The 68,622-nt window shown below is 37.0% G+C and overlaps 2 protein-coding genes across 2 annotated transcripts; both read left to right on the plus strand.

Annotated features, from left to right (window-relative positions):
• Positions 1-20,244: 20,244 nt before the first annotated feature.
• LOC123680848 lies at positions 20,245-21,936 on the plus strand. The gene has a single exon (XM_045618963.1). The coding sequence runs from the start codon at positions 20,245-20,247 to the stop codon at positions 21,934-21,936; it is 1,692 nt and encodes a 563-aa protein (XP_045474919.1).
• A 9,286-nt stretch (positions 21,937-31,222) lies between these two features.
• Positions 31,223-56,455, plus strand: LOC123680849. Its single transcript, XM_045618964.1, has 2 exons — positions 31,223-31,774; positions 53,333-56,455. The coding sequence occupies exons 1-2, from the start codon at positions 31,223-31,225 to the stop codon at positions 56,453-56,455; spliced, it is 3,675 nt and encodes a 1,224-aa protein (XP_045474920.1).
• Positions 56,456-68,622: the final 12,167 nt, after the last annotated feature.

Consider the following 68,622-nt stretch of genomic DNA (forward strand, 5'->3'; position numbering starts at 1 on the left):
GCAGATAGAATTTTTACTCATCTATTCCCCTAATAAATGGTATGACTAATGCATTAATTAACTTCCTAAAGACCACAAAATTAGATTGATTCAGAAATCTTATTTTGGAATCGACAGATTATACAGTCGAGAGAAAGATAGGGTGACTGTTGATAATATGAGTGGTGTGGTATATTGTATTCCTTGTTCAATATGTAGTGAGGTGTATATTGGTCAGACGTCTTAGCTTTTGAAGAGAAGGATTGCTCAACACAAAAGCGACATCAAGAATCCAAACAAGATTTGTGCCCTAGCAGACCATACCCGGGACAAAGATCATCCAATGAATTATGATTCCACCAAAATCCTTGAATGTGAAGTTAGTGGAAAGAAAAGATGTTTCTTAGAGATGTATCATATCAAAAGCCAAACCTGTTCGATGAATTACAGAAGGGATGTAAACAATATTAGCTCCATCTATTCTTATTTGATTCATTATGACCAGTTCAGTGGGAGGGAATTGGATGAATCACATGGACGGAGAATTTCCACAAGTTCTGCAGTCATGGGGATAACGTGCAAAAAATGATTTCTAAGTTCTAGACCAGTTCTGTGAGAGAGGATTGGATCTCGGTTCATGGCATCTTTTAAAAATCGCATTTGTTCTGAGTTCGGTGAGAGTGAATTGCTTCGACCAATGTGATTTAATGCTGTTCTATGTTTCATCTCATGTTACTCACAGGATTAATTAGGAATCCTCTGTAACGAATTGTATGTTAATTGACAATTATCTTAATAAACTTATTGATTGATTGATTGATTGATTGATTGATCTGTCATGTGCGTGTATTCTGTGGCAAGTCTGATTGACAGCATTTTTGATAACCTCTCATTTGATAATTCTGTTTACGTTATTTACATGAATATAATTGATTTCTAATCCTTCGCTCTCAGATCAATTTTCGCTGAAATTGTTGATGTTCTTGTTCGTTGCTTTCTTGAGAACTATTGCTTTGTGTTCAAATAAGATTTTTAAAACTCCGTGTTTCGGAACGTACTATTTTTATTTTAACATGCTTTATGATGTATCATGTTTTGACTGTTTTATATTGCTATTGTAGAGTCCTGAAGAAGGTCCCCATCGGGATCGAAACGTCGACTAAATGAAATAAAGAAAAGTGACATTATAACACTTATCATTTCTCACACCCTTTATGAAATATATATATATATATATATATATATATATATATATATATATCAACAATTTTAATTCCCAATATACAACAATAGTTATAAGTTAGATAAGGGGTGTGGGAAAATTGATAAGTGTTATAATGTCACTCTTCTTTATTTCATTTAGTCGACGTTTCGAATCCCGATGGGGACCTTCTTCAGGACTCTACAATAGCAATAGAAAACAGTCAAAATAAGGCAATCACAAAACATGTAAAAATAGTACATACCGAAATACAGAGTTGTAAAGATCTTATTTGAACACAAATCAATAGCTCTCAAGAAAGCAACTAACAAGAACATCCACAACTTCAGCGAAAAAAGATCTGATACTTCGTTAGTAAAGGAGTAGAAATCAATTATAATAAGTGAATAAGGTAAACAGAATAATAAACAAAATGAGAGGTTGTCAAAAATGTTGTCAACCAGACTTGCCACAGAATACACGCACATGACAGATGAAACATAGAGTAGTATTAAATCACATTGGTCGCAGTAATTCACTCTCACCGAACTCAGAACAAATGCGATTTTTTGAATGATTCCATGAACCGAAACCAATCCCCTCTCTGAAATTATCTCAAGTATCTTTTCAAATTTTTTTAGAAATCCTGTAGTCTCCCCTGGAGAAGGGTAGACTGACATTACCAGGAGATCTCTTTCAGAGCATGTTACATCCACCGCTGCAATCTCCATAACATTCTTGACAGAAAGATTCAGTAAATCCAACCTTTCACTAAATTTAAAACCCTCTTTGACATAGATAACTGCTCCTCCATGTTCATTATAATCTCGACAAAAGGCACTAGCCAAAATGAAACCACCAAGTCTAAAATTAGATATTTGCTCTATTTGAAGAATCGCATCGAAAAAGTTGCCCATCCAAGTCTAAGGCAACAGAATCTGAGGTTATTGTTACAGTTGATGCTAAAGAATAGATACCCTGAAAGGTTGTTGTCCAGATTAATTTATAATACTTCGAGACAGCCAACGAATGGAGAGAGGGGCGCATCCACCACTCACCACTGTGAACACTGAGAACGCAGATAGAATTTTTACTCATCTATTCCCCTAATAAATGGTATGACTAATGCATTAATTAACTTCCTAAAGACCACAAAATTAGATTGATTCAGAAATCTTATTTTGGAATCGACAGATTATACAGTCGAGAGAAAGATAGGGTGACTGTTGATAATATGAGTGGTGTGGTATATTGTATTCCTTGTTCAATATGTAGTGAGGTGTATATTGGTCAGACGTCTTAGCTTTTGAAGAGAAGGATTGCTCAACACAAAAGCGACATCAAGAATCCAAACAAGATTTGTGCCCTAGCAGACCATACCCGGGACAAAGATCATCCAATGAATTATGATTCCACCAAAATCCTTGAATGTGAAGTTAGTGGAAAGAAAAGATGTTTCTTAGAGATGTATCATATCAAAAGCCAAACCTGTTCGATGAATTACAGAAGGGATGTAAACAATATTAGCTCCATCTATTCTTATTTGATTCATTATGACCAGTTCAGTGGGAGGGAATTGGATGAATCACATGGACGGAGAATTTCCACAAGTTCTGCAGTCATGGGGATAACGTGCAAAAAATGATTTCTAAGTTCTAGACCAGTTCTGTGAGAGAGGATTGGATCTCGGTTCATGGCATCTTTTAAAAATCGCATTTGTTCTGAGTTCGGTGAGAGTGAATTGCTTCGACCAATGTGATTTAATGCTGTTCTATGTTTCATCTCATGTTACTCACAGGATTAATTAGGAATCCTCTGTAACGAATTGTATGTTAATTGACAATTATCTTAATAAACTTATTGATTGATTGATTGATTGATTGATTGATCTGTCATGTGCGTGTATTCTGTGGCAAGTCTGATTGACAGCATTTTTGATAACCTCTCATTTGATAATTCTGTTTACGTTATTTACATGAATATAATTGATTTCTAATCCTTCGCTCTCAGATCAATTTTCGCTGAAATTGTTGATGTTCTTGTTCGTTGCTTTCTTGAGAACTATTGCTTTGTGTTCAAATAAGATTTTTAAAACTCCGTGTTTCGGAACGTACTATTTTTATTTTAACATGCTTTATGATGTATCATGTTTTGACTGTTTTATATTGCTATTGTAGAGTCCTGAAGAAGGTCCCCATCGGGATCGAAACGTCGACTAAATGAAATAAAGAAAAGTGACATTATAACACTTATCATTTCTCACACCCTTTATGAAATATATATATATATATATATATATATATATATATATATATATATCAACAATTTTAATTCCCAATATACAACAATAGTTATAAGTTAGATAAGGGGTGTGGGAAAATTGATAAGTGTTATAATGTCACTCTTCTTTATTTCATTTAGTCGACGTTTCGAATCCCGATGGGGACCTTCTTCAGGACTCTACAATAGCAATAGAAAACAGTCAAAATAAGGCAATCACAAAACATGTAAAAATAGTACATACCGAAATACAGAGTTGTAAAGATCTTATTTGAACACAAATCAATAGCTCTCAAGAAAGCAACTAACAAGAACATCCACAACTTCAGCGAAAAAAGATCTGATACTTCGTTAGTAAAGGAGTAGAAATCAATTATAATAAGTGAATAAGGTAAACAGAATAATAAACAAAATGAGAGGTTGTCAAAAATGTTGTCAACCAGACTTGCCACAGAATACACGCACATGACAGATGAAACATAGAGTAGTATTAAATCACATTGGTCGCAGTAATTCACTCTCACCGAACTCAGAACAAATGCGATTTTTTGAATGATTCCATGAACCGAAACCAATCCCCTCTCACAGAAACCAACAAGTTCAGGGAGATACATACACTATTTTTCTAATCATTCACATGGACAAAAGGTAAACATGATTTTAGGATTGAAAAATCGCATAGAAAAGGTTGCCCATCCAAGTCTAAGGCGGCAGAATCTGAGGTTGTTGGTACAGTTGATGCTAGAGAATGGATACCCAAAAAGGTTATTGTCCAGACTGATTTATAATACCACTCCTTCGACACGGCCAACAAATGGAGAGAGGAGCGCATCCACCACTGTGGACACTGAGAACACGGGTAGAATTCTTTACTTGTCTATTCCCCTAATTAATGGTATGACAAACGCATTAATTAACCTCCTAAAGACCACAGAAATTATGTTGATTCAGAAATCTCATTTTGAAATTGACAGATTATACAGTCGAGTGAAAGATAGGATGACTGTTGATAACATGAGTGGTGTGGTATATTGCATTCCTTGTTCAATATGCAGTGAGGTGTACATTGGTCAGACGTCTCAGCTTTTGAAGAGAAGGATTGCTCAACACAAGAGCGACATCAAGAATTCAAGTAAGATTTGTGCCCTAGCAGACCATACCCGGGACAAAGATCATCCAATGAATTATGATTCCACCAAAATCCTAGAAATTGAAGTTAGTGGAAGAAAAAGATGTTTCTTAGAGATGTATCATATTAAACGGCAAACCTGTTCGATGAACTACAGAAGGGATGTAAATAATATCAGCTCCATCTATTCTTATTTGATTCATTATGACCGGTTCGGTGGGAGAGAATTGGATGGATCACATACAGAAAGAATTTCAACAAGTTCAGCAGTCGTAGGGATAACGTGAAAATGAATTCTGTGTTCTAGGCCATTTCTGTGAGAGGGGATTGGTTTCGGTTCATGGAATCTTTCAAAAAATCGCCTTTGTTCTGAGTTCGGTGAGAGTGAATTACTGCGACCAATGTGATTTAATGCTACTCTATGTTTCATCTGTCATGTGCGTGTATTCTGTGGCAAGTCTGGTTGACAACATTTTTGACAACCTCTCATTTTGTTTATTATTCTGTTTACCTTATTCACTTATTATAATTGATTTCTACTCCCTTACTAACGAAGTATCAGATCTTTTTTCGCTGAAGTTGTTGATGTTCTTGTTAGTTGCTTTCTTGAGAGCTATTGATTTGTGTTCAAATAAGATCTTTACAACTCTGTATTTCGGTATGTACTATTTTTACATGTTTTGTGATTGCCTTATTTTGACTGTTTTCTATTGCTATTGTAGAGTCCTGAAGAAGGTCCCCATCGGGATCGAAACGTCGACTAAATGAAATAAAGAAGAGTGACATTATAACACTTATCAATTTTCCCACACCCCTTATCTAACTTATAACTATTGTTATATATATATATATATATATATATATATATATATATATATATATATATATATATATATATATATATATATAGTAATCTGAGATAAGAGCCTTTTTAACTATAAACACTGTGCTTCAGGGAATAGAGGCTCACTTGTGATATGAAAAAAAAAGTGGTACTCTTTTTTCTAAACCAAGCTTTCGCAATATTTTATTGCTTCTTCAGGGTGTCTAAAATAAACAGATACAAAATATTAATACATTTACGTAAATTAAAATCATCTCGTAAATTACCGAAATTGAGGTTATACAATGAACAATTGAAATTGGTGCAATCATTAAATGGCAAAATCCTTTTATTTCAAAATACAATTTAGTATGTCTAATTAATTTTAACTTAAAAAGTACTATAGTGATCTTGTTCTCAACTTATATTTTTTTCTGGGTCGTATTTTTTTTTGACGGAATGTCATCTGTCCTTATGTCTAATCACTCATCGCGTGGGCCGTCATAGAATTCAGTTTTTTTTTCTAACAGATAGCTGTATATATTAGATACTTAATTTTTTAGTATCAGATTTTTTATTTATAGAATTTTCTCTTTTTTTTTTGATCATTTCGTGGATAAGTCTTTTATGATAATTGTTTTCAGTTTTTAAAATTTCTACGTTTTCAAAGTCAATTTGATGGTCTAGGTTATGCGCATGTGTCGCCAATGCACATCTATCTTTACCGCTTCTAATGTCTGATCTGTGTAGATTTATTCTGTTTTTCACCCATTGGGAAGTTTGGCCAACATAAATACCGTGACAATCTTGACAACTTAGTTGATACACAACATTACTTTTCAATGTCTTCTGTATAGGGTCCTTGAGTATGGTGTATAATGATTTAACGGTTTTTTGGTTGTAAGTTGTTACTAACACTTCCTCATCTCTAAAAATGGATTTGATCTTTGATGTCAGCCCCTTGATATCTGGAAAAGAGGCATAAAGTTTATTTGTTGGTTCATTTCTCACTTGATTTTGTTGGTTCGATTCAGTTGTTTCATTTGACACGAAAACAACAAATCAGATACATTCATTCAAAAATGGTACAAGGACACAAAAAATTTTTTAAAAGACAATGATGATATTATAGTGTTAGATAGTGATAAAGGAGGAGTGACAGTCATAATGAAAAAAACTGAATATGATAATAAAATACAAGTCCTACTTGATTCGAAAGATTTTAGGAAATTACCCAGGGATCCAACACATAGTATACAACAAAAATTCAATAAATTCGTATCAAAAATGCTTGACAAAGGTTACATTACAGAACAACAAACTCAAAAACTCAAAACATATAATTCCACCTGTCCTAGAATATACGGAAACCCGAAAGTGCATAAGACAGAAAACCCATTAAGACCAATAATATCCAGTGTAAATAGTCCCATGACAAATCTGTCGAAACTTATGGCAGACATCTTAAAGTCAGCACACAATACAGATAATGATTACTATATTAAAGATACATTCGATTTCGCAGCACAAATAAATAATTTTCAACTACCTAATAATCATAAAATAGTGTCATTTGATGTTGTGAATCTATTCGGAAACCTAGATAAAAACAATATCATTAGAATTTTGGAAAAAAAGTGTGAAACAATTCAATATCATGCAAAGATGGATAAAGATCTGTTCTTGGAAATAATTCAATATATCCTGGAAAATAATTATTGCCCTTTTCGAGGAAAATTTTATCAACAGATTTTTGGCTGTGCTATGGGGTCCAAATTGAGCCCGATTTTGTCTTTATATGTTATGGATGATCTACTGGATGAGTGCACAAGAAGATTAAATTTCAAAGTACCATTCTTAAAAAAATTTGTAGATGACATATTTGCAGCAATACCTGAAGATCACATTGAACAAACTCTTGAGTACTTAAACGCCTACAACAAAGATTTACAGTTCACAATCGAAAAGGAAGACAATGATCAAGGAGTTCCATTCCTAGATACCAAGGTACACAGACATGAGAATATTGTAAAATTAAATTGGTACAGAAAAACCACTTCATCAAATAAATTTATAAATCACCTATAAAATCATAATATAAATATCAAAATAAATTTTATAAAAGAAATGAAAGGGAGAATAAACAAAATATGCCATGAAAGCTACAGACAAGATGGATTAAAGATATTATTCGATATTTTAAGACAGAATGGATATCCAACGTCAAATGAAACAACTGAATCGAACCAACAAAATCAAGTGAGAAATGAACCAACAAATAAACTTTATGCCTCTTTTCCAGATATCAAGGGGCTGACATCAAAGATCAAATCCATTTTTAGAGATGAGGAAGTGTTAGTAACAACTTACAACCAAAAAACCGTTAAATCATTATACACCATACTCAAGGACCCTATACAGAAGACATTGAAAAGTAATGTTGTGTATCAACTGAGTTGTCAAGATTGTCACGGTATTTATGTTGGCCAAACTTCCCAATGGGTGAAAAACAGAAAAAATCTACACAGATCAGACATTAGAAGCGGTAAAGATAGATGTGCATTGGCGATACATGCGCATAACCTAGACCTAGACCATCAAATTGACTTTGAAAACGTAGAAATTTTAAAAACTGAAAACAATTATCATAAAAGACTTATCCACGAAATGATCCAAATAAATGAAAGAGAAAATTCTATAAATAAAAAATCTGATACTAAAAAATTAAGTAATATATACAGCTATCTGTTAGAAAAAGAAACTGAATTCTATGACGGCCCACTCGATGAGTGATTAGACATAAGGACAGATGACATTCCGTCAAAAAAAATACGACCCAGAAAAAAATATAAGTTGAGAACAAGATTACTATAGTACTTTTTAAGTTAAAATTAATTAGACATACTAAATTGTATTTTGAAATGAAAGGATTTTGCCATTTAATGATTGCACCAATTTCAATTGTTCATTGTATAACCTCAATTTCGGTAATTTACGAGATGATTTTAATTTACATAAATGTATTAATGTTTTGTATCTGTTTATTTTAGACACCCTGAAGAAGCAATAAAGTATTGCGAAAGCTTGGTTTAGAAAAAAGAGTACCACTTTTTTTTTCCTATCACAAGTGAGCCTCTATTCCCTGAAGCATAGTGTTTATAGTTAAAAAGGCTCTTATCTCAGATTACTATATATATATATATATATAAATATATATATATATATATATTTCATAAAGGGTGTGGGAAATGATAAGTGTTATAATGTCACTTTTCTTTATTCCATTTTGTCGACGTTTCGATCCCGATGGGGACCTTCTTCAGGACTCTACAATAGCAATATAAAACAGTCAAAACATGATACATCACAAAGCATGTTAAAATAAAAATATATTATATATATATATATATATATATATATATATATATATATATATATATATATATATATATATATATATATATATATATATATATATATATATATATATATATAAATAAAATAAAACGAAGTAATTTCCACTATGTTATTTAATTGTTAGCAACAATTGTTTCGCCACACTGTGGCTTCATCAGGCTACATTTCTGAACTGATAAGAGTACAAAGGTTTTCGGAATCTTATATAGGAACAAAATTGGCACAAAAATATTCGAAAGGGTATAAATTACAAAGTTATATTGGACCATTTACAGCCTGGGATTTCCAAACTATCGGAAGAAATTCAATAAAGGGGATGAGTTTACATCCGTTTGTTCGTTCAACAGAATATTTTGGGTATTATACCTGTTTATTTCTAGGGATTCTAAGAGTGTTAGTCTTAAGCTCTTGTTTTCTAAATGAAGAATTTTAAAGTTGTTATTGAAGGTATGGTCCCATTCTTTTAAGTGATTCGCGTAGGTTGAAAACGAACTATCAGATGTATAACTCTTTTGGTGTTCCTTTATCCTTTTATTGAAAGATCTTCCTGTTTGTCCAATATAAACCTTAGGGCAATCATTACAGGTTAACTTGTAGACTAACACTCTTAGAATCCCTAGAAATAAACAGGTATAATACCCAAAATATTCTGTTGAACGAACAAACGGATGTAAACTCATCCCCTTTATTGAATTTCTTCCGATAGTTTGGAAATCCCAGGCTGTAAATGGTCCAATATAACTTTGTAATTTATACCCTTTCGAATATTTTTGTGCCAATTTTGTTCCTATATAAGATTCCGAAAACCTTTGTACTCTTATCAGTTCAGAAATGTAGCCTGATGAAGCCACAGTGTGGCGAAACAATTGTTGCTAACAATTAAATAACATAGTGGAAATTACTTCGTTTTATTTTATTTATAATGAATTTCCGCCAAGTAAGGACCGAATCCATTAAATATATATATATATATATATATATATATATATATATATATATGTCAATATATATATATATATATGTTCAATATGTCGCCAAATGATAAAGACGTCGACGCTAGTCACTCTTTAAAAATCGTTATTCCTCAGTGTGGATTGTGTAAGAAAACAATTATTAAAAGTTGTTTGAAGTGTGCTATTTGCAACAAAAGTTACCATCGAGGTTGTAGTGCTAAAATAAAAAAGTGCTGTGATGTGGAATTATCTAATTCCACTTTGGGTGATAAAATGAGTGATGACTCATGCCCAATGTTCGATCTTGGAATTAAACTCGTTAATAATGAGTCTACTCATCAAGATCTTCTTCTCAAGATAATTTCCGAACTAGAGGCGAAAAACAGCCTACTTATTGAAAATAATTCCTTGTTGAAATCCAAGATTGTTTCTCTCGAGAAAGAAATGAAAATAAAGGATACTGAAGTAGTTGAACTGAAAAAGAAGTTATCAACACACATGTACACCGACAATATCGGAGCGGGCGTGACACGCTCGAGTGCATCTGGTACTTCAGTCCCTGAGTGTTCTGCATCTGCTGATCCTCGGTCCACTCCTGTTACTATCGATGCGGTCACTTCGGAATCGGCAACTGTTGCTCCTATCAGTTCGAGAAAAGTGAAATTCACTCGTGAAGAATCGGTTCCAACGATTCATAGTGTACATAGAGAAAAATTACCCAAGCAGTTGAGCGGTTCCAGTTCTGATGCTGATAAAAGGGTAGAAACCAATGAAAATAGAGGCTCTGAATGGAAAGTGGTAAACCGAAAAAGACCGATTCGTAAAACCCGAAAATCCCTGGTTACGGGCAGCTACACAGGAGCAGCTGAAGTTGAGGGATTGGACAAGATTGTAGCCCTTCATGTCTCAAATTTGAAGCCCGAAACTTCTGTGGAAAATTTAGAAAATTTTCTAAAGCGCAATTTCACCTATGTAAAATGCGAGAAATTGACATCTAGGTACCCTGATTCATATTCCTCGTTCAAGGTACTTATATCGAGTTGTGACTATGAAAAAGCACTGAATGGTTCAAATTGGCCCAACAAAGTAAACGTACATCGTTTTTTTCAAAGAAGAGTGACTCAACATCCAGTAGGTTAAACTTCAGTTCAAATGGTTCAGGTGTAGGAATTTTTAGCATTCTTCAGTTGAACATACAATGTATTTCCAATTCTGTTAGGGAATTTCTCTCTGATTCGTTGATCACTCAATAGAATAGTACCTATATGTTGTAAATAATAGAATAGTAGATTAAATTATATTTCCTTGACTTATCCTATACACATTGTTAAGTGTCCTGAAGGATCAATAAATTATTATTATTATTATTATTATTATTATTATTATTATATATATATATATATATATATATATATATATATATATATATATATATATATATATATATATATATATATATATATATATATATATATATATATATATATATTTATCCAACAGACGTATTAAGTCCCGTTATACTTGGCAGGCTACCTCAGACCCATGTGATCCGAGTGTTTTCTTGGAGTGTATATGTGAAAAATCAGCTGTTTGAAAATATAACTCCTTAGGCATCCATAGAGGGGAAAATTTTTTTTTCATTCAAGAAAGTTATATATTCTGTTCTCTTTTTGAGACCCGTCACGTTCCGCCGACTTTTCATTCCCACATATACTCGACTGACATGTACAGCCCACCTTTTCGATCCCAGCGGTGTTGTCAGATCACAGGGTCTTATCGCGTCTATTCGATATACCATATTGTTATAATTGTATAAGTGGCGTTGAGAACTGAACAAATCAAGATAATATTGCATTTTTCGCATGGTTCAGCTATTTCATGAAATATGTTTATTGAATAATCTCAACTGTTACTTTGAATGAATGAAAATTTGTTAGAATGTCCGTAATTTTCGAATATCGAGTAGAAATGATCTTAAACGATTGTAATTAAATTCAGAAAATATCGATATCTTACAATATATCCGCCAATCACGATTATATTATGTCTGAATCTGGAGTTAGGTGATGAAATAAGTTATCTGAAATTTTGGTTATGAGTTCTTGTGTTTGATGAGAGCACAGCGAAACTTTTGTGAGATGAGTTGTATTTGATCGACCATTATAGCGAGAAAACTTCAAGGATGGCAAAATAGATATTATGATTTTGTTAATTTATAATAAGTTTAATACTAATTCTTCTTAGTTACAACTAAATTGAATACGATAAACATTCTTAGAATTTGTCTCAGAACTGAAATCATCTGGAAAAATTAGAATATGTGAGTGAAATGGATATTGTGATCGGGTACTTGATTAAAAAACTCATTGAAAATATAATTAATACTTTTCAGTCTCAATGAAATATTTTTACTAACAATCTATTTTGCTGGAATTCTATACATACTAGGATTTAAATTCTAACTTAGTCATCATTCTGGAAACTTGGTGAATGCGTGGAAATGAATTCCATACATTTATGTTTTCTGGGAGGCTTCTTATTCCTTACATGATTCTCAAAGTGTTTGAAGTACTAAGTTCTTCTCCTCTCCTGGCCATATATGACGTTTCTGTTTTACTTCTTCACTTTAAGTGACCACGTCAGTTGAAGAACCTTGGAATATAAGTATCAAATATCAGTTTTTTTTTTTGAACATTCTGGGCTTTCACTGCCATTATCTCAAACAGAACCTATATAAAACATTTAATATTCCTGCCTACTTCAATAGGTGTACAGGGTGGGCAAATTTCGATGTTTTAGCACTACAACTTTTAAACCATTAGACATAGACAAAATCTCATACCGATTCTCGGTCTCTTTTTCTGAGAAAGTAACAAGAGTAGTATTCATTTTTGGCCACCTTCTTTTGTTTTCGAGTTATAAGCGAAAATTGGGAAAATACTGAAGATAGAGCTCTGAAATTGAAACATTATCGAGGCACTTTTTCACGTAAAATCCAGTAGCGGTCTTGTTTTTTCAAAAGGGTCATTAATTACGAAGCTTCGACCCAAAATTAAAGTTAAATATTGAGACTCTTAGTTAAAAAAAGATTTTTGACCATTTTCTGTCATTTATTTTGATTCAAACCACACAATGTTATATATTTTTGAAATCAGGAAAAATTAAGCTTTCAAGAAATGACACAGAAATTTAGTGTTCCCCTTTGAAAAAACATAACTGGATTCTACGTAAAAAAGTGCCTGTATAATGTTTTAATTTCGGAGCTCTAGAATCAGTATTAGCGGAAATATAAAAGTTTTTCGATATCGCCATTTTTCCAATTTTCGTTTATAACTCGAAAATAAAAGCAGGTGGCCAAAAATGAATACAACTCTTGCTATTTTCTCAGAAAAAGAGACCGAGTATAGGGTATCAGATTTTGTCTATCACCTCAGGTTTAAAAGTTTTAGTGCTGAAACATCGAAATTTGCCCACCCGGTACACTCTGTTTGTGAGGAACAAATCATATTTGGCCTCAGATATAAAACAGAAATTAACTATTGAACTGCTCAAAATAGTCATCATTTATTTTTCGTTGCAATTAAGTTTTGAAATCATAATACAATTGTGTGTTTTTTCAGATGTAAATCTGAAAAATTTCTATGCTAATTGATGTTTTTCCGTCTGAAACATATAAAACACTTAATATTAATTATTCATCAAACTTCAAAAATTATCGAAAGTTTTACTTTCACATGTCAAATATCATATTGAAATCTGTGGACTTCAGATAATGTGAATTGTCGGTGGGCACCAAGATCTATGAATTTAACATCGTTAGATTTGTCCCTTTGATCACATTTGAAGAGCACCATTCATCAGTTGAAAAATTTTGAAAAGAAAATACCTGACAATAATAAATTGAGAGGCTTTTTATATAGTTTGATGAGCAATTTATATATCATGTTAACAGACATACGGATGGAATGACATACATACAGACAAATAGGCATACAGACGGAAGGACAGACAAAGAATTTGACCTATGATTTTTCATCCGGGAGTCGAAACTCTATTGTTTCAGATAATTTTCGGCTTATTATGCGAAAACGAAAACTTTCCTCGAAAAACGATAGCGCAAGAACTATTTTTTTCATCTTTAACATTCTGTGTAATTCGAATTAGAAATGCATGTATGGGGTCCTAGGGTAAAATTAAAATACTTTTGGCTAGGAATAACTTTAAATATATTAACACTATCTTCCAATCTGTGATGATGACCCATCGATGCACATTGCTGATTTAAATGAACCTCTCTTTCAGTCGATATCTACAGAACAGATTATCAGTTGTTTCATAATTTGTATCACTAAAATTAGTGAGGCAATAATGAGTTATTGCTTCGAACAATATCATAATCTAAAGAAATTGTCTCATGGAGTATTCATAATCTATTCTATTTAAAAATATAATAATAATACCTGTCGCAATTTTTACTATGCAGTTGCTGCGCGCGGACATTGTTCCTTCATATCTCAACACAACTCATACCAATTAAACGATACCACAATAACACGAAAATTTCGAGCCCTTTTGTATATCGAATAAACAAGATCAGACCCAAATACGAGAACGTCCCACTGTGTATATCATTGTTATGGTCAATCAACGTCTCCATTCCCTCAATGTGGTTGACCGCAGATGAAAGGCAATGATTTCAATATTAGATCATCGGTGCACATTGCTTATTTCAATGAACCTCTCTTTCAATGTCGATACCTGCAGAATAGATTTCAGTTGATTCATAATTTGTATCACTAAAATTAGTGAGAAAATGATAAGTTATTGCTTCAAACAATATCATAAACTAATGAAATTGTCTCATGGAGTAATCAGAATCTATTCTATAAAAAAATGTAATAATAATAATACCCATTCCTGTCGCAATTTTTTCTATGCAGTTGCTGCGCGCGGACATTGTTCCTTCACTTCTCAACACGACTTATACCAATTAAACGATGCTACAATAACACGAACATTTCGCGCCCTTTTTATATCGAATAATCAAGATCGAACTCGACATGCGAGAACGCCCCACTTTGTATATAATTGTTATGGTCAATCAACGTCTCCAGTCCCTCAATGTGGTAGGCCGAAAATAAAAGGCAACTATTTCTATATTAGATATTTCATCTTTTCTGTATATGGACCTGAAAGTAACACTTGGCTACTTATACAAGCCCAGTAAATACGGGCGTCGTCATGAGAAATACTCTTTTGGAATTTTCTATACGCAGCTCGTAAATCATATATTTAAGCTATTTACATTATATGAAGATGATGTATGTAAGGAAGGAAAATGACTTCATGATTTGATTCTTGTATGAAAATTAGAAGGAGTATCAACTGTATATGGAAATAAAGTGATTAATTTATCTATTTCACAACAACAAACAACATCTACGCTTTGTTCCATCAAAATCGTATGAGAATGAAAAATTGTTGGTCATTCGAAAAAATTCTTCTTCTCATTTCATATCAATGAGTTAGTGCACCATAGAATGAAATATTCTAAGATTTCGTGTGGCTGTATTGAAAGTGGTCAGATATACTCGTAAGCATCGATTTATTTCAAAAAAAGTATCTACTCTACTCTACTCTTTCGATATTCTTTTCCAAAGTCTGATTATATGTCTGAAATATCATCTTCACAAAAATAATTTCGAACATTATGTAGAGTAATTGTATTCGATGTTTATTCAGAGCAGTTACAAATATCAATAACCATAAACTCGCCAACACACTATTAGAGCTGTACGGAATGTATCTTGGAAATGAGGCTGATTTCGAAAAATAATTGAACTACTCCTTCTAATTTTCATACAAGAATCAAATCATGAAGTCGTTTTCCTTCCTTACATACATCACCTGCATATAATGCAAATAGTTTGAATATTTCATTTTCGATCTGGGTACAGACAATTCGAAATGAGCATTTCTCATGACGACGGCCGTTTTTACCGGGCTTGTATAAGTAGCCAAGTGTTAGTTTTAGGTTTATATACAGATAAGATGAAATATCTAATATTGAAATCGTTGCCTTTCATCTGCGGTCAACCACATTGAGGGAATGGAGACGTTGATTGACCATAACAATTATATACAGTTCTCGCATTTGGGTCCGATCTTGTTTATTCGACATACAAAAGTGCTCGAAATTTTTGTGTTATTGTGGTATCGTTTAATTGGTATGAGTTGTGTTGGGATGTGAAGGAACAATGTCCGCGCGCAGCAACTGCATAGTAAAAATTATTATTATATTTTTAAATAGAATAGATTATGAATACTCCATGAGACAATTTCTTTAGATTATGATATTGTTCGAAGCAATAACTCATTATTGCCTCACTAATTTTAGTGATACAAATTATGAAACAACTGATAATCTGTTCTGTAGGTATCGACTTTGAAAAAGAGGTTCATTTAAATAAGCAATGTGCATCGATGGGTCATCATTATAGATTGGGAGATTGTGTAAGTATATCGAAAGTTATTCCTAACCAAGAAAATTTTAATTTTTTCTTAGAACCTCATACATGCATTCCTAATTCGAATCACACAGAATGTTAAAGATTAGAAAAATAGTACTTGCGCGCTCGTTTTTCGAGGAAAGTTTTCGTTTTCGAATGTTAAGCCGAAAATTATCTCAAACGATAGAGTTGCGAATCCCTGATGAAAAATCATAAGTCAAATTCATTGTCTGTCCTTCCGTCCATATGCCTGTTTGTCTGTATGTATGTATGACATTCCATCCGTATGTCTGATTATCTTTTCGTACGTCTGTATGTCCGTCCATTCATCTGTTTCTTGGTCTGCCCTTCTGTATATCTGTTTTCAAGCTACACAAAGAAAGTTTAAAATGGAGTATAAAGAAAAGTTCCCATACCATTCTTATCATTGGTACTATAGTAATGAAACAAAAACATTCTACAGGAGCTTTTTTCAGTAGAATCTATTTGTGTAATCATTTTTTATTGCTGTTAGTTATTATAGATGTGATACAATCTTGTGGTTTTTGAATGTTATTCGAAAAAATTTCTATGAGAAATGAAATCGCTTTTTATTTCCTTTTCATAATGATAACATGGAATATAAATTGCTCATCCAACTATATAAATAATCAAAAAATTCAGTTCCACATAGCAAGTCACCCTAAAGACTATCCATTATAATCTGTGAACTTCAGATATATTCGGTGGCCACCAAGTTCTCTGAATTTAACAGTGCCGGATAATTTATTTCGAAATTTTTCAACTGATGAATGATACTCTTTGAATGTGACCAAAGGAACAAATCTAACGATAGTAAATCTTGGTGGCCACGAACAATTTCCCTTAGCTGAAGTCCACAGATTTCAATAAGTCATTTGCCATGTGAAAGTAAAACTTTCGATGATTCTTTAAGTTTGATGAATAATTTATATTTAGTGTAATATATGTTTAGAAAGAAAAAGAATTGTTATTTTTCATAGAAATTTTCCTGATTTACATCTAACAAAATACATGTTTGTGTTATGACTTCCAATATTTATTGTAATGAAAATCGAATGATGATTATTTTGAACAGTTCAATAATTAATTTTTATATCTGAGGCAAAATTTGATTCGCACCTCACAAACAGAGTGTACACCTTCTCAATATGCAGGAATATTAAATGTTTTATATAGGTTCTGTTTCAGATAATGGCCGTGAAAAGCCCAGAAATCTTATATTTGATACTTATATTTCAAGGCTCATCAACTGACGTGATCACTCAAAGAAGTAAAACGCCATATAAGGTCAGGAGAGGAGAAGCAATTAGTACTAATACACTTCAAGAATCATGTAAGGAATAAGAATCCTCCCAGAAAACATGAATGTATGGAATTCATTTCCATGCATTCGCCAAGTTTCCAGAATGATGCCCGAGTTCGAATTAAAATCCTGGTATATAAAGAATACTAGCAAAAATAGAGTGTAATTGAAAATATTTGTTTGAGACTGAAAAGTATTCATTTTATTTTTGTTTTGTTATTTTTAAACCTTATTTGCAGACTTGCAGTTATGTGATATTTTCAGTTTTTATTATAATTATATTTTCAATGAATTTTTCAATCAAGTACCCGCTCACAATATCTATTTCACTCACACATTCTTATTTTTCCAGATGATTTCATTTATTTATTTTATTCAACTAGTTGTAACTAAGAATTAGATCATTCCAGTTATCGATATAACATTTATATCAATTATTTTATTTTGATTCATTTTTTTTAGTTTCGATATTCCTATGAATTTCACAGAAAACGTTCAATATCTCCTCATAACACTATACCAATCTATTGTATTCTTCCTTAACACTCCTAATTGATTGAATTCAAACCGTTCTTTTTATTATTGGCCATCATTTCCAACATAGTTTTGATTGTGAAGCATGGTTTTTATTCGGTTCATTTATATAATATTTTCATTGTTTATACAAAACAATATAAAATAAAGTTATATCATAGGTAGTCATAAATCATTAAACTTGATTCTATACTCATCATGTCTGCGCCCGACAAAATCGATTTCGAACGACAAATACTCATCAAATATTCGAATTCAATTGCTTGATAATTTTTTTTTTTTCAAAATCCGAAGATCAAAGTCTTTGAAGAAAAATGATCGCATGCAGCTCTCCTGTAACAAGCAGAAAAACATGCTGCACTACACAATAACTAAAGTTCTATACAGGATGATTCCAAATAAGACTTGAACCGTGGAGAATAAGTTGGTATGACTCATTTGCGGTCGTTTGAGTCATATTTATTGATAACCCTCAATTTGAAGTTCTTTTGATTCTTAAAAGATTTTCTACCTTAGTTCATTTTTCGTCTTCATTTTCCACGTTGATCCCAATTCGATAATTATTTCGCTTTGAGGTTGAATAGTATGTTTGGCATGCAACTTTTGATTTGCCAGAAATATTTTCGAATCTGGCGAATTTACTTCTTTTTTTCTCAAGAGAAAGTTCCGCATTCACTAGTTTCGTGCAATCATAGGCAGGAAAATTATGAAGAATTTTCGGAAACAGATATGAAACTTCTTTTCTGGAAGTTTCGTTGATTGATAGGCGTGAAATCATTTTTCAATAGAATGAGTGTTCCGCATACTCTAGGCTCAACGTTGGTATATTTTTGAACGAATTGCTTCCTTATCGAAGGATACATATGACAGAACCTGATCGTGCCCAGTGAGAAGTACAGCTCCATCAACTTCGGATTTTTACGTTTGGGACAGATTTAAAAAAATTGTATATGAAAGAACCACTTACGTTCACGTATGCGTTTCATTCAAGTTAATAAGAAAATTTGTACCACTCATAAAATTTTTCATGTATCTCTGTTCCCTTAAGCAGAATTCCAAGTTCTCTAAAAGAAAGCATTTATCACAACGACTACCTATGGAAAAATACTATTAGTTTTAATAAATTCTTCAAGTATGACTGCTAGGTTCATAATCGAAAGGATCACTATTCAATTCTCATGACGTCGATTCAATGTACCGGGTTTGTATAAGCTTCAAATCGTATGGTTTTTAGATGTATATTTCAGAAAAATGGAATATCCGAGTTACGAGCTCTATAAGAACAAATAAAAAATGATTTCTATCGACGTCGGTCCTATATACCGGGTTTGTATAAGCAGTGCGGAGTGTGAGGTTTAAGTTTATATACAATCTACAGCGTTGTCATATTTAGGGTCTGGAGTAGTCGATCGAATATATCAATTATATACAGCGTGTTACTCTCGATATAAGCGCCCTCGCACTGGCCGAACCCTGAAGTTTTCTGTATATATTATGATGTTTCACCGATTTTTCACACCCGGCTGAAAATTTATCCCTGGCATCCCCGAACGTCCCTGATCAAGAATATATGGTTAAACGCTACCAGACCCGGAGTCGGGTCTGACAACGTCAGTTTTGGTCTGAAAAGTCGGTAGAGTATATCGATTCGGGTCTGTATAAGCGGTCAAACAAATCTATATATATATATATATATATATATATATTTTTTTTTTATTTTACAATGGGCATAACTCACATGCTGCCCAAGAAAGGTGATTTAACTCAACCACAAAACTATAGGCCTATCACGTGCCTACCGTCTGTATACAAGATCCTGACCTTCGTTATCGGGTTTAAAGTAAGCACGCATATCCGTAACAACAGGATTTTGGCCTGGGAGCAAAATGGCTGCAAGAAGAAAGCCCGAGGTTGTAAAGAACTATTGGTGATTGATAATGTCGTCACGAAACAGGCCAGAAGAAGACTCAAAAATATATCGATGTGCTGGATTGACTATCAGAAAGCTTATGACTCCGTGCCACACTCTTGGCTTATTGAGATCCTTTGAATATACAAAATCAGTCCCGAATTAATACACCTCTGGGAACATCTTATGGCAACCTGGCGCACCACCCTGTCAGTAAAAGGAACAAAGTCATATCGAACGAAGGAGATAAGTATAAAACGAGGCATCTTCCAGGGAGACAACTGGAGCACGGAGTGGTTCTGTCTTGCACTAAACCCACTAAGTAACATACTGAATCGAAGCAATTATGGTTACAGAATAGACGATTATGCTAAGCTCACTCACTTGTTTTATGTGGACGATTTAAAGCTTTATGCCAGAGGAACTACACAACTGCAAGGTGAACTTGAACTGGTAAGAAATTTCAGCGCAGATATAAAAATGAAATTTGGCCTCGAAAAATGCTCGGTTGTGCACGTGAAGAGAGGAAAAATGGCGGAGGAGGATGACATGGGGCTGATTGACGGTACAAGCATACGTAGTCTGGGTCTGGAGAACACCTACAAATACTTGGGAATTCAACAGTCATTTGAGATTAGACAGAAACGCAGTATGGAGATAGCTGAAGAAGAATTCAAGAACCGAATCAACAGAGTTCTCAAGACTGAGCTCAATGCTAAAAATAAAATTACTGCCATCAACATGTGGGCAATACCGGTTTTAACATACACTTCCGGAATACTTACCTGGTCGGCGACGGAACTGCGGCGATTGGATCAATGGGTCCGAGTCAGTTTCACGAAGCATGGCATATTGCATCCCAATTCAGCAATTGAGCGTCTATACCTTCCACGAACGGAGGGAGGTCGCGGGTTATCCAGCATGGAGTCTGCAACTGAAAAAGAAATTAAATCCCTGAAAAACTACTTCCTCTCGAGCAACTTACCGCTTCACAAAAGAGTGGTGGTATGGGACACAAAATATACCGCCCTCAATTTAGCTAGCCCGGCAGAACCTGAAACAGATGATAATCAACTCGAAAATATGAGAGAAAGATGGCGTAGCAAAGTACTTCACGGGAGATTTCACGCTAGCATTAATCAGCCAGAAGTAGATAAAACACGATCTCATACTTACCTCGTTGCTGGTTACCTATACGCAAGCACTGAAGCAGCACTACATGCCATTCAAGATCAAGTAGTTCCAACTAGGAACTACTCAAAATATATCATGAAACAACAAGTCGAAAACACGAAATGTAGGATCTGCAACCAAGTGGAGGAAACCGTACAGCACCTGTCGGGGGGTTGTACACCACTTGCATCCACCAAATACTTGGGAAGGCACAACGATATGGGCAAAGTGGTCCATCAGATGCTCGGATTACGATGGGGAATATTTGGAAACTTCACACCACACTATCAATACACACCGGCAGCACTAGCAGAAAATGAACAGGCTAAAATCTTCTGGGATTTTCCCTTTGTGGCAGATAGGCCTCTGGAGCACAACCGTCCAGATCTTGTACTGTGGATGAAAAGGGAGAGGATGGCTGTTATAGTAGACTTCTCGGTGCCACTTGATCACAACTTGGCACAAGCTTATGACAGCAAAATCGTCAAATACTCAGAATTAGCAAGAGAACTCAAAACATTGTTGAAACTTGAGAGACAGGTGAGAATATTTCCTCTAGTCATCAGCAGTAATGGACTCGTGCACGTTAACACCACGAAACACCTGGCCGAGCTCCAACTTCCAGACAACACTTTACAATGGATGCAGAAGGCTGTGGTGTTGGGAACGGTGGCCATTATTCGGCAAGTACTCTTTCCGCAGTGAAAACTCTGCTGGCTCTTGGCTGATACAGCCCGAGCCATCATAGATGTAGACACCACTCATAGTGTGAAAAAAAAAAAAAAAAAAAAAAAAAAAAAAAAAAAAAAAATATATATATATATATATATATAGATATATATATATATATATATATATATATATATATATATATATATATATATATATATATATATATATATATATATAAATATTTGTTTAAGGGTATTGAGACTCATGTATCATTTAGGTAAAAAGTGTACTCTTTTTTCTTCACCAAGCTTTCGCAATTTATTTATTGCATCTTCAGGGTTTCTACAATTACAAATATAGTTTATATAAATAAAATTTGTCTACTATAATTTGTTTGTTATTACCGAAATTGAGGTTATGTATTAAAACTTATTGAGTTGTGAGCTCGACATTGCATATTACAGGTATAAAACTAATTTGATATAAAAATATAAATGAATTTACACGAATACATTTTAAAAACAACAATGTGATCTGTTCTGATTTGGGTTATTTCGTCTTTTTAATTAGTTGTCAATATGTCTCGATGACAAGTCAGATTAATATGTTTTTAATCGTGATTTTCTTATCATTCATCTAAAGGACCGTCGTAAAATTCATATTCTTTTTCTTACAAATAGCTGTAAATATTGCTGAGATTTTTTTGTATCAGATTTCTTGTTGATAATAATTTCATATTTATTAATCTGGATCATGTCATGAATCAATCTCTTTTGATAGTTTCTTTCCGTTTTGAGTATTTCAACATTTTCAAAATCAACTTTATGGTCCAAGTTTTGAGCGTGCGTTGTAAGTGCACATCGATCTTTCTGTTTTGTGATATCCGATCTGTGTAGAGCTATTCTACTTTTAACCCAGTGGGAAGTTTGATCAATATACATACCCTGACAATCTTGACATTTTATCTGATACACCACATTACTTTTTAATTTTGTTGGTATTGGGTCTTTGAGATTACTATATAATGATTTTATTGTTTTTTGATTGTAGGTTGTCAATTGAACTTTTTCATTTTTGAAAATATATTTGATTTTCGAGGTCAGTTTGTTTATATTCGGGAATGATGCATAAAATTTTTTCCACTGTGTCATTATTCTCCTGTTGTCTACGTGACTCAAATGTTATATCCGAAGCGTACAGAAGCTTATTCAACAAACCTGTTGGATATGAATTTTGTTTCAAAATTTCAAATAATTTTTTTAATGCATCTTGTCTGAAGGATTCATGGCATATTTTGTTTATTCTCTCCTTCATTCCAACGATAAAATTAACTTTTATATTCATATTATGGTTTGAGTGGTAATTAATGAATTTATTAGATGCTGTATTTTTTCTGTACCAATTCAATTTTATGGTGTTGTTATGTCGGTATGCTTTTGTGTCGAGAAAGGGAACTCCCTGTTCGTGATCTTCCATCTCAACAGTGAATTGTAAATCTTTACAGTAGGAATTGAAGCATTTCATAGTGTGTTCAATTTGATCTTCTGGTAATACTATGATGATATCGTCCACGAATTTTTTTAAGAATGGTATTTTAAAATTTAATTCTTTTATGCTGTTATCGAGTAAATCGTCCATAACATATGATGATATAATTGGACTCAGTTTTGACCCCATAGCACAGCCAAATACTTGTTGGTAGAATTTATCACGAAATGTACAATAATTATTTTCAAGAATAAACAGAGTAATTTCTAGGAAAAGCTTTTTTTCGATGTTTGTATGATTTTTAATTATATCCCACTTTTTTTCCAAAATTTTCATTAGGTTAGTTTTTTCCAAATTTCCGAATAAGTTTATCACATCAAATGATGCTATTTTATGATTGTTGGGTAGTTGGAAATTATTTATTTGATAAGGGGTGTGGGAAAATTGATAATTGTTATAATGTCACTCTTCTTTATTTAATTCAGTCGTTGTTTCGATCCCGATGGGGAACTTCTTCAGGACTCTACAATAGCTATAGAAAACAGTCAAAACATTGCAATCACAAAACATGTAAAAATAGTACATACCAAAATACAGAGCTGTATAGATCTTATTTGAACACAAATCAATAGCTCTCAAGAACTCAAAGAACAAGAACATCAACAAATTCAGCGAAAAAAGATCTGATACTTCGTTAGCACAAGAGTAGAAATCAATTACCATATGTAATTAAGGTAAACAGAATAATCAACAAAATGAGAGGTTGTCAAAAATGTTGTCAACCAGACTTGCCACAGAATACACGCACATGACAAATGAAACATAGAATAGCATTGAATCACATTGGTCGCAGTAACTCACTCTCACCGAACTCAGAACAAATACGATTTTTGAAAGACTCCATGAACCGAATCCAATCCCCTCTCACAGAAATAGTCCGGAACACAGAATTCATTATTACGTTATCCCTACGACTGCAGAACTTGTCGAAATTCTCACTCTATTTGATCCATCCAATTCACTCCCACCAAACTGGTCATAATGAATCAAATAAGTATAGATGGAGCTAATATTGTTTACATCCCTTCTGTAATTCATAGAACTAGTGTGGCGTTTAATATGGTACATCTCTAAGAAAAATCTTTTCTTTCCACTTACATCACATTCAAGGATTTTGGTGGAATCATAATTCATTGGGTGATCTTTGTCCCGGGTATGGTCTGCTAGGGCACAAATCTTATTTGTATTCTTGATGTCGCTCTTGTGTTGAGCAATCCTTCTCTTCAAAAGCTGAGACGTCTGACCAATATACACCTCATTCCATATTGAACATGTATTACAATATAACACCACTCATATTATCTTTCACTCGACTGTATAGTCTGTCAATTTTAAAATAAGATTTCGGAATCAATTTATTTTTTGTGGTCTTCAGGAGGTTAATTGATGCGTTAGTCATACCATTTGTTAGGGGAATAGAAGAGTAAAGAATTCTATCTACGTTCTCAGTGTCCACAGTGGTGGATGCGTCCCTCTCTCCATTCGTTGGCTGTCTCGAAGGAGTGGTATTGTAAATTAATCTGGACAACAACCTTTTTGGGTATCCATTCTCTAGCATCAATTGTAACAATAACCTCAGATTCTGCTGCCTTAGACTTGGATGGGCTATTTTTTCGATGCGATTCTTCAATCCTAAAATCATGTTCCCTTTTTGTCCATGTGGATGATTAGAAAAATAGTGTAAGTATCTTGATTTTTTTCACATGGCCATTGATTGCTTTAATTATCTCCCTGAACTTGTTGGCTTTCGGTACCAATCCAGAATCAGCCTATTTTTCAGTGTTCGAATCACACTTGTATCCAGGAATGGGACACCACTCGCTGTTTCTTCCTCCAACTTAAACTGTATACTTTCATGTTCACTGTTGAACCTGTCTAGAATGAAAGCAACCTGGTCTTTAGGTACAGCACATATTAAATCATCAACATATTTTTTGATGGAAGGAATGTGAAAAGGAATACTAACAAGAATGCAGTCCAGAAGGAAATCGATTACTACTTCAGCAATGGACGGACTGAAGTTGGAACCCATATGGAAACCGAGCACCTGCTTGAAAAACCAAACATTAAAAAGAAATTAGTTAGAAGAAATCACAACTTGATGGCATGGATGAATTCTTCTTCAGGTAGACTTGTGTGGTTTTTGATAGTGTCCCACTTGTTCTCAACAGCTGAGACTGCCAACTCGACAGGAATGTTGGTGAAAAGAGATAAACGTCCAGGCTGATAAGGACATAATCAACAGGTAACTGGAAATCATTCACATATTGGGCAAAAGCAAAGGAATCTTCAATAAAATAGCTACTTCTGGTAGAAGAAAGATATTTAGACAGGATGTCTGAAACAAAAACTGACAGTTTGGATGTGGGGGTGTTAATAGATGATATTATTGGTCTCAAGGCAAGAATGGGTTTGTGAATTTTTGGTAAACCGTAGAATCTAGCGGGACCTGAATTGTAAATTTACAGTAATTTACCTTGTACTTGTGTTATGTGGCCCTCACTAAACCATCGCTTAATTAATGCATTACATTTACATTGTATTTTGATGGTTGGATCTCTGTTTGGAAGAAGTTGGTAATATTGTTCATTGAGCAAAATTGTGTTGGATAGCTCTACGTACTGATCCTTATCCATCAATACCGTAACATTGCCTTTATCAGCCCGTAATACAAGCAATTCTTGATGTTCACTTAGGTACCTCTTAACGTGGTAAAATTCTCTCTGGAAAACATTATTAGGCCTTTTTTCAGGTTTGATGTAGTTGGTGATAATATTAGCAGCTTGGGAACGTTTGACGTTCTTCCTCTCATCTGACAGTCTATCATTAAGATCTATAATGCTCTCTACTTCTGACAACAGCCTCGAAATGGAAACCTCCTTTGAAGGAATATCAATGCCGAATTTGGGGCCCAGTGCTAGAAATTTCAATATTCTATCAGGTATAATAACAGAACTAATATTCTTGACCCACCCCTTCTGTGGTTCTACTCTCTTTAGAAGTTCATCCGATAGAGCTCTCACCTTCATCAGATTTCTCTCCCCGACAGCAGCAAATTCTCTTCTGTACCTTCTGGACTGGTAAGATTCAAAATGTATTAGCATCTCTGGTGGAAGCAACCCGACTCCAAGATCTGCCACAACCTGGAAGAATCACACTCCATTCTTCCTATCCTGGTCACAGTCACAGTGATCTCAAATTGTAGAACGAGACGCCTTGATTTCTCCAACATAGCTTGAACCTGTCTGGACGAACCTGAATCACTTGCTGAGCTGAATAAATAATTTATATTGCTGGAAATATGTTTGGGAAGTTAAACCTGTCTTTTGCATTCCAAAAAGAACACTCTTCGGTTTCTATAAGATGCCAGTTTCATATTGTACGAAGACCATGACTTCAACGCCTCATATGCTACTCTTCCATAGTTGTTTCTTACTTCTGCATAAAACCCCATGCTTAAATATCAACAATTTTAATTCCCAATATACAACAATGGTTTTAAGTTTGATAAGGGGTGTGGGAAAATTGATAAGTGTTATAATGTCACTCTTCTTTATTTCATTTAGTCTACGTTTCGATCCCGATGTAAACCTTCTTCAGGACTCTACAATAGCAATAGAAAACAGTCAAAACATGGCAATCACAAAACATGTAAAAATAGTACATACCGAAATACAAAGTTGTAAAGATCTTATTTGAACACAAATCAATAGCTCTCAAGAAAGCAAAGAACAAGAACATCAACTAATTTAGCGAAAAAAGATCTGATACTTCTTTAGCGCAAGAGTAGAAATCAATTTTCATTTGTAAATAAGGTAAACAGAATAATCAACAAAATGAGAGGTTGTCAAATATGTTGTCAACCAGACATGCCACAGAATACACGCACATGACAGATGAAACATAGAATAGCAAATAAGATCTTTACAACTCTGTATTTCGGTATGTACTATTTTTACATGTTTTGTGATTGCCATGTTCTGACTGTTTTCTTTTGCTATTGTAGAGTCCTGAAGAAGGTCCCCATGGGGATCGAAACGTCGACTGAATGAAATAAAGAAGAGTGACATTATAACACTTATCAATTTTCCCACACCCCTTATCAAACTTATAACTATTGTTGTATATTGGGAATTAAAATTGTTGATATTTAAGCATGGGGTTTTATGCAGAAGTAAGAAACAACTATGGAAGAGTAGCTATGAGGCGTTGAAGTCATGGTCTTCGTACAATATGAAACTGGCATCTTTTAGAAACCGAAGTGTGTTCCTTTTGGAATGCAAAAGACAGGGTTTACTTCCCAAACATACTTCTAGCAATATGAATTATTTGTTCAGCTCAGCAAGTGATTTAGGTTCGTCCAGACAGGTTCAAGCTATGTTGGAGAAATCAAGGCGTCTCGTTCTTCAATTTGAGATCACTGTGACTGTGACCAAGATAGGAAGAATGGAGTGTGATTCTTCCAGGTTGTGGCAGATCTTGGAGGGGTTGCTTCCACCAGAGATGCTAATACGTTTTGAATCTTACCAGTTCAGAAGGTACAGAAGAGAATTTGCTGCTATCAGGGAGAGAAATCTGATGAAGGTGAGAGCTCTATCGGATGAACTTCTAAAGAGAGTAGAACCACAGGAAAGGTGAGTCAAGAATGTTAGTTCTGTTATTATACCAGATAGAATATTGAAATTCCTAGCACTGGGCCCCAAATTCGGCATTGATATTCCTTTAAAGGGGGTTTCCATGTCGAGGCTGTTGTCAGATGTAGAGAGCATTATAGATTTTAATGATAGACTGTCAGATGAGGGAAAGAACATCAAACGTTCCCAAGTTGCTAATATAATCACCAACTACATCAAACCTGGAAAAAGGCCTAATAATGTTTTCCAGAGAGAATTTTACCATTGTGAGAGGTACCACTGTAAGAAGTACTTGGTAGTGGATAGATACTCATCTATGATCCCGATAGATGACAGATCTACTTCAGGAAGCGCTCCTGCCCACGCGAGCCTTGGTTTATCTCCCAAACCCATTCGGGAGGAACCATTGTCATACTCACCATCTTCCCACCTTACCCTAAATTCCTTTCAAACATCCTACCATCTTCCAACCCGCCTGGCCAACGTGGAAGATTATGGCCAAAACCCCTTTAGACAAGCTGAATTTCAAAACAGTTGGATATGGTCCCCAGGTGGGTACACCCAAATCCCACCCCTTCAAGAAGGGCTGCCTCACGGAATCTGGGGGAGGCAAAAATTCATATTTAACGAACCAACAAGACAAAAATAAAACAAAGAGTAAAAAGCAGCTAGCACTCAAGGTTGCTACCTACAACGCAAGATCCCTACTCTCGAATGAAAGGTTCATCGAGATGGAACAGGAACTAGAAAACATAAAATGGGATGTTGTCGGAATAAGTGAGACTAGAAGACATGGAGAAAGCTTGGAAACTTTTAAATCTGGCCATATATTTTATCATAATGGTTCAAATGACTCCATCGGTGGAGTAGGCTTTCTTATAAATAGAAGACTATCAAGATACCTGCTTACCACAAAATCCATTTCAACAAGAGTCATACTTATAACTTTACGCCTAAACTTTAGATACACTTTAAAGATCATTCAAGTGTATGCACCAGCATCAACGCATTCTGATGAAGAGGTGGACATATTTTACGAGGACTTATTGTCCGCTATTCAGTGAAATCCTGCCCACTTCACTGTTATTTGTGGTGACTTTGATGCTAAAATAGGAGTAATAGCCGATCCGAATGAAGTAGCACTTGAAAAGTTTGGTAGCCAAAGTAGAAATGAAAGAGGAGAGACATTATTGACGTTTCTTTTAGAAAATAATTTATTCCAGATGAATAGCTTCTTCCAAAAGAAGGTAAACAGGAGATGGACATGGAAAAGTCCTGACGGGAAAACCCGGAACGAAATAGATTATTTCATTACTGATAAATGGTCCATCTTCAAAGATGTGATGGTTTTGAATAGGTTTACAACATCCAGTGACCATAGGTTGGTAAGGGCTACTATCCAAAAATCTACCGACCTGGAAAGGTAGTATAGTAACGGATAGAGATAAACTAGTACAAATAGTAGAAGAATTCCACACTGCCCTATATAAGCCCCAAATAAATCAGGCAAGAGAAGAGCCACTACAAAAGATTCAAAACCAAGGCTCCGAAGAAATACCCGATATATCCCGTGATGAATTTTACTACGCACTTCATAAAATGAAGAAAAGCAGGGCTCCTGGACAGGATTAGGTGGAAACGGAGGCTATAAAGCTGGGAGGACCAATTTTGATAAAGAAGATCCTAGAACTTTTCAATCTATGCCTACAAAATCAGGAAAATCCCAATCTCATGGAACGACTCTCTTACGATATTCCTCTATAAAAAATAAGATAAAACAAGTCTAGAAAACTACAGGCCAATCAGCTTGCTTGATCACCTCTACAAGTTGTACACCAGAATTCTCACAAATAGATTAGAATCGAAATTTGAGCTCTACCATTCAAGAGAGCAGGCTGGATTTCGAGCTAGTTATGGCACCAACGACCACCTACAGTGCTTGAAAACCTTAATAGAAAAAACTATTGAATATAATAGACCCTTAGTCCTAACATTTGTTGATTTCCACAAAGCGTTTGATACAGTAGAATTAACGGCCATTAAAAAAGCATTAAATGAATGTCGAATCGACCATCGATATACAAATGTCATCAAAAATATACAGGGTGGCCATTTGAAAACGAAACAGACGAGATTACAAACGAAATAAAGTTTTTCGATAGAAATGCTCGAACAGGTCGATTTCTGTTTCGAGGGGGACAACTTAAGATGTAGGTTACGGACGCATAGCGCTTCAACCCTTGCTACTACAACCCTCACCCCCAAATTTTGAATAGGGAAGATGGGGTGAGTGATACCTCATTTGAAAGGTATTTTTATACTGATTTCAGCACAGTAATTGTTTGTTCATTTTATGCATTAGTTCTCGAAATATTCTTAACTAAGTATTTGAAAATGAAGGGGTGTTTTCATGGCACTTGTAGTGTTTTGTGAAAAATCGACATTTTGAGCTTCAAAACAACCATGACTGTGGCTTCCTTCCTAACTAACTAACGCATGAATATTTCGAGAACTAATGCATAAAATGAAAAAACAATTACTGTGCTGAAATCAGTATAAAAATACCTTTAAAATGAGGTATCACTCACCCCATCTTCCCTATTCAAAAATTGGGGGTGGGGGTTGTAGCAGCAAGGGTTGAAGCGCTATGCGTCCTTAACCTACATCTTAAGTTGTCCCCCTCGAAACAGAAATCGACCTGTCCGAGCATTTCTATCGAAAAACTTTATTTCGTCTGTAATCTCGTCTGTTTCGTTTTCAAATGGCCACCCTGTATACAACAACGCCACAACAACTATCAACCTTCACTCCCAGACAAAGAAAATTAAAATAGAAAGAGGCGTAAGACAAGGTGATACTTTATCACCTAAACTATTCATCACTGTTCTAGAGTATGCGCTCAAAAGGTTGGAATGGGAAAACAAGGGCATCAGTATCGATGGGGAAAGACTCAATCATCTTAGATTCGCCGACGATGTCGTGCTCATCTCTGACAATCTAGGAGAAGCCGCTATTATCGTCCAAGAACTAAAAAACGCAATACAGGTGGTCGGACTGAGGATAAATCTCGAAAAAACAAAGATGATGACCAATCTAGTCCCTAATAAGCTATTGAGTGTAGCAACAAACAGATAGAAATGATCCATAGTTACATATATCTGGGGCATGAAGTGAGGATTGGTAGAGACAACCAAACAGCAGAACTGCTCAGAAGAACAACTTTAGGATATGGCAAACTTCGTGATGTCTTCAAGAGCGATATTCCAACCAAGCTGAAGAGAAGGGCTTTCAACATGTGTGTTCTACCCGTTCTAACCTACGGTGCAGAGACCTTAACCCTGACCAAAGCATCGGCAAGAAAACTGCAGAAAACGCAGCGCAGGATGGAACGATTGATGCTGGGAATAAATCCAAGAGACATAATTCGAAACGAGGAGATTCGCAGAAGGACGGGTGTGGATGATGTGTTGGAGAGAGTGACGAGGGCTAAATGTAGGTGGGCAGGACATGTTGCAAGATCTAACGACGGAAGGTGGACAAGGAAAATTCTGGAATGGCGACCAAGAGCAGACAAGCGAAGCCGAGGCCGACCTCCAATGAGATGGACCGATGACTTGAAAAGAATCCACACCAACTGGATGGAAGCCGCACAGAATAGAGAAAGATGGAAATGCCTTGGGGAGGCCTATGTCCAGCAGTGGACGGTTTAGGGCTGAATGATGATGATGATGATGATGAAGAGGTACCTAAGTGAACATCAAGAATTGCTTGTATTACGGGCTGATAAAGGCAATGTTACGGTATTGATGGATAAGGATCAGTACATAGAGCTCTCCAACCCAATTTTGCTTAAGAGTCTGTTTACACCACACTGCTTGGGAAGCAGAGGGGTCGCAACGTGAAGGGGCAAGAGCGGGTGGGCGTGGACTATCGTAGTAAAATATCGAGACCGTATTAGGCCCTCAGCCCATATAGAATGAATTTGTAACGCATTGGGATGATCTCGTTTCTTTCTCGAGTTCTACTAGTGCGTGTCGGAATATGCAGCCGCGTTTTCGACATTTTGATGAAATGAAATGATTGTCAAATGGTCACCTATGATTATGGTTGTGATTGTAAAGACGGTTTCTTTATAATAGAACAGAGTTTTTTCGGTCTTGAAAAAGACTCTACTTTCCATAATTACTTGATATCGAATTGAGAATCCAAATACGCTTTGATATACCATTATCCTCATTTTTTGAATTGTTAAAAACCCTTATGAATTAAATGGAATGAATTTTGAAATATCTAATCCGAAATAAAAAAGTTTCATTGAGAATTTTGATGAACTCATTTCATAAATATCTACAGTTTTAAGGAATAGTACTTTGTTATAATTAAAAAAAATCAGCTTGGTTCATGATGATATAACTCAAATCGCCTTCTGTTTTCTTCAATTTTTCTTATCCTGAAGATCTAGTTTGTATTGAGGATCCTTATTTTTAAACCTCTATGTCTTAGGTCAATTATTACAGGTAAAACACAGTTCTAATGACATTTTCCTTCGAAAAACTCTTCATCGATATTGACTTCGATGAATAAAGTGTCCTTCAAAGTTCACACGACAAAAGCATTTTTCTCTCTCAGCTATATTTAATTGTCCCTGAACTTGAAAATAATAATTCTGACTTTGTTTCAATCGATATTCCTGATCATCATTTTTTCCAAATATGTGATTTGTTTCCTTACAATAGCGTCCTTTATCATATTATTTCTTGCTAAAAAAGGGCATTTGATTTCAATTGAATGATTACTTTTTTCAAAAATGCCATCTAAAGAAGAACCTAGACCTTTTTTTTATTAATAAAAAGGCCACTGTTTGTGATCTTCGAGCACAATTCATTCTCTAATAGACGCTTCGCTCGATCTTCATTATTTTTCCTCAATCTATAGCTTTTGCAGAAAAATTTTTATATAAAATGCTTTCAACTATTGAGCAATAACTTGACATAGGAGGCATTTTACATATTTTTCCAAATATTGAAGCCGTCAACAATTTCCTCCTCTGCTGATGCCAATCAGCGGAATCAGTTCGAAGCCGTGTTTTCAGCTCAATTTCTTTATGAGCTTCTTCTGTTTTGATTAAACCCCTCAAGAATTCAGTCCTATATAATTGGAATATTTCCTCATCCATGTCTGGGTTTTCACAATTTTCTCAATAATTATTATCTGGCCCTGCAGAGAACTGTAGCTTCCAGTCCCTTCTTCTTTTTCTTTTTGAAGACACTACTTCGTTCCATTCTCTTCACCGTTTGTCCTGGACTACGACCTATCATATCTTTGTGTATAGCGTATAGCGGTTTTTTTTATTCTTTGCAACAACTACTGCCTAACAAGGACTTTGGTAGCATCTTCTCAAAGCGTAATTAATTCTTTTACCTCTTACTCTTTGATCATAGCATTGAATTGTTCCACAATCGTTGTTACATTTTCTATGAGACTTCTGGCATGTAGTGCTAAATATCTCACCACCTGCATAATTTTCTCCTCTTTATCGAACTGTCACAAATCTTGCATATAGTTGTCTTAATCAGCTACTTTTTTCTCACAAAAGTAGCCTAATGTGGCACAATTCTTATGTTCACCAAATATATGACTGACGCTATCATAAATATCCATCTTCAAAAAATTAATTTTATCTTCATGCGTTTTTTCCTTTTCTGAATTGTACAGATTTTAATATAGCCGTTCTGCATCGTGAAATATTTTTGCTGATCACATTCTTCAACGGCCCTAGAACACTACGTGCTTTCGAGAGTTCTCGTAATTTGTTACAGTAGTTCCTCAGTAAATGATTGGTACATTCTATTTTCTGAACTGTAAGTACAATGTTCATAAGGTCTACTATCAAGAATTTTTTGTAACAACTATTGTCCCCATCGGCTATCATTTTGTTGTACATAGGTGAACTGGAACAAAATCCTTCAGCTTCCATGGCGGTCGAAGATGAATTCCAATTTTTATAGCATGTATGCTCTGTTGGTATGTCATTGTTAGTTTGAACTCTTTGACATATTATGTAATACTTTTTTTTACACCCAAATATAAAATTTTTCCAGTTTGCATCCCAACAATTTTGTAGGAACTCCGGAGAGTGAATTATAATTTCCCCAGTTTCGATAAGATCGTTTAGCCCAACTACCATCACAAAATACCGTTATTGAAGGTGTACCATTTATGTCGATACTTCCACATTCGATCTCTTAGTTCACTTCTTCTGCTGCGGCTTCTTCCATAGATTTCAACGCTATCTGTTCCCAGGCATTACATACTTCATTGTGTACTCTTTTATTTTGAAATTATTATAGTTATGATCATTTTAAAAAATTTTGAATGATTTTCTGTTACCTACTTCTGAATAAACTTTCTTTCTTACAGTGAAAATGAAAAACAAGGGATATTCATATCATTCCTATTTTCTTCAGCTGTGCATAACCATCACCGTGATTCATGATACTACTGACGGCGGATGTGCTTATATCAAGTATTTCTGGATGTTCTGGACAAGTACATATTGTTTTCAAAATTCTACACATATCACGTACGAAAACTAATTTCGACTGAAACCCAATTTTTATTTCCTTCACCAAACGCATATTAGATAAATTTCATTAAAAAAAAACGGAGTGATTAGAAAGTTCTTTCAGAGAATCTATGAATTGCAGAATATAAACAATTCGGAATTCATACAAAGATATTTCCCAGCAAAAAAGGTTCGATTCAATACACATAAACAAAATTATAAGAAGAAATGCACAGGCCAAATAGATATGAAAACTTCTAGGAATAGGTACCTCAACCCCAAATTGAAAATACCATTCTAGAAATTTCAGTTTGAAAATGCGTTATTTCAATGTCAGGTATAGTTAATATTCTTCATTTCTACATAAAATCATTGAGTAAGTAGAAATATATGTATCGGTACAAAAATAGACCATTTTGAATCTTTACTCCGAAATTGCCTTCTTTCAGGTACCTATGCAATGCTGAACCTACCTAGAAACTGTCAAATTGTCCAGCAATGAAATAATACGGTACACAAAAGAGTACCGAATAACCTTTATTTACAACTGATGTTTATCTGATGTGGCAATAAAATCGTGAAATAACTCAAATAAATTTACACGAAATCACTTCTTGTTAACTTCCAAAGTATTATCCTCAAGCACAATACCGAATCTAAGAGAGCTTCTGAACTTCCCAAATTTTGTATTATATGAAATATGGTAAAAACAAGGTAATTTGCCAGCCATCATTACATCCGAATCGCTTTCCTTCATAATAAAAGACATTTACTTTTTCCCAAACTTACGAAACCTTCGGTCCGAAGTAATTAATTGACCATTGGATCCAATCCACAACCTTCCATGAGGAATTCATTTTTTCATTCGAGAAAGTTACGGTCGTATGGCTCTAAAGATAATCAATGCTGCAATAGAAATATGCAGGTATAAGCGGCAAAATATTTTTTTTGTTCGTGACAAATAATTCAGGTTTACAAGAATATATTTTCTAAAAGACGGTCCTGATAGCTACAAGCCACGCCCCTCAGGGAGGAGCAACGATTTTTAGTTCACAATTCTGGCACTTGAAACAGATTTACAACGTCACATAGAATTTTGAGTGACTATGATGTAATATATTTCTAATTGGTATCATTGGAAAGAAGAAGAAATAGGCTATGACCAATTTGTATTAGATTTTCGAATTTAGGTCAACTGAAGCGACAATAAATTATTCAAAATTGGTATTGAAAATCGTACTTTCTACTTCAATAAAACAATTAATTTGCAACTTAAAGTGAAATTATTACCTAACGAACATACAAGGGATAAAGACCTTCCAATATTGTTTTGAATCATCTCGATAGCGTTTACCGTTCCTGAGAAAATCAAGACCGAATTAGTTAAGAAAACGCCTGAATTTGCGCCGCGTGAACGGACTCTTAATGAACAATATTACCAACTTCTTCCAAACAGAGATCCAACCATTACAATACAAGGTGAATGTAATGCATTGATTAAGCGAAGGGTCAGTGAGGGCCACATAACACAAGTACAAGGTAAATTACTGTACATTTATAATTCAGTTCCCGCTAGATTCTACGGTTTACCAAAAATCCACAAACCCATTCTTGCCTTGAGACCAATAATATCATCTGTTAACACCCCCACATCCAAACTGTCAGTTTTTGTTTCAGACATCCTGTCTAAATATCTTTCTTCTACCAGAAGTAGATATTTTATTGAAGATTCCTTTGCTTTTGACCACTATGTGAATGATTTCCAATTACCTGTTGATTATGTCCTGATCAGCCTGGACGTTGTATCTCTTTTCACCAACATTCCTGTCGAGTTGGCAGTCTCAGCTGTTGAGAACAAGTGGGATACTATCAAAAACCAAACAAGTCTACCAAAAGAAGAATTCATCCATGCCATCAAGTTCCTGTTTTCTTCAAACTATTTTCTTTTTAATGGTAGATTCTTCAAGCAGGTGCTCGGTTCCCCTATGGGTTCCAACTTCAGTCCGTCCATTGCTGAAGTAGTAATGGTTTTTATTCTGGACTGCATTCTTGATAGTATTCTTTTTCACATTCCTTTCATCAAGAAATATGTTGATGATCTAATATGTGCTGTACCTAAAGACCAGGTTGCTTTCGTTCTAGACAGGTTCAACAGTGAACATGAAAATATACAGTTCACGTTGGAGGAAGAAACAGCGAGTGGTTTCCCATTCCCGGATACAAGGGTGATTCGAACACTAGAAAATAGGCTCATTCTGGATTGGTACCGAAAGCCAACAAGTTAAGGGAGATACTTACACTATTTTTCTAATCACCCACATGGACAAAAGGTGAACATGATTTTAGGATTGAAGAATCGCATCGAAAAAGTTGCCTATCCAAGTCTAAGGCAGCAGAATCTGAGGTTATTGTTTCAATTGATGCTAGAGAATGAATCCCCAAAAAGGTTGTTGTCCAGATTAATTAACAATACCACTCCTTCGTGACAGCCAACGAATGGAGAGAGGGGCGCATCCACCACTGTGGACACTGAGAACGTAGATAGAATTCTTTACTCTTCTATTCCCATAATAAATGGTATCACTAATGCATCAATTGACCGCCTGAAGACCACAAAAAATAAATTGATTCCGAAATCTTATTTTAAAATTGACAGACTATACAGTCGAGTGAAAGATGGGATGACTGTTGATAATATGAGTGGTGTGGTATATTGTTTTCCATGTTCAATATATAGTGAGGTGTATATTGGTCAGACGTCCTAGCTTTTGAAGAGAAGGATTGCTCAACACAAGAGCGACATCAAAAATACAAATAAGATTTGTGCCCTAGCAGACCAACCCGGGTCAAAGATCACCCAATGAATTATGATTCCACCAAAATCCTTGAATGTGAAGTAAGTGGAAAGAAAAGATGGTTCTTAGAAATGTACCATATTGAACGCCACACTTGTTCTATGAATTACAGAAGGGATGTAAACAATATTAGCTCCATCTATACTTATTTGATTCATTATGACCAATTTGGTGGGAATGAATTGGATGGATCAAATAGAGTGAGAATTTCCACAAGTTCTGCAGTCGTAGGGATAACGTAATAATGAATTCTGTGTTCCGGACTAATTCTGTGAGAGGGGATTGGATTCGGTTCATGGAGTCTTTCAACAATCGTATTTGTTCTGAGTTCGGTGAGAGTGAATTACTGCGACCAATGTGATTTAATGCTATTCTATGTTTCATCTATCATGTGCTGTTTTCTGTGGCAAGTCTGGTTGACAACATTTTTGACAACCTCTCATTTTGTTGATTATTCTGTTCACCTTATTTACATATGATAATTGATTTTTACTCTTGTGCTAACGAAGTATCCGTTCTTTTTTCGCTAAATTTGTTGATGTTCTTGTTCATTGCTTTCTTGAGAGCTATTGATTTGTGTTCAAATAGGATCTTTACAACTCTGTATATCGGTATTTACTATTTTTACATGTTTTTTGATTGCCATGTTTTGACTGTTTTCTATTGCTATTGTAGAGTCCTGAAGAAGGTTTACATCGGGATCGAAACGTCGACTAAATGAAATAAAGAAGAGTGACTTATAACACTTATCAATTTTTCCACACCCCTCATCAAACTTATAACTATTGTTGTATATTGGGAATTAAAATTGTTGAATTATATAGCCACCTGCGTGACATCCGAGTCCAGGGATAATAACATGTGTAAAGGATAACGAGGGTTTTTGTTCATAAAACAAAGTACAAAAGGATAAGGACAGTCCCTCACAGATAAATGCTAACCGTAGACACGTGTTTCGGGCTTTCGGCCCTCATCAGTACGGTGAAAAAGTGTTAGGATGAGCAACACTTGAAATAAACAACAAACAAACAGAGTCAGCAAAAGAAGCCAGCCGTCCATTTGTGGTTTCAGCAGGAAGACCCAATGGGTTTTCGGGAAACAACCAAACATCACCACGTAGGAAGCTATAGCCACTTGCGTGACATCCGAGTCCAGGGATAATGACATGTGTGAAGGATAACGAGGGTTTTTGTTCATAAAACAAAGTACAAAAGGATAAGGACAGTCCCTCACAGAGAAATGCTAACCGTAGACACGTGTTTCGGGCTTTCGGCCCTCATCAGTACGGTGAACAAGTGTTAAGATGTGCAACACTTGAAAGAAACAACAAACAAACAGAGTCAACAACAGAAGCCAGCCGTCCATTTGTGGTTTCAGCAGGAAGACCCAATGGGTTTTCGGGAAACAACCAACATCACCACGTAGGAAGCTATAGCTACCTGCGTGACATCCGAGTCCAGGGATAATCACATGTGTAAAGGATAACGAGGGTTTTTTGTTCATAAAACAAAGCACAAAAGGATAAGGACAGTCCCTCACAGAGAAATGCTAACCGTAGACACGTGTTTCGGGCTTTCGGCCCTCATCAGTACGGTGAACAAGTGTTAAGATGTGCAACACTTGAAAGAAACAACAAACAAACAGAGTCAACAACAGAAGCCAGCCGTCCATTTGTGGTTTCAGCAGGAAGACCCAATGGGTTTTCGGGAAACAACCAACATCACCACGTAGGAAGCTATAGCTACCTGCGTGACATCCGAGTCCAGGGATAATCACATGTGTAAAGGATAACGAGGGTTTTTGTTCATAAAACAAAGCACAAAAGGATAAGGACAGTCCCTCACAGAGAAATGCTAACCGTAGACACGTGTTTCGGGCTTTCGGCCCTCATCAGTACGGTGAACAAGTGTTAAGATGTGCAACACTTGAAAGAAACAACAGACAAACAGAGTCAACAACAGAAGCCAGCCGTCCATTTGTGGTTTCAGCAGGAAGACCCAATGGGTTTTCGGGAAACAACCAACATCACCACGTAGGAAGCTATAGCTACCTGCGTGACATCCGAGTCCAGGGATAATCACATGTGTAAAGGATAACGAGGGTTTTTGTTCATAAAACAAAGCACAAAAGGATAAGGACAGTCCCTCACAGAGAAATGCTAACCGTAGACACGTGTTTCGGGCTTTCGGCCCTCATCAGTACGGTGAACAAGTGTTAAGATGTGCAACACTTGAAAGAAACAACAAACAAACAGAGTCAACAACAGAAGCCAGCCGTCCATTTGTGGTTTCAGCAGGAAGACCCAATGGCTTTTCGGGAAACAACCAACATCACCACGTAGGAAGCTATAGCTACCTGCGTGACATCCGAGTCCAGGGATAATCACATGTGTAAAGGATAACGAGGGTTTCTGTTCATAAAACAAAGCACAAAAGGATAAGGACAGTCCCTCACAGAGAAATGCTAACCGTAGACACGTGTTTCGGGCTTTCGGCCCTCATCAGTACGGTGAACAAGTGTTAAGATGTGCAACACTTGAAAGAAACAACAAACAAACAGAGTCAACAACAGAAGCCAGCCGTCCATTTGTGGTTACAGCAGGAAGACCCAATGGGTTTTCGGGAAACAACCAACATCACCACGTAGGAAGCTATAGCTACCTGCGTGACATCCGAGTCCAGGGATAATCACATGTGTAAAGGATAACGAGGGTTTTTGTTCATAAAACAAAGCACAAAAGGATAAGGACAGTCCCTCACAGAGAAATGCTAACCGTAGACACGTGTTTCGGGCTTTCGGCCCTCATCAGTACGGTGAACAAGTGTTAAGATGTGCAACACTTGAAAGAAACAACAAACAAACAGAGTCAACAACAGAAGCCAGCCGTCCATTTGTGGTTTCAGCAGGAAGACCCAATGGGTTTTCGGGAAACAACCAACATCACCACGTAGGAAGCTATAGCTACCTGCGTGACATCCGAGTCCAGGGATAATCACATGTGTAAAGGATAACGAGGGTTTTTGTTCATAAAACAAAGCACAAAAGGATAAGGACAGTCCCTCACAGAGAAATGCTAACCGTAGACACGTGTTTCGGGCTTTCGGCCCTCATCAGTACGGTGAACAAGTGTTAAGATGTGCAACACTTGAAAGAAACAACAAACAAACAGAGTCAACAACAGAAGCCAGCCGTCCATTTGTGGTTTCAGCAGGAAGACCCAATGGGTTTTCGGGAAACAACCAACATCACCACGTAGGAAGCTATAGCTACCTGCGTGACATCCGAGTCCAGGGATAATCACATGTGTCAAGGATAACGAGGGTTTTTGTTCATAAAACAAAGCACAAAAGGATAAGGACAGTCCCTCACAGAGAAATGCTAACCGTAGACACGTGTTTCGGGCTTTCGGCCCTCATCAGTACGGTGAACAAGTGTTAAGATGTGCAACACTTGAAAGAAACAACAAACAAACAGAGTCAACAACAGAAGCCAGCCGTCCATTTGTGGTTTCAGCAGGAAGACCCAATAGGTTTTCGGAAAACAACCAACATCACCACGCAGGAAGCTATAGCTACCTGCGTGACATCCGAGTCCAGGGATAATCACATGTGTAAAGGATAACGAGGGTTTTTGTTCATAAAACAAAGCACAAAAGGATAAGGACAGTCCCTCACAGAGAAATGCTAACCGTAGACACGTGTTTCGGGCTTTCGGCCCTCATCAGTACGGTGAACAAGTGTTAAGATGTGCAACACTTGAAAAAAACAACAAACAAACAGAGTCAACAACAGAAGCCAGCCGTCCATTTGTGGTTTCAGCAGGAAGACCCAATGGGTTTTCGGGAAACAACCAACATCACCACGTAGGAAGCTATAGCTACCTGCGTGACATCCGAGTCCAGGGATAATCACATGTGTAAAGGATAACGAGGGTTTTTGTTCATAAAACAAAGCACAAAAGGATAAGGACAGTCCCTCACAGAGAAATGCTAACCGTAGACACGTGTTTCGGGCTTTCGGCCCTCATCAGTACGGTGAACAAGTGTTAAGATGTGCAACACTTGAAAGAAACAACAAACAAACAGAGTCAACAACAGAAGCCAGCCGTCCATTTGTGGTTTCAGCAGGAAGACCCAATGGGTTTTCGGGAAACAACCAACATCACCACGTAGGAAGCTATAGCTACCTGCGTGACATCCGAGTCCAGGGATAATCACATGTGTAAAGGATAACGAGGGTTTTTGTTCATAAAACAAAGCACAAAAGGATAAGGACAGTCCCTCACAGAGAAATGCTGACCGTAGACACGTGTTTCGGGCTTTCGGCCCTCATCAGTACGGTGAACAAGTGTTAAGATGTGCAACACTTGAAAGAAACAACAAACAAACAGAGTCAACAACAGAAGCCAGCCGTCCATTTGTGGTTTCAGCAGGAAGACCCAATGGGTTTTCGGGAAACAACCAACATCACCACGTAGGAAGCTATAGCTACCTGCGTGACATCCGAGTCCAGGGATAATCACATGTGTAAAGGATAACGAGGGTTTTTGTTCATAAAACAAAGCACAAAAGGATAAGGACAGTCCCTCACAGAGAAATGCTAACCGTAGACACGTGTTTCGGGCTTTCGGCCCTCATCAGTACGGTGAACAAGTGTTAAGATGTGCAACACTTGAAAGAAACAACAAACAAACAGAGTTAACAACAGAAGCCAGCCGTCCATTTGTGGTTTCAGCAGGAAGACCCAATGGGTTTTCGGGAAACAACCAACATCACCACGTAGGAAGCTATAGCTACCTGCGTGACATCCGAGTCCAGGGATAATCACATGTGTAAAGGATAACGAGGGTTTTTGTTCATAAAACAAAGCACAAAAGGATAAGGACAGTCCCTCACAGAGAAATGCTAACCGAGACACGTGTTTCGGGCTTTCGGCCCTCATCAGTACGGTGAACAAGTGTTAAGATGTGCAACACTTGAAAGAAACAACAAACAAACAGAGTCAACAACAGAAGCCAGCCGTCCATTTGTGGTTTCAGCAGGAAGACCCAATGGGTTTTCGGGAAACAACCAACATCACCACGTAGGAAGCTATAGCTACCTGCGTGACATCCGAGTCCAGGGATAATCACATGTGTAAAGGATAACGAGGGTTCATAAAACAAAGCACAAAAGGATAAGGACAGTCCCCCACAGAGAAATGCTAACCGTAGACACGTGTTTCGGGCTTTCGGCCCTCATCAGTACGGTGAACAAGTGTTAAGATGTGCAACACTTGAAAGAAACAACAGAGTCAACAACAGAAGCCAGCCGTCCATTTGTGGTTTCAGCAGGAAGACCCAATGGGTTTTCGGGAAACAACCAACATCACCACGTAGGAAGCTATAGCTACCTGCGTGACATCCGAGTCCAGGGATAATCACATGTGTAAAGGATAACGAGGGTTCATAAAACAAAGCACAAAAGGATAAGGACAGTCCCTCACAGAGAAATGCTAACCGTAGACACGTGTTTCGGGCTTTCGGCCCTCATCAGTACGGTGAACAAGTGTTAAGATGTGCAACACTTGAAAGAAACAACAGAGTCAACAACAGAAGCCAGCCGTCCATTTGTGGTTTCAGCAGGAAGACCCAATGGGTTTTCGGGAAACAACCAACATCACCACGTAGGAAAATTCAGGGATAGTTCGCGCTTCCATAAAGACATCTGTTCGGATGAAATATTGATTTAGTGAATGTGCTCAATCTGTATATAGTTTCTGGAATCCAGATCTGTATCAATTGTAATAATATTATATTTGAATTTAGGCTGGTCAATATAGTAAACAATTCTAGAAAAGCACTGACGTGAAGTCAGGAACTTTCGCGCGCATGTTAATATTTGTGTGGGATTGTTCTGAAGAAGCGGTCATCATGCAACTCTGCACAAAATTCTGTACTAGCAATTTTCAACTAGTAACTAAGTTTTTTCATGATAGGATTTTGAGTTTGAATCTTTAAAGGCTCCTCCTCAATATCTCAAAAACTACTCATGTGATCGAATTTAAACTTGTACTTACTTGTAGAATACTGGCGCCCAAAATTTTGTTGAGGTCGTATTGTTACTGAAATCTTAAAAGAATATTTTTCGAAAATATTTTTAATAATTTTTTTTCATCAGAAGCTACCAATCAGATTTCAGTGCATTTTTGCACACGCATTATTGTCAATATTTCACAATAGTGTACAAAATTTCAGTTTGTTCCGTTTTCAACTATCGGAGATATTGAGAAAAAAATTGTCAAAGGTCGCGTTTTTCTTAGGTTTCGTTCTTATTTCCAGAATAAGTCAAGAAATACTGATTCGATAATATCCAAAATGCGCAATTAGTAGAATACCGACGCACTTGCTCTTGCAACGATTTGTTAGAATCTTAATGTTTGTAAATTCAGAAAAAAACTATTTTCCTGACTTTTGTTGAAAAATTTTTTTTCGGTGTCTGTACAGTGCATCCCATTTTGGGTGAGACTGCCAGGTTTCTCGCTTGTTATTTAAGATAGAGCCCTGCGAATTTCACGTTCCTGTCCTACTTTTTCGTGAAACTCAAGTTGGTCTAATCAGATTTTGCATAACTGTTTCCGTTCAAGAGATACAGGGTGATTTTGGAAATTGATACTTTAGCGAGCAAACTGCGCGTTGATATTCTGAATCTAACCTCCTAATTTAATCATCATCGGGTATGAAATTTTCTAAAATGATTTGATTTTGACTTTACTAAATAATAAGATCAATACAATATTTTGCAAGTGGATATTCTTCAACCAATTGTCCAGTTCGGTTACAACAGGATCAATATTTTTGGGTAATCTCGGAGATAACAACGAAACCGAGGAACAAATTCTAGAAAAGCACTGACGTGAAATTATCGCTTGCGAACAAAAGATTAACTCTTCTTGCATTCTTTGCGCGCATGTTCAAGGGGAACAGCGTGCTATCATTTCGTCACAATGTCAGTCTTTTCGAATTTCCTCGCGAAAAATGGTTTTAAACCACTAAGTTCGACTCACTGATGAAGAATCCGTTGTCAAAATCGATTCTGTCCGGCCGACCGTCCGTAGGCACGATTACGGAAAAACGCAGGTAGAAATCAATCTGAAATTTTTTAGAGAAGGTTCCGAGTCAAAATGCCGCGGCTATGTTCGATATCCAGCCAAATCGGTCGAGCGGTTTCGTAGTTATAGTCATTTGAATTTTTGAGGTTATGTGATAAATATCGCATGAACTAATGGTGCGATCGCCTTCGAACTTGGTACATTAATGGAGAGTACTGACGCGCAACTTTTCTGATTTTTTTCAATGAGATCGAATTCTTGGAAATTTAAAAAAAATATATTTGGAAAATTTTTGCAATTTGTTTTGAAAAAATTTTTTTTTCGAAAAGTACTCATCAGATTTCTGATTTATTTTTGCACGTGTTTTGACGTCGACATTTTCCAAGAGTAAACATAATTTCAATTTTACTCGATTTCAATGTTGCGAATTGCGAATTGTTGCGATATTGCGAAGAGAATATGTCAAATTTCGTTATTTTTTATTTTTTTCGTTTAATTTTTTATTTCTGGAATAACTCGAGAGATGTTAATCTGATCATAATGAAACTTGAATGTCAAATGTGAGTGCATAAGCTAGTAGTTGATATAATACCGTTTCTAGACCAGAAAGTGAGCTGTAGTTCCCGCCGTTTACCCGCGCTTGATTGAAATTTTTCACGATACCATTCAGATGGAATTTTTCTAGGTGCTGTTGGAAAAAAAAAATTTGGAAAGCACTGACGTGAAGTCATCAGCTTTTGCGCGCATGTTCACTTGGTGGTCTGCTTTGAACATGCGCGCAAAAGCTGATGACTTCACGTCAATGATTTTCCAATTTTTTTTTAATTTACTATTGATACGATACCGACAAAATTTCGCGACCAAATGCGTGTAAGTGATTCGCATTTAACCATTGAGTGTTATCGTGATCGGATTCATATTTGTTAAGTTATTTCAGAAATAATAACCGTACCAAGGAAAAATATCACAATATTTTACATATTTTTTCTCCCTATATCTCCGAAACTTGAAAACGGATGAAATTGAAATTTTGTACGCTGTTCTGAAATTTCAGCATCAAAACATGTGCTAGAACTCATTGGAATCTGATAATTTTTTTTTAATTAACTATCGATACTATCTCGAAAAAATTCGGCCCGAAGTTGCACGTTGGTACCCACCAAGTTTGAGTGCGATTGCATTATAATTCCCTGAGATATTGGCTTTAACTCAAAAATTTAAATGACCATAACTTCTAAACCCCTCGAGCGATTCGGCCCATCAACGAACCTGGCCGAACGAAATTTCATGTCGATACCTCTTTTCGTTTTCAAGTTATCGTGGAAACGAGACCATTTTCGCTCGAAAATTCGAAAATTATAGACAGTGGGGCAAACGATAGCACGCTGTTCCGCTAGAATATGCGCGCAAAAACGAATTTCATTGGAATCTGAAGAAAAGGAAATGTTTTTCAACAAAAATAAGGAACATTTTAGAAACCTTTTTTTTCAAGAATTCACTAACCAAATGGTGCCAACAAAATTTTGTGAGAAATTGCGTTCGTACAACATTTTGTGAGGATCTTGATATTATATTCTTCAGTGGTTCAATGATTTGTGTCAGTAAATGTCGATGTTAGGATGATACTAACTGACCCGCCCCCTTTTGGCACGGAGACATAAAGAATCGAGGAATTACGTCTAATTTTCCATCTCTTCTTTCAATTTGATATGATAGTTCAATGAAACCTCATCGAATTATTTCATTCCGATTATATATCAGTTTTTCAAAATTTCAAGAAAAAAAAACTCATACATACGCACTACCAAACATAGGTTGTGAAATATTCAAAGAGTTATACAAAAAAAACAAAACCAGGAGCTTCTAAGCCATTTCCTCACGAGGTTCTGTAAAATGATTAACGCCGTAATTTTTTAACCAAGTAGCAGATTTCAATCCGGACAAATCGAAATTACAATTTCGAATGGATATATCTACGGAATCAAGTAATCTCAAATCCTGCTCTACAAATATCGAGTCTCTAAGTCTTTTCTTTCAGAAGTTATTGTATTTACCGTAGACACGTGTTTCGGGCTTTCGGCCCTCATCAGTACGGTGAACAAGTGTTAAGATGTGCAACACTTGAAAGAAACAACAAACAAACAGAGTCAACAACAGAAGCCAGCCGTCCATTTGTGGTTTCAGCAGGAAGACCCAATGGGTTTTCGGGAAACAACCAACATCACCACGTAGGAAGCTATAGCTACCTGCGTGACATCCGAGTCCAGGGATAATCACATGTGTAAAGGATAACGAGGGTTTTTGTTCATAAAACAAAGCACAAAAGGATAAGGACAGTCCCTCACAGAGAAATGCTAACCGAGACACGTGTTTCGGGCTTTCGGCCCTCATCAGTACGGTGAACAAGTGTTAAGATGTGCAACACTTGAAAGAAACAACAAACAAACAGAGTCAACAACAGAAGCCAGCCGTCCATTTGTGGTTTCAGCAGGAAGACCCAATGGGTTTTCGGGAAACAACCAACATCACCACGTAGGAAGCTATAGCTACCTGCGTGACATCCGAGTCCAGGGATAATCACATGTGTAAAGGATAACGAGGGTTCATAAAACAAAGCACAAAAGGATAAGGACAGTCCCCCACAGAGAAATGCTAACCGTAGACACGTGTTTCGGGCTTTCGGCCCTCATCAGTACGGTGAACAAGTGTTAAGATGTGCAACACTTGAAAGAAACAACAGAGTCAACAACAGAAGCCAGCCGTCCATTTGTGGTTTCAGCAGGAAGACCCAATGGGTTTTCGGGAAACAACCAACATCACCACGTAGGAAAATTCAGGGATAGTTCGCGCTTCCATAAAGACATCTGTTCGGATGAAATATTGATTTAGTGAATGTGCTCAATCTGTATATAGTTTCTGGAATCCAGATCTGTATCAATTGTAATAATATTATATTTGAATTTAGGCTGGTCAATATAGTAAACAATTCTAGAAAAGCACTGACGTGAAGTCAGGAACTTTCGCGCGCATGTTAATATTTGTGTGGGATTGTTCTGAAGAAGCGGTCATCATGCAACTCTGCACAAAATTCTGTACTAGCAATTTTCAACTAGTAACTAAGTTTTTTCATGATAGGATTTTGAGTTTGAATCTTTAAAGGCTCCTCCTCAATATCTCAAAAACTACTCATGTGATCGAATTTAAACTTGTACTTACTTGTAGAATACTGGCGCCCAAAATTTTGTTGAGGTCGTATTGTTACTGAAATCTTAAAAGAATATTTTTCGAAAATATTTTTAATAATTTTTTTTCATCAGAAGCTACCAATCAGATTTCAGTGCATTTTTGCACACGCATTATTGTCAATATTTCACAATAGTGTACAAAATTTCAGTTTGTTCCGTTTTCAACTATCGGAGATATTGAGAAAAAAATTGTCAAAGGTCGCGTTTTTCTTAGGTTTCGTTCTTATTTCCAGAATAAGTCAAGAAATACTGATTCGATAATATCCAAAATGCGCAATTAGTAGAATACCGACGCACTTGCTCTTGCAACGATTTGTTAGAATCTTAATGTTTGTAAATTCAGAAAAAAACTATTTTCCTGACTTTTGTTGAAAAATTTTTTTTCGGTGTCTGTACAGTGCATCCCATTTTGGGTGAGACTGCCAGGTTTCTCGCTTGTTATTTAAGATAGAGCCCTGCGAATTTCACGTTCCTGTCCTACTTTTTCGTGAAACTCAAGTTGGTCTAATCAGATTTTGCATAACTGTTTCCGTTCAAGAGATACAGGGTGATTTTGGAAATTGATACTTTAGCGAGCAAACTGCGCGTTGATATTCTGAATCTAACCTCCTAATTTAATCATCATCGGGTATGAAATTTTCTAAAATGATTTGATTTTGACTTTACTAAATAATAAGATCAATACAATATTTTGCAAGTGGATATTCTTCAACCAATTGTCCAGTTCGGTTACAACAGGATCAATATTTTTGGGTAATCTCGGAGATAACAACGAAACCGAGGAACAAATTCTAGAAAAGCACTGACGTGAAATTATCGCTTGCGAACAAAAGATTAACTCTTCTTGCATTTTTTGCGCGCATGTTCAAGGGGAACAGCGTGCTATCATTTCGTCACAATGTCAGTCTTTTCGAATTTCCTCGCGAAAAATGGTTTTAAACCACTAAGTTCGACTCACTGATGAAGAATCCGTTGTCAAAATCGATTCTGTCCGGCCGACCGTCCGTAGGCACGATTACGGAAAAACGCAGGTAGAAATCAATCTGAAATTTTTTAGAGAAGGTTCCGAGTCAAAATGCCGCGGCTATGTTCGATATCCAGCCAAATCGGTCGAGCGGTTTCGTAGTTATAGTCATTTGAATTTTTGAGGTTATGTGATAAATATCGCATGAACTAATGGTGCGATCGCCTTCGAACTTGGTACATTAATGGAGAGTACTGACGCGCAACTTTTCTGATTTTTTTCAATGAGATCGAATTCTTGGAAATTTAAAAAAAATATATTTGGAAAATTTTTGCAATTTGTTTTGAAAAAATTTTTTTTTCGAAAAGTACTCATCAGATTTCTGATTTATTTTTGCACGTGTTTTGACGTCGACATTTTCCAAGAGTAAACATAATTTCAATTTTACTCGATTTCAATGTTGCGAATTGCGAATTGTTGCGATATTGCGAAGAGAATATGTCAAATTTCGTTATTTTTTATTTTTTTCGTTTAATTTTTTATTTCTGGAATAACTCGAGAGATGTTAATCTGATCATAATGAAACTTGAATGTCAAATGTGAGTGCATAAGCTAATAGTTGATATAATACCGTTTCTAGACCAGAAAGTGAGCTGTAGTTCCCGCCGTTTACCCGCGCTTGATTGAAATTTTTCACGATACCATTCAGATGGAATTTTTCTAGGTGCTGTTGGAAAAAAAAAATTTGGAAAGCACTGACGTGAAGTCATCAGCTTTTGCGCGCATGTTCACTTGGTGGTCTGCTTTGAACATGCGCGCAAAAGCTGATGACTTCACGTCAATGATTTTCCAATTTTTTTTTAATTTACTATTGATACGATACCGACAAAATTTCGCGACCAAATGCGTGTAAGTGATTCGCATTTAACCATTGAGTGTTATCGTGATCGGATTCATATTTGTTAAGTTATTTCAGAAATAATAACCGTACCAAGGAAAAATATCACAATATTTTACATATTTTTTCTCCCTATATCTCCGAAACTTGAAAACGGATGAAATTGAAATTTTGTACGCTGTTCTGAAATTTCAGCATCAAAACATGTGCTAGAACTCATTGGAATCTGATAATTTTTTTTTAATTAACTATCGATACTATCTCGAAAAAATTCGGCCCGAAGTTGCACGTTGGTACCCACCAAGTTTGAGTGCGATTGCATTATAATTCCCTGAGATATTGGCTTTAACTCAAAAATTTAAATGACCATAACTTCTAAACCCCTCGAGCGATTCGGCCCATCAACGAACCTGGCCGAACGAAATTTCATGTCGATACCTCTTTTCGTTTTCAAGTTATCGTGGAAACGAGACCATTTTCGCTCGAAAATTCGAAAATTATAGACAGTGGGGCAAACGATAGCACGCTGTTCCGCTAGAATATGCGCGCAAAAACGAATTTCATTGGAATCTGAAGAAAAGGAAATGTTTTTCAACAAAAATAAGGAACATTTTAGAAACCTTTTTTTTCAAGAATTCACTAACCAAATGGTGCCAACAAAATTTTGTGAGAAATTGCGTTCGTACAACATTTTGTGAGGATCTTGATATTATATTCTTCAGTGGTTCAATGATTTGTGTCAGTAAATGTCGATGTTAAGATGATACTAACTGACCCGCCCCCTTTTGGCACGGAGACATAAAGAATCGAGGAATTACGTCTAATTTTCCATCTCTTCTTTCAATTTGATATGATAGTTCAATGAAACCTCATCGAATTATTTCATTCCGATTATATATCAGTTTTTCAAAATTTCAAGAAAAAAAAACTCATACATACGCACTACCAAACATAGGTTGTGAAATATTCAAAGAGTTATACAAAAAAAACAAAACCAGGAGCTTCTAAGCCATTTCCTCACGAGGTTCTGTAAAATGATTAACGCCGTAATTTTTTAACCAAGTAGCAGATTTCAATCCGGACAAATCGAAATTACAATTTCGAATGGATATATCTACGGAATCAAGTAATCTCAAATCCTGCTCTACAAATATCGAGTCTCTAAGTCTTTTCTTTCAGAAGTTATTGTATTTACGGTCGACCTATCGGAAACTGATAGTTATTGCAATAACTTACGAAAGAAACATTTTAGAATTTTGAAAGATGAATTCGTAAGAGGGCGAACTCCATCCAATGATACCGCAGATATACAAAAATCAGAAATTCTAGAAGAGCACTGACGTAAATCAAGGAGCTGATTTCAGGTTGAGTTATATAAAATTCAAATAGTCGAATCTATTCGACAGTTAGTTTTTGTTCGGAGGTTGAAGAACGTTGACATTCTCACTCAAATTCAGGAAGTCATGATTCCTGCAAACGATTTAGTGATTTGTCTCGCTTTTTTGTGATCACGTTCTGTTTGGCATTAAGAATTTGCTAAATGACAAATAGAAATCTCAGAATTATACGAAATACGGAGAGACGAAAAAGAATCAGGAAATAATAAATGCATACATAAATTCTTTTCTTTTCGATATGTACCATCGTATATTGGCAACGGATCATGTTTAAAGAGTATTCTGAAATATATTTTAAAATTTTTCCACCGACGTCCACATACTTCTCTTAATTCACGGATTGAAAAAAAACTACACGTTTCTCTTTTCCGCCCTATGTTGGACAGCAATCGGAATTTTTATCATGCATCTTTGTATCCACATAGTTGCATTTCTCTGTTCTTGTCTAAGTATCTGGAATGAACCCTTAAAATACAAACAACACACGGTCCAAAAGTTTTTATTTATGACCTTCTGTGGTTTGAGAACTCATCAAATCAGAGGTTTCAATTTTCTTTTTACTTGAAATACCTCTAAAGATGAGATTTCATAGAACTCATTTTACAGATGCCCGCCATATAGACACAAAATTTCAACACCATGTGACAAACAGGTTCTGAAATATCCAAGTTTTGAAAATTCGTTTCATATTATATTCCAATCCAATCCCCATTTATTAATATCAAGGCTAAGCCTAGCGAGGTCAACGCTTGAAGCAAAAGTTTCAAACGCCGAACTCGGTCGAGATTCATTTATTGGAGTGCGAGTGCAGCTGTTGTGATTTTTTTCTACGATTAATGACGCATGAATGATCGTAAATCAGTCGGCAGAGTCTGTTCTTGTTTGTTTCTAGAGAAGCCTCGGTCTTGCCGACAGTGCCCTAACTGGCAACATAGCCTGGACGCCTAGTAATCGGCAAGGTGAAAGTTTTGTTGTATATTTTGGACGCTCTAGGAAGGTTTCTTGAAATGACGCTCGGAAATCGTTAGAATGAGAGTTGATAAAATAGATATTGACCAAAGTAAGTTTGCGGACATCTAACGACCTCTTCTGTTCAGTGATGAAAAGTATATATTCGATAAGTTAGGGATTGTGCGAGAAATTCGCCACGGACGCTCAGAGACTGTTTTTCGAATGGACGCTTTGAAGATAGCGGGATGTATATATATATATATATATATATATATATATATATATATATATATATATATATATATATATATATATTTTTTCCACATTTGTGGTTTTTCAGAGTTACCCGGGCGTCAATGCGTCAAGAGCAACTCCTAATGAGGGTATATTATTTTACGTATGATATTGACTGTCCCCAGTATGACAGCTTTCTGCATCCATGTGATCGTATTTTGGGGCAAGTTCAATTCTTTTAAATGTTGGATGGTCTTTCGGTGGACGAGACCGTTGGCATATATATATATATATATATATATATATATATATATATATATATATATATATATATATATATATATATATATATATATATATATATATATATATATATATATATATATATATATATATATATATATATATATATATATATATATATATATATTTATATATATATATATATATAAATTTACCCCTGGCATCCCCGAACATCCCTGATCAAGAATATATGGTTAAACGCTACCAGACCCGGAGCCGGGTCTGACAACGTCAGTTTTGGACTGAAAAGTCGGTAGAGTATATCGATTCGGGTCTGTATAAGCGGTCAAACAAATCTATATATATATATATATATATATATATATATAGGTTCGTCGTCCACAGAAAAACCGTACAACACATACGAGAACTTCAACTCCCCATCAACGCATTATGTTGGATGCAGAAAGCCGTAATACTGGGGACGGTCAACATCATTCGGCAGGTGGTCTATCCTCATTAGGACTCAGAGGATCTCGCCTTGGTGCTAGCACCCGGCGAATCTAATTGAACCCACGAGAGTGTGAAAAAAAAAAATATATATATATATATATATATATATATATATATATATATATATATATATATATATATATATATATATATATATATATATATATATATATATATATATATATATATACATCCCGCTATCTTCAAAGCGTCCATTCGAAAAACAGTCTCTGAGCGTCCGTGGCGAATTTCTCGCACAATCCCTAACTTATCGAATATATACTTTTCATCAAGTGGTTGCTGAATAACGATAAGTTCACTGCAATAGAGCTCGACAACATTAAGCTCAGCTGTTATCCACGAAGCGCAATATACGATTGTCGTGAACCCACTGGGACAGTTCCTACCCAGACACCAGAAGAGGAAGAAAGCAGCGCAGTCAAACCCAGCACGCTAGATCGACAACTCCTCAAAAATTACCTCTTGTACGCTGGAATACCACCTGAAAACAGGCCAAGAATACCTAGAATGAAAGGCTCGAAGTTAATGTTGCAAAAGGTACACGAAATCGACAAATTACTTGAGAGAAACTTACCACTAACAGGAACGCTGGAGCAGGTAACGGATTTCGTTTACGCGGGCGCGATTACTGCATGCACTGAATTGGGGGCGAAGATAGTAGATACACAACCAAAGAAACAGGAAACAGCACCACCTTGGAAACAGCGGCTAGAAAAAAAGATAACAGATATCAGAAAAAAAATCGGCATATTACATACTTACCTGAGCACCCAACCACCATCAGGCAGGGTTGAGAAACTGACACGCCAGATAGCATCCACATTCAAGATCAAAGCTCGAAACAGCTGCTTCAGGGAAAGTGTTGTCGTGATATCTGACAGGCTGAAACAAAAGATTAAAGTATTAGGTTGCAGGCTCCAACGATACAACGAAAGAGTTAAAAGATACAAGAATAACCAACTCTTCTATAAGAATCAGCAGCAGTTTTTCCGCCAGCTTGAAGATGAAACCTCCGTTGGGGAAGAACCGCCCACTGAAGAAGAAATGCACCTGTTCTGGAAAAACATATGGGAGGAAGAGAAAATCCACGACGACAGTCCACAATGGGTCAGAGAAGCCGAAAGGGAATCATCAAAATATCGGATGGATGATGTGACCATTACAGAGGAAGACATTAAAGCGACGCTGAAAAAAACAAATAACTGGTCAGCCCCTGGCGTGGATAAAATCCAAAATTATTGGTGGAAATACTTCGCGGCAACGCATCAACACCTTGCGAAACTTTTCCAGGAAACCCTTGAAGATCCTACCAAAATACCTGACTTCTTCACACTCGGAATATCACACATGCTGCCGAAAGGAAACAACGCAGCCAACCCTAAGAACTATAGACCTATTACCTGTCTCCCTACAATCTACAAAGTGCTGACAGGGTTCTTAACGCGTCATATTTGGAAGCATGTAAACGAAAGTAATATTTTGGCACCTGAACAGAAGGGATGCCGAAGAGATGCCCGAGGATGCAAGGAGATGCTGATCGCTGATTTCATTATCACTAAACAGGTGAAAAGAAGACAGAGAAACATATCGCTGGCTTGGGTGGACTATCGGAAAGCGTTTGACTCGATCCCGCACTCCTGGCTGAAAAAAACACTCCACCTATACGGAATTTCTAAACCGGTTATAGCCTTACTGGAGCATATGATGAAGACTTGGCGCACACAGCTGGTAGTTAACTCCAAAAATAAATATTATAAGACCGCTGAAATAAAAATCCGGAGAGGTATCTTCCAGGGAGATACCCTGAGTCCGCTCTGGTTCTGTTTGGCACTTAACATTTTGAGCAAGCTACTGAAAAACCAAATTTACGGATACGTCGTCCATAAGGCACGGAACATTAAGATAAATCACCAAATGTACGTGGACGACCTCAAGTTATATGCTGCGAACGAGGAGCAGATAAAACAACAACTTAAAATAGTAGCTTCGTTCAGTGAGACGATAGGAATGGAGATGGGTCTTGAGAAGTGCGCTGTGATTCACGTGAAGAGGGGCAAAGTGCAGGACGGTGCTGGTCTGCATGTGATGGACGATATAACCATACCAGGTCTGGGTCCTCAAGAGTCCTATAAATACCTTGGAGTGCAACAAGCCCTGGACATAAAGACCACTGAGATGAAGGGTGTGTTCAGAGAGAAGTTTCTGACCAGACTCAGAAAAGTGCTTCAAAGCAAGTTGAACTCCAAGGCAATGTTTAATGCAATCAACATCTGGGCCATACCTTGCATAGAGTACTCATTCGGAGTGATCAAATGGTCCACTTCAGATCTACAAGATCTAGATCGAAAAGCACGAGCCCTCCTAACCAGGCATGGAATCCACCACCCGCATGCCTCTGTTAACAGACTGTACATCCCGAGGCATGAAGGCGGCCGAGGACTGAAGAACTTGGAAATAGTACATAACAACACAGTTTCGAACATGAGAGATTACCTTCTTTCCAAGCGCTCACCATTCATCCAAGCCATATGCCAGGAGGACGAAAACCTGAGCCCGTTGAACTTGGCTGGCCAACTGGATCCGCCGCGAAGTACTCTTGAACAACTGTCCCAGGAATGGCGTGGTAAGGCACTGCATGGACGATACCCTGGAAGCCTGGGAAAAAGTGAAATTAATAAGAGGGAATCACTTACCTACCTGAGAGCTGGATACTTGTTTCCCGAAACAGAAGGTAGAATGGTCGCTATCCAAGATCAAGTGATCCCCACAAGATCCTACATTAAAAACATAACGGGACGGAACATACCAACCGACAAATGCCGAAAATGCCTACAAGCGACCGAGTCCGTGCAACACATAACTTCCTCCTGTCCCATACTAGCACCAACGGACTATACACAGCGGCATAACGCGATGGCAAGGGTATATCACCAGGCAATTGCCAAGAGATGTGGGTTGATAAGAAATTTGAAAAAACCATTTGAATACCATCCGATCGGTGTTCTGGAGAATGATAACTTCAAGCTCTATTGGGATACGTTCATCCACACAGACAGGCCCATTAAACACAACAGGCCAGATATCATGCTTTTCAACAAAAGAGAACGAACAGTTGAAATTGTAGATATAACAATTCCTGCCGACGACAATGTATATAAGGCGTATGTTGAGAAGACAACCAAGTACCATGACCTGGCCTTCGAAGTTAAGACTATATACAACCTAAAGTCAACAGCCATACTACCGCTGATAATTTCGACGAACGGATTAGTAGAAAAACATCTGGTTGAGAATACTGTCAAACTGAAACTGGATGTGGACCTCATTAGTACAGCCCAGAGGGAGGTCATACTAGCGAATGTTAGAATAGTACGGAAGTTCCTTACATCTATCTGAAATGCCTTGGCAAATTCTGCCCGGCACTAAGAGATACCAACCCTATGAGGTGGAAAAAGAAAAAAAAAAGAAAAAAAAAAAATATATATATATATATATATATATTTATATTCCGGGCTATGGTGGGCCAAGGCATCCTCACGCACTGGTCAGAAACGCCCGAACGATCCTCGTCGTCCACAGGATAACTTCTCTCTGTGCGTCTGTGATAAGCCTCTCCTCTAATCCGAGCTGGTAAGTATGCTCATTTAAATGTCTTTCAACCATTCCATTGGTGCTTATGATCAGTGGGAGTATCGTCGTGTTTGTAAGTTTATAAATTTCTTTCAGCTCGAATGCAAGATCATGGTACTTCATTCTTTTTTCAGCATAGGCTCTCTCGATGTTGTCATCCGCTGGAATGGTGACGTCTATTATTGTGACCTTGTTCTCCAGTTTGTGAAATATGACAATGTCAGGCCGATTATGTGCAATAGGTCTATCCGTGATGAGTGGGGAATCCCAGTACAACCTGATTCTATCGTTCTCCAGTATTTCGCTTGGTCTGTATTCGTATGCCCGTTTTTCTATCTTTATTAATCCGGCTTGGATGGCAATAGCCTGGTGATATACTTTGGCCATGGAGTTGTGGCGATCTGTATACTCTCTCGGAGCCATTACTGGACAGGACAAGGTAACGTGCTGTATGGTCTCTGCTGCTCTTGCACATTTTCTACATTTATCACTCGGTATATTTTTGCCTATTATGTTCTTCAGGTAAGCTCGTGTTGGGACAACCTGATCTTGGATTGCTGCCAACCTGCCTTCCGTTTCTGCAAAGAGGTAACCAGATTTAAGGTAAGATACTGATTTTTCTTTATTAATTGTTGTTCGTTTCAGGGTTGTTGGGTACCTTCCATGAAGGGCTTTACCGTGCCACTCTTCAGAAAGTGCTGCAGTTGTCAGAGGTCCAGCCGGATCGTTATTGGAGGCAAGATTCAGCACTGTGATATTATCGTCTGCTTCACATAGTGCCCTGAAGAATGGTGAGTTTTTCTCGATAAAATATTTTCTCATTTCCATGACAGCTTTGTGGTGCACTGCTTCGACGCTCTGCAAGCTTCTTCCTCTATCCTTCCTAGGTATATAAAGTCTGTTGACTGAGGCATGAGGGTGGTGTATTCCATGCCTCGTCATGAGCTTTCTTACCTGTATGTCAATGGCTTTCAGGTCTGAGGTGAACCATTTGACTACTCCGAATGAATATGAAAGGTAAGGCATCGCCCAGGTGTTCATTGATGTAACCATTGCTTTGGCATTCAGTTTGCTTTGTAATATTTTGTTTATTCTGCTTATGAATGTTGTTCTGAATGTGGTTTTGGTTTCTGCAGAATTTATTTCCAGACCTTGTTTTATTCCAAGATATTTATATCTTCCTTCTGGGCCGAGCCTTTGGAGTTCTATGTCATCTTTTACCAACATTCCTTCCCCTTCTGTGATTCTTCCCCTTTTCACGTTCACCACAGCACACTTGTCAGTCCCATCTGCATCCTGATTGTCTCTGTGAAAGATGCCACTACCTTGAGCTGCCTTGTGACGTGTCGACCTTGAGTAAGCCGGTCACAAGGCTTAAATTCGGCTCGCGACTACACTCAGTGAAGATGGGAGTGAGTTCTTCAAAATTAGATGGAAGGTAATAATGGGCGCCAGGTAGAGATATGCCTGTCTTAAGAATAAATTGCGTACTCCTCTACCAGAGTAGCAATAAAACAAATCACTCAAGTCAAACGTTTAATAAAATTAAAATTTATGCAGTGGTTGATAATAAAAAAAATAATGAAAAAGAATTCTCTAAATTACCAAGAGCCAGAAGGGCTTCCCAAAAACTTTACCTAATACTAACAAATGCCAGAAGGGCTTCCTATAAACTATAATCCACAACAAATGCCAGAAGGGCTTCCTATAACCTATAATGCCTAAACTAATCCTCAAAATAGAAAACTTATATCAGCCACACTTGGCTTAGGCTTAACCTAAAACTTCAATACCAAAACTAAACGTAAACGGAGTTCAACTATCTCCAAATATACCAGATGAGAAACCAGACAAATAACCAAGTTAAACAAGAAGATTGAACCTAACCACAGATCCCGAAGGAATATACAAATACAGTGGTTGTAATAACTGGCTGGTATAAAATAGCAGGTTGAATAAAGTGATAATAAAGTCCAGTTACAAATCCTGAAGGGATACACAAGTATTATAGTTGTTAAAAAAAATGGCCAGTTAGTGAAGTGCACCTCACCGCAAACTGTTTACAATTTCGACAGTAAATAATGAGCATGAAACAACCTTTGTTCAATATATTTCAATCTAACTATCAATGGATAGAAAATTAATAATAAAGCCGTTAACTCCTATTCAAATAACTGATTAAATATCAGTACACTAAATCGTTACTTCCAAAATTAAATCTCAGTACAATAGTCATTAAAGCCAGTGCAAGCACCGGTTACCTGATACAAAATCAATATTGAAGGTTGACAGCAAATCTAACGGTGAGATCTCTATACGTAGAATGTACCATCTACTCGAGCTGCACCATATGCCAGAAATATACTATGTACCACCATATACCAGAAAATAATACCATAAACTCCAACCGTACTATACACCAGACTCCAGAACTCTTGAACGTAATCAGTCACTAGGACTCTTCAAATCCAACCAGACTCTTACCAGGCACTAGGATTATTCAATTCAACCAGGCACTAGGATTGTCAAAAATATCCAGGCACTAGGATTATTCAATTCAACCAGGCACTAGGACCCTAATAAAAGACAATAAGATTTTGTTCACAAAATGAAACGGAATTTATACCTCTCAGTTGTTGTTCGAGGGAAAAGGATCTTCTTGTAAGTTCAACAGTTATTCGAACTAATCGGCGGGAAGCGAATCCTAATAAAACAAAAATTTCAGACAATAGCTCAAGATATAGGAATGATATCATACCTCTCAGATCTTCAGAGTAAATTTCAATACAAGAGATGGGCCTTGTGGAAGAAAACCTTATAATCACGTATAAAACGTATTTCCCAGAAATATTCACAATACCATAAACCAAACAGGGAATTACTCAAATTGAAGAAATAATCGCCTATAACAAGGATGATTCGAGATCATATATTCTCCAATTCAAGTCCAATTTTCTTCCAAAAAAAATCTCTTTCAAAATTATCTCAAATCGCCGATAACCTCCATTTTGACAATCCATAACCACAGAATCTACCAGTTGTCAAACGAAACTTCCCACACAGAAGAAAAGTAATACAAGAAATCCAGAAACTATAAAATATTTCCCAACGGTAATGATATTCGCCTTCACTTATCCGGAAATAACTGTTCTATAATAAATTCAAATTTATATTAATACGGAATATTCCGAGTTGAATCAACAATCAAACTCCAGAGGGCGTAGTACCAACCGAAATATCAAATGGTGTAAATTGAACCGTTACAAATCCCCCCCTACTTTAAAAAAAAAATTTTACCAGAAGGGTCAAAATTTTTTTTCTGCCAGTAACTTCAAAAAGCCAAATACGGTAAACCAAACAGCGACAATACTTCAATGAAACCTTAAGAAAACGACACCAGCAAAAACTCCAATACCGACACAACTAAAACCAGAATTGTCACACTTCAATTAACTTCACAAGTCCAATATCACCAAATTGAAACGGAGATGGATATCATAGCATGTTGCTATCGTGGTTCTGACGATACAAAAGATGTTAAGCATATGTCAGCCACTAGATGGGGGTAGTGACCACCCTAGTAAATTTATGCTCTAGGCAAGGGTTAACCATCTTTTAACCCAAGCAAAAACAAAACAGCCAACATTAGTCCGACAAGTGTTCATCAGTCAATTGATCCGGTGGGTGAGCTTTCAAGTCTTTTATATGCCAGACTCCCTGGTATTTACCGTCCTCACTCTGCAGTTCATAAGTCCAAGGGGATACCCGTGCGGAAACCAAGAAAGGTCCAACATACTTCGGTGCCAGCTTAGCTGTAAAATATTTCGCGGCGTCCGAAAGTACCTGATTTCTTCTCCACACCAACTGGTTAACAGTGTATTGGACATCCCGACGTCGAAGGTTGTAAATTCGACTATTGGCCTCGTACGCTCTCGCTAACTTAGTCTTAACGTCACCATATATTCTCGCGAAGGCTTTTTTCCGTTCTTTAGTTAAGGCAGACCTGTCGAAATTAATCTGATCAGGACAGGTATTTTCACCCTTACACGAAACTTCCCTTGCAAAAACAATAAAATTTGGAGAGTAACCGGTGACTTCGTGATTTGAGGAACGAATAGCTAACCCAACCTGGTTTAACTGTCTATCCCAACCTCTCTGATCTTCTGACAGGTAGGACCTCAACATGGTTTTTATAACCCTATTAATTCTTTCGACCGGATTAGCTTGGGGATGATATAGTGCGGTATACTGAACGGTGACATTATAAGATTGTAAGAATTTAACAAATTCTTTAGACCGAAATTGAACGCCATTATCGACTATGATGGAATTGGGACACCCAAAGACAGGAAAGACATGTGTATCCAGTATTTTTACAATGGCTGATGCGGTAGCCGTACGCAGTGGAAAAAGAAGAGGGAACTTGCTGAAACAATCCGCGACGACAAAAATATATTGGTTACCGGAGCGAGACCGAGGTAAAGGACCAACCAAATCCGCAGACAGAAGCTCGAATGGTCGAGAAATTGAGACCTGTTTGGAGAGCATGTGGCCAGAAGGCTTTTCCTGGCTCGGTTTGATGGCATGGCAGGTTCTGCAGCAGCGAATAAACGAAGCCACGTCATATCGCATTTTTGGCCAGTAATACCGTTGTGCCAACTTACTATAAGTTTTGAAAACTCCTACATGCAGTAAAGACTCATGGACCTGCCTAATTAGAGATTTTCTTTGAGGACGCGGAACAACTTCTCTCCAGTAATCAGAATCGGAGGCTAGTTCGGGAATTCGAGGTGTTACATTTTTGAAAAGCTTACCCTGAATAATTTGCCAGGATGGAAACCGGTTAGGGGCATGAGTCACTTTTCCTAGAAGTTTGTCATACCACAAATCCGAGGAATGACTCTGAGGAGTATCAACAGTATCGATGATAGGTACCGCCCTAGACAAGGTATCAGGTACGATGTTATCTTTACCTTTACGATGGATAATGGTATAATCATACTGTTGAAGTCTGATGGCCCACCGGGCTAATCTTCCAGAAGGTGAATTCAGTCGATCCAGCCAGAGCAAACTAGCGTGATCGGTGATAACAGAGAAATGTGACCCTTCAATATACGGTCGCAGTTTCTCAATCGCCCATAGAACGGCAAGGCATTCACGTTCCGTGGTGGTGTAATTGCGTTCTAACCGGGTTAAAGACCTAGAAAGATAGCATATCACCTTTTCTCCATCCTCTTGTTGCTGAGTCAAGACAGCACCAATCCCATAACCGGAAGCATCACACTGAATGGTGAACGACCTCGAAAAATCCGGACAAGATAAAACAGGGGCACTAATCAAACATTCCTTCAACTTAATCAAAGCCTCATTACATTGGGAACTCCATCTGAAGGACCGATTTTTCTTGAGTAGCTCCGTTAAGGGAGCAGTCAGATCCGCAAAGTTTGGTACGAATCTCCGGTACCATGAAGCCAAACCCAGTATACGTCGAACCTCCGAAACAGAAGTGGGGACTGGTATGTTCAAAATAGCCTGAACCTTCGCCGGATCCATTCTTAGACCTTTTGAATCCACTACATAACCTAGATACAAGAGTTCCGGTCGACAAAAATGGCACTTTTTCTTTGAAACCGTTAAGTTAGCCGCTTTGAGTCGTTTAAAGACTTCCTTTAATACCTCTACATGTTTCTCAAAGGTATCAGTAATTATTATTATGTCATCTAAATAGACAAACACATATGGTTCCAAATCCGGACCAAGAACTCTGTCAACCAAACGCTGGAAGGTAGCCGGACTATTAGACAGTCCCATAGGCAGACGGAGGAATTGAAACAGACCTCTATTGGGTACTGTGAACGCAGTTAAAGGGCGAGAGGATGCTTCTAAGGGCACTTGAAAATAAGCCGACTTAATGTCCATAGAGGACAAGAACTTGGCGTTGCGGAGCCGATCCAAGGTAGAATTTATATAGGGGAGAGAATACGCATCTTTTTCTGTGACAGCATTCAATTTCCTGTAATCAACGCAGAATCGGTACGAGCCATCTTTCTTTTTAACAAGAAGAATAGGGGATGACCAGGGGCTGGTCGAAGGTTCAACAATGCCCTGCTCCAGTAAGTTGTCTAACTCTGCATCAATATGACCCTGCATTACCGGACTCACAGGATAATACCTCTGCTTAATGGGACGACACGAGGTTTTAATCTCATGTTCCACCAGTTTAGTACACCCTAACTCGTCACCCATGTTCTGAAAAGCTTCCTGCACAACCTCATTCAAAATCCTCGATTGCTCAGAGGTAAGGTGTTCCTCTGACGCAATCGCATCCACAGGGACGTCAGCATCTCGTTGAAATACCCATTTCCCACAACGAAGATCCGGTACGACACCAAACTTCCTCCAAAAATCAATGCCTAGGATTAAAGAGTGCGGCAACTCAGGAACTACTAAGGCTGAAATCATCTTAACCTTATTTTCAAGCTTAACCGGTAAATCCACCGAACCGATACTTGAACAACTTTGTCCATTAGCGACTCTACAAGAAACAACATTATCGACATTAATATTTAAATTCAAATTCTTCAACATCGTCCATCCAGGACCTCCAATAATCGTGCATGAAGCACCTGAATCTAAAAGACCTAACAAATCAACATCAAATACAGAAACCGACAAATATGGGCGTTCATCATTTTGCGCATGCGCCAACACATAATCTAACAAAGCTTTCTGGTGTAAAGGTAAACGATCACGGGCAGAGAAATGAGGGAAGGCACACATACTGCCATTAGAGGTCTTCCCCTTCAGTTTTCCGACGGCTTACACTTAGGGCAGGTCTGAACAGTGGAACCTGGACGACCACACTTGAAACAGTACTGATTTTTGGTCATCTTACAATCCCTAGCAGCATGACCAGGTTGCTTACAATTCCAGCAAGTCAATACTGCACTTACCTCAGCCGGAGAGGTACTTACATCAGCAGAAGAGGCACCTACATCAACAGAAGAGGTAGAAGGTTGTTCTGCATATACGTATGCTAGATCAGGTTCCAACAAAGAGCTCCTATTTCGTGGAGGAGGTACAAAGGATTCGATGGATTCCTTGCGAGCCTCGAGTTGTCTTCCGATATCCAACAGTTGCGAAATCGAGGTTATGTTAGTCAAACCTAACTGACTCTGGTAAAAGGGTGAGATATTACGAAGAAGGATTCTCAGTCGAGCATCCTCATTGACAGGTACAGTAAGACGCTTGAACATAGTGTCCATCATTGCCAGATACAAACCGATGCTTTCATCAGGGCCCTGTGTTCGGCGTTTAATCTCATCGAAAAGTTTCTCGTTATAATTGGGAGGGAGAAACTGTTTTCTTAGTTCATCAACCAGCTGAGACCACGTTGACAAGGTGGACCGGACAGATCGGAACCAGATAAGAGCCTTACCCACAAATAGATCACTAGCAGACAAGAACAACTGCTCCTCTGTAACGTTCCGGGAAATACATAATTCCTCAATATTTTCAAGGAAAGAACTCAGGGAGCATTTAGAAGTATCTCCACTAAATTTGGTAATATTCCATTTGGCCACAGATACTGAAGGTACCTTACATTGGGGAGCTGAAGCTGTATTAGTGGTCCGGTGAACTACATCACTAACTGTGACGTCATCCGACTCAGATTCCGACGATGAATCAGATATACCAGCTTTATCCATCAGCATGCTCAACTCAAGAGGTGACTGAGTTTGCAGCGACAATCTCCGATATTTCCTAGCTCGCGAACCTAATTCCGCCTTTAATCCAATTATTTTAGCTAAATATCCTGACCGAAGAACCTGTTCTTCTTCTGAGAGCGCTTGAGATCTTTCCGCTCGCTTAAATAAATGTACCAAGCGTGTAGATGTCTTAAGAAAAGATGGACTCTTTTCATCACCCGAAAAGTCTAATAATTCTCTTTGAAACAACGAAATCGAGTTTTCTATCACCTTTAAGTCATCTTCGAACCGATATGGATATGGTGGATACTTGGTTTTAATTCCCGATTTTTCTAACCTCAAATAACCTCTTACAGCCAATTCATAACCTAATTCATCTTTGTCGAGACGATTCACGTCCATTCGACCCTCCATACTTAACAAAATACTAAAAACACAATCCTACCTAACCTCAAAACTACAAAATATTGGCAGCGCCAATAAATACAATGGAAATCGACACTACAGAAAAAATTGAGAACAAGGTAGATTCGAAAACTAACGAAATACGAAAACTATCAATAATAACGACAAGACCGATCAACCACTGCAAGTCAGATAGAATAGACTCTTAGGCCCCACGTTGGGCGCCAATTTGTGACGTGTCGACCTTGAGTAAGCCGGTCACAAGGCTTAAATTCGGCTCGCGACTACACTCAGTGAAGATGGGAGTGAGTTCTTCAAAATTAGATGGAAGGTAATAATGGGCGCCAGGTAGAGATATGCCTGTCTTAAGAATAAATTGCGTACTCCTCTACCAGAGTAGCAATAAAACAAATCACTCAAGTCAAACGTTTAATAAAATTAAAATTTATGCAGTGGTTGATAATAAAAAAAATAATGAAAAAGAATTCTCTAAATTACCAAGAGCCAGAAGGGCTTCCCAAAAACTTTACCTAATACTAACAAATGCCAGAAGGGCTTCCTATAAACTATAATCCACAACAAATGCCAGAAGGGCTTCCTATAACCTATAATGCCTAAACTAATCCTCAAAATAGAAAACTTATATCAGCCACACTTGGCTTAGGCTTAACCTAAAACTTCAATACCAAAACTAAACGTAAACGGAGTTCAACTATCTCCAAATATACCAGATGAGAAACCAGACAAATAACCAAGTTAAACAAGAAGATTGAACCTAACCACAGATCCCGAAGGAATATACAAATACAGTGGTTGTAATAACTGGCTGGTATAAAATAGCAGGTTGAATAAAGTGATAATAAAGTCCAGTTACAAATCCTGAAGGGATACACAAGTATTATAGTTGTTAAAAAAAATGGCCAGTTAGTGAAGTGCACCTCACCGCAAACTGTTTACAATTTCGACAGTAAATAATGAGCATGAAACAACCTTTGTTCAATATATTTCAATCTAACTATCAATGGATAGAAAATTAATAATAAAGCCGTTAACTCCTATTCAAATAACTAAATCGTTACTTCCAAAATTAAATCTCAGTACAATAGTCATTAAAGCCAGTGCAAGCACCGGTTACCTGATACAAAATCAATATTGAAGGTTGACAGCAAATCTAACGGTGAGATCTCTATACGTAGAATGTACCATCTACTCGAGCTGCACCATATGCCAGAAATATACTATGTACCACCATATACCAGAAAATAATACCATAAACTCCAACCGTACTATACACCAGACTCCAGAACTCTTGAACGTAATCAGTCACTAGGACTCTTCAAATCCAACCAGACTCTTACCAGGCACTAGGATTATTCAATTCAATCAGGCACTAGGATTGTCAAAAATATCCAGGCACTAGGATTATTCAATTCAACCAGGCACTAGGACCCTAATAAAAGACAATAAGATTTTGTTCACAAAATGAAACGGAATTTATACCTCTCAGTTGTTGTTCGAGGGAAAAGGATCTTCTTGTAAGTTCAACAGTTATTCGAACTAATCGGCGGGAAGCGAATCCTAATAAAACAGAAATTTCAGACAATAGCTCAAGATATAGGAATGATATCATACCTCTCAGATCTTCAGAGTAAATTTCAATACAAGAGATGGGCCTTGTGGAAGAAAACCTTATAATCACGTATAAAACGTATTTCCCAGAAATATTCACAATACCATAAACCAAACAGGGAATTACTCAAATTGAAGAAATAATCGCCTATAACAAGGATGATTCGAGATCATATATTCTCCAATTCAAGTCCAATTTTCTTCCAAAAAAAATCTCTTTCAAAATTATCTCAAATCGCCGATAACCTCCATTTTGACAATCCATAACCACAGAATCTACCAGTTGTCAAACGAAACTTCCCACACAGAAGAAAAGTAATACAAGAAATCCAGAAACTATAAAATATTTCCCAACGGTAATGATATTCGCCTTCACTTATCCGGAAATAACTGTTCTATAATAAATTCAAATTTATATTAATACGGAATATTCCGAGTTGAATCAACAATCAAACTCCAGAGGGCGTAGTACCAACCGAAATATCAAATGGTGTAAATTGAACCGTTACAGCCTCTTGAGTTGGTCTTCACTACCGGCGTATAGTTTGAGGTCATCAATGTAGAGCTGATGGTTTATCTTTGTGTTATGTCTTTTTTCTATTATGTATCCACATTTGTTTTTGTTTAGAAGTGTACTAAGGAAATTGATCGCTAGGCAGAAACACAGGGTACTGAGTTTATCTCCCTGAAAAAGCCCTCTCTTAATATTCACTTCTGGTGTTGTATAAGTGTGGTCTCTGATGTTCACATGTAGTCTCGTGCGCCATGAACTCATGAGGCATTTGAGTAGGTTGATTACGGCCTTCGATACTCCGTACAGCTGCAGGGTCTTCAGTAGCCAGGAGTGCGGTATTGAGTCGAAAGCTTTTTTGTAGTCAACCCATGCTACGGATATATTCCTCTGCTTCTTTTTTGCCTGTTTCGTGATTAGTGAGTCCATGATGAGTAGCTCTTTACAACCTCTTGTGTCCTTGCGGCATCCATTCTGCTCCCTGGCCAATATATTATTCTTTCCTATGTGCCTCGAGATGTTGAGTGTTATTACACCGGTAAGTATTTTATATAAGGTTGACAGGCATGTTATTGGCCGGAAGTTTTTCGGATCACCGCTGTCCTTTCCTTTCGGTAGCATGTGAGTTATGCCAGAAGTGAGGAACTCTGGTAAGTTGGATGGGTTTAAGAGCGCTCTCTGGAATGTTTCCGCTAGGATTTTGTGGGTACAGTCGAAGTACTTCCACCAGTAGTTGTGTACTCCGTCGGGTCCTGGGGCAGACCAGTTGTTCGACTTCTTCAGAATTGCTTTCACGTCCTCCTCTGTGATTCTCACTTCCTCCATGGTGTATTTTTCCGCTTCTCGTTCAGCATCTCGGATCCAAAAAGCGGTTTCATCATGCTCTTCCTCAGATTCCCAGATTTCCTTCCAGGTGCTATGCATGTTTTCAGGAGATGGTGGATCTTCTTCCGCTACTATACTGTTTTCGAGCGATCTGAAGAATTCTTTTGGGTTTTTATAATATAGTTGATTGTTTTTGTATCTTTTGACTCTTTCGTTGTAGCGTTGTAAGCGATTACCTAATGATTTTGCTTTTTGTTTCAGTTTGTCACATGTCATCTCCAGTTTGTATTTGAAATCTTCGTGCTGATTTTGAATGTGTAACTGCGATGTAATGCGACGAATGGATTTAAGAAGTTTCCTGGTTGGTGAATTAGTCTGAAGGTAAGTATATATTATGCCAATATTTTTCTTATATGTGTTATTTTTGTTTCTAGGCGATTCTTCCAGGGTGGTGTGTTCTCTCTTCTCGGTGTTATTTCTCTTTGCTTGAGTTGAATTCCATTTTCCTCACAGACCGTTATCGCACCGGCATAGACCCAGGTCAATATTTCCTCCAGTTTGGGCTGGTTTTCGAGGTGGGCTTTCATTAGTTCGTTCACCTTCTGAACGCACTCGAGGACTTTGCGTGAGCCTTGAGTCTCGGTATTCTCGGCCATTGTTGAGGGGAGACCCCTTAGTACTTTTGAGCATTCTTCTCGAGGTTTTTTCCTATCTTGCTTCGATTGGGGCTTGTCTCATATTCATTGCTTCTGTTGTGCTCGGTACGCGGTACGGATGGTATATCTTCGGTGCTGAGGCTTTCATTCATTGTCACTGGAGCATAAGGTGTTATGCTTCGCTGGATGTTGTCTAGT

The sequence above is a fragment of the Harmonia axyridis genome, chromosome 5 (assembly GCF_914767665.1).
Source record: "Harmonia axyridis chromosome 5, icHarAxyr1.1, whole genome shotgun sequence".
Taxonomy (NCBI): domain Eukaryota; kingdom Metazoa; phylum Arthropoda; class Insecta; order Coleoptera; family Coccinellidae; genus Harmonia; species Harmonia axyridis.

Coding starts and splice junctions, on each gene's coding strand:
- LOC123680848 (XM_045618963.1), top strand. CDS start 20,245: ATGGCAACCTGGCGCACCACCCTGTCAGTAAAAGGAACAAAGTCATAT.
- LOC123680849 (XM_045618964.1), top strand. CDS start 31,223: ATGATCCATAGTTACATATATCTGGGGCATGAAGTGAGGATTGGTAGA. Junction 31,775..53,332: donor AATGCCTTGGGGAGGCCTAT/GTCCAGCAGTGG, acceptor CTTTTCATCAAG/TGGTTGCTGAATAACGATAA.